This window comes from Jaculus jaculus, chromosome 2 (genome assembly GCF_020740685.1).
Source record: "Jaculus jaculus isolate mJacJac1 chromosome 2, mJacJac1.mat.Y.cur, whole genome shotgun sequence".
Lineage (NCBI taxonomy): Eukaryota > Metazoa > Chordata > Mammalia > Rodentia > Dipodidae > Jaculus > Jaculus jaculus.
Window position 1 is genome coordinate 61545998 of NC_059103.1, and position 72089 is coordinate 61618086.

The following is a 72089-nucleotide window of genomic DNA, read 5'->3' on the forward strand; positions in this document are numbered from 1 at the left end:
CACTCCAGATACATGCACCACCTTGTGCATTTGGCTTTACATGGATACTGAGGAATTGAACCCCAGTCTGTAGACTTTGCAAGCAAGCATCTTTAACTACCAAGCCATCATCCTAGGCTTTCACCTTATTTTTTTGAGATAGCATCTCTCACTGAGCCTGAAGCTAACAAAATCAGCTCCACTAGCCAGCAAGCCTCAAAGAGTTACATGACTATGCACCCCCAGTTATTGGATTACAGACACATGCTACAATATGAAGCATTTGTGTGGGTGCTGAAGATCTGACTCATGTCCTCATGCTTGCATGGCAAGCCCTCCACCCATTGAACCATCTCTTTAGTCCCCTGCTTTGATTTTAATCAGCAACTTTATTTTACTATATGATTTTATTTATGTTTTTACTGGTTTATTAACTCATATCTGCAAGAATTTTTGTGGCCTGCCTTGATTTTCCCAGCTCTAGGATGTAGAATAGGAACTGGCTGATATTAGCTGTTAAGTTTGTGGAATGAATTCATGAATACATTTTGTGCACTCTAAAGAGATACATAGAGGAGAATATTGGGATGAAGCTCGGGAGCCATGGCAAAGCCAAGACTAGTTTTGGTGGAGGGACCCAGCAGAAATGCAATGTTTGGTATGCCCTTGGGAAGGAAGAGTGACCAAGCACCACATTCCTGCCTGGAGAAGGTCTTTGAAGGGCCTCCTCACTTTGCTCCAGGAAAGCACAGCAAACCCCAGTGCTAAGCTGCTCAAGTAACTAACTGCCTTTATGGAGGTGACTGTAGGGTCCAAGAATGATAGCTATCCATCCAAGGGATGACTCATTTTTTTTAATTAAACTATTTTTTTTTAAATCAAGAACATACTTTGTATGGATACAGCATATATTGGTCCCATCTTTTCCCTTCTCCCTGCCCTCATTCTGCAAGGGGCCTTCCTCAGTGGGGTTGTTGGTATTACCCATGGAGTTATGGGTTATTTGTTGTGGGAACAGTAGCCAGTTATTGGGGAAGGTAATGCCTCTGGGCATGACATCTGGACCTGTGGCTCTTACAATCTTTGTGCCACCCTCTTATGCAAAATTCCCTGAGTCTTGGTGGGTGTGTTTTAAGTCTTCTTCACTTATGAGCTTTTAGGAGCCTCTGAATCTCTGCTTTGGTAGGTGTTGAGTGATCCCAGCATCTGTCTCCTTCACCCTGGTGCTGGTTGTCAGGCTCACCACTGGAAGTAGCACCTTGTTGGTCCCCCCATTTCCTCTGTGGTCTCAGCTATGGCTTGGCTGAAGTGTGAGGGGTGGTTTATCTCCTAGGGTCTTTCTACCTTCTGAAAAAGACAGATTCTCCAATGGAGAGAGAAGTCATCACAGACTAAGTTGGCAAAGCATTATTAATTTAGAGAGAGTTTGTTGAATGTAAGGTCCTCTTTTAGCCAGAGATTAGTAGGTGCTTGTCGTTGGGGAGCATAATCTTTGTCTCCATAGGATTCTGACCTGGCTCCCAGTTCTAGATATGGGTTCCTTTCCACTGAGTTGTTCCCTTAGCCAATCAGAAAGCCATTGGTTCCCCACCAAGGCTGTGTGACACCAATGCACTGGTGTGTACCTTTGTCAGGGTGTTTGCTTCTGAGTACTTAGCCCCCTGCTTGCTCACACCATTGTTGGCCACTTTCCCCCAGTAGCTAATATAGTGCTTTCCAGCACTAGTAGGACTGGTTCTCTTCTGGATGCAAGCTGGGATTTTCTGTGTTCTGTGTTGGCAACACATGATGTCTTCAGCAATAGGGATGGCCCATTTTAACTTTCTTAGAGCATAGCATCCATATACAATGATTAAGTCAGAATAGTCCCCTGTATTATTGATTGTCACAACTGCTAATGCCTCACCTCCTTAGGTGTTTGCCAAGTGGAAGCCTGGATTCCAATCAGTCACATCCCCCAGATTTTCTAGGCACAATGCTGCCTTCTCTGAGGCTTCAGGTCTCCATACGTCACTTTATGGAACCTCTGGTGTCAAGTGATGTTTGAAAGTACTCCACATAGACTGTGTTAACCTTAACTCACAATGCTGATTGCCAGTCTTTATCTAGACATTTGGCACATTTAAGCTCTAGAACTTGTTGTCGTGGAGAAGTTCCTCTAAAGAAATTTTTCACTCCTTGATATTTTTAAAAATTTTTTAAAAATTGCAGGAAATTTGTTTTTTTTTTTTTTAAGAGCTACCATTTTCACAAAATGAGGATATGGAAACTTAAAAATCAAGTGGAGAATTGATTCTCTTCAGTTCCACTCACAGCGGAGATGTGGGTGAGATTTATGCAGGAAGTACTTGTAACCTTTGAGCCCTCTCTTCTCTAATGATCTACACATGTTCTTCTACCTCAGGCTAACTTCATGTTTCAAAGACAGCCATCAGGGTGAGGCTGATGCCAGCCATATGGAGGGCAGGTATGCTCTCACTGCTCCATTGATGCTCTCTGTACAGTAGAAGAGGCAAAATTGAAGAGAAGTTAATACTCACAGGGTATCTCTTGATTCAAATCCTGGCTTTGCTTTTCACTTGCAGGTTAACTTTGCTTGAAACTTGTGGCATCTTTAGGCCTTACAGGTATAGAACAGGTATAATGCTACTGTATCCTCCATACAGTGATTGTGAGTCTCCCCTCAGGAAGTATGCTAATGCCCTTTCTAGATAAATACATGTATGGCTTATGCATGCCCTATATCTTCTGCTGCACTTCCCTCATGAATGGCTGCTTTACCTCACTTCTTTTAAATGACAGTAGCAGGGGCTCAGGGCCTGGTCTGGTGGGATAGATTTACTGAGTTTCACAGTCCTGCTGAGACTTTGAAATCTCTTATATGAAGGAGGGGCAGTTTTAAACTTCCATTTGCTTTTGTTTCCATTTGTGCTTTGAATTCCCAGATCCCTCTCTGTACAGTCTGCCCCATAGATGAGGTGCTACCAAGCGTGATTCCAGTACTGGCAAGGAGGTCACAGCAGGCCCCAGAGATCCCAACAGGTCCAGGATATGGCTCTTGGTTACAGTTAGGTGGGAGTGGCTTTTCCTGGGAATCAGACAAGGCTCCTAGAGGCCATGGCTTAAAGTTGGGTGAAGACTGGGAAACTCAGTGGGGAAGTGAAGAATTTTTGCCTCTATGAAGACAAATAAGCACATACAGGAAATATAAGAATGGGTCTGAAACATTAACTTCAATGACAACTTTTTATTGTGGTAAAATATGCACGACATAAAACACACCATGCTATCCAGTTGTAAGTGTACCATGTATCAGTGTTAACCATATCCACCATTCATCTCAAATCTTCCCTCATGGTATCCCCATAAACATTGGTTTCCTTTTCCCTTCTTCCTCCAGTGCCTTCTTCCCACCATGTTACTTTCTTTTCTTTTCTTTTTTTTTTTTTTTACAAACATGGCTGTTGTAGGTATCTTAAATAAAGAGAAGCACTCAATATTTGTTATTTTGTGATTGGCTTACTAAGCATGATACCTTCAAGGTCTTTTCAAGCCAGAATTTCTTGTTTCTTATAGCTGACCTGCACCTGACTGGGTGCACAGATCTTTGGTCCTGTGGAAGACATTGAGCTGCTTCTATTTATAATACTACTTTCAATAAGATTTTTGTGGAGACAACTATTTAGTTTGCTAGAACAACTGTCAGGAGGATTTTCCAGAGCTTTCTTCCAGCACTGAACTCAGAGAGAGCAGAATAGCATAGAGTAGAAGATAACTTGTCATTGAAAAAGCATTTGTTGACACGTGGATTTATCCCTTATAACAAGCTGGTGGCATATAGAGGTCTCATTATAACCCCTTTACACAGGAAAAATACACTGACAGTATGGAGGTCTGTTTGGGTCACATGATGACCCATGTCAGAGGAATGTGAATCCATCTTTGTGAGCATGGAAGAAACTCTGTGAGCAGCAGGTACTGCTGTGGCTGGCTTTAAGCCCAGCCTGCTCACTAGATGTTTTGCCAGCATGTTGCTGTAAGGAAAGAAAACAGGGTAAACAATGGACCTGGTTTATACCAGGCATTTAAAATAGAGGGAACTATCACCACTGGTATGTTTAGGAAACAGTTTCACTTAGGGCAGCGAACAAAGTTATTTTGATTTCGGTATAGTGTAATTACAAACAAGGGCCAGGGATCTAGTTCCATGGGCAAAAGACCTGCCATGCAAACATTAAAATTGGAATTTAGATCCTCTGCATCCATGTAAAGTCAGGTTAGCTGTGCACCTGTAATCCCAGCTCTTGAGAAGTAGAAAAAGAATTCTTGGAGTTTACTGACTAGGTAGTCTAACTGAACTGATGAGCTCTAGGTTTAGTGTGAGACTCTACTTCAAAGAATAAGAGGGAAGTGACAGAGGAAGATACTCACATCAACCTCTAACCTCCACATGCATGTACACACACATGCAGCATACACACATGTGGCAACCACATGCATATGAACATGCATACATACATGCCCTCACACAGCAGGCACATGCAAAACATAAAATTAGGGTCTGGAAAGATGGATCAGTGTTTAAAGGTTCTTGCTTTCAAAGCTTGCTGGCCCATGTTCAATTCTCAAGTACCCATGTAAAGCCGTATGTACAAAGTGGTGAGTGCATCTGGAGTTTATTTGTAGCAACAGGAGGCTCTGGTGTAACCCCCCACCCTGCCACACACACACTTTATCTCTCTTTCTCAAACACACATCCTCTCAAATAAATATTAAACAAAACCTAGGAACTATTAGATAATTTACTTTTCTTGCCAACAATTTGTTATCTCTTGTGTAACCTTGAACACATGACATAAATAAACTCTTAGAGCCATAATCTCAGTTTCTCTGAAGTTAGGACAGATTTCCCTTGGGACAGTGAAAGTCACTTTGGGAAGTGAGTGGGTGAGTTGTGTAAATTTTCATGTTCTATGGTAAAATGTGAACAACTTCTCTATGGAAGGAGAAATACGAGTAAGTTAGTGGTTTGGTTTTGTTTGCTTGTTTTGCTTTTTGGGTAGTCACCAACAGAAGTCCAAAGAGGGACCTATCCTTTTTTCATCCTAGCAAAACTCAAACTGACACCTAGTCTATTCTCGTAGAAGAGGGCTGCCAGTGACATGCCCATTAGAAACTTCCTGATTCTTCCTCAACTCAGTCCCGGGTCAACCCCCTGAGCCCAAGAACCAATCAGAGCCTGACATATTCGATGTGAACCAATCAGGTCTCTACTTACACACCTGTGTCTGATGAGGAAGCTCATCATGATTGGATGTCTGATCCTTAGAATGGAGGTTGGGGCTCTAACCGATTCTCTCCTTTTGCTTTGCGAGTTGGCCTAAACATCCGTGTAAGTCTCTCTCCAACCCAGGCTGGCTGGAACTAGCTTGGCTGGGAAGGGGAGAGCACTTTTTCTCAGCCTGGGTCGTTTTCTGCTTGCCTTCTATTTGTGTTATGCTTTGATTACATGCGTGATGTGTCTGTACTTTCTTGAATATTCGTTTCTCATCTGAATGTTCCAGTCTTGGACTTGGTGCTTTCCTTCGGTTACCCTGCTCAGTCTCTGTGCTCGCTCCTGTGTGGAGGTGAAGGGCTGATGCTCTCATGCTTTGCTCCCCCACTGGTGTGCGAATGTTTTCTCAGATTTTCTTGTATGAGCTTTTAGATCCTGTCTTCTTTGTGCATGTGTGTGTGTGTGTGTGTGTGTGTGTGTGTGTGTGTGTAGTGTTCCAGCTTTTTCCTAGATATCAATGTTCCCTAAATAAACCTCGAGGAGTATAGTTTCTCCCATGAAAACTCAATCATTCTTAATTTATCCTTCTGAACTCTGTTTTTATCATTTCTTTGTTAACAGGATAAGGACCCAAAAATTGGGGTTCACAAGTCTGAGTGACCCCTTACTAATCCCAAATCTTGCATCACTATTGGCAGGATGTAACTTACTGGACTCCTGAGGATGCACATAAATTAGGAGGTGGATGACTCAGTGTGGCCAAGAGACAGCTGCAGGTAAGAGAAGCATCCGAGATTGGGGGACTTTCAAGTGGGAGCAGTTCCTGGGCAGTCAGAATGTGCCCATGTGGGAAAGGAGCTCATGGACCCTTCAAGAAGCTGAATCCCATCAACCCACAAGATCCCATTCTCAGTATTAGGGCTATTGAAGTGTGAAAACCTCCTGGCTCTGAATATCAGTCATAGGGCAATATGTGGGTGTGGGGGAGGAGCAATGATGTCTAGCTGGGGGAAAGTAGAGGGGTGTGACTTTTGGGTTCCCTCGCTGTGTCCTGGAATGAGGCCTCAAGTGAGCACCAGAGCTTCCACACATGGCCCTCTTGGGCTCTCTAGGGGCCCAGGCTGGAGGCAAAGGTCAAAGCCAGGTCAAGCCATGTTGCTCATATTCCAGATGTCACCTGCATAAAAAGTGAATATTTGAAATCATGTTTTGTGAAAACAGATGGAAATTAAGTCTTTTGTGTCTGTGTATGTGTGGTTGTGTGTGCATACAGATATGGAGGTTGACATCTGCATTCTTCCTCAATCTCTCTTCACCTTATTGAGACAGTGTCTTTCACTCAGCCTGGAGCCTGCTGAGTTGGCTAGCCAGTAGGCCCTTTGCCTCCCCTATGCTGGGATTACAGGCACATGCTTCCACCCTACTTGTCATTTTATGTGAGTGCTGAGGATCCAGACTTCAATTTTGTGCAGCAAACATTTTACAGACAGCCATCTCTCCAACCCCTCTAAACCATTTTAATTGCACTGTTAATTCAGGCACAAATTAAGAGCAAAAGAGGTACAGAAACCTGGCTCTAACTCTGGCCCTGGCTAGATGGGAAAGTTATGGGACACCTACCCTGCAGACATGACCTAAAGGCACAACTCTTTGTTTCTCACTTATTTTGTTGAAACAACAATGCTCAGGCAAAATGGAAATTTCCTTTTATGTGGTGCCTGTAAGCTCAGAAGGCAATCTAGATGAAGGAAAGAAATTCTCTTGAAATAAATTTGAGCACTGCTAAAGAATAGGCATTTGCTAAATGTTTCAAAGAAGGTCCAGGAGTCCAGCACATCCAGAAGTGCTGTCAGGACATGGAAGGAGAAGAGACTCACTGCTGTGTACAGACCTAGTGTGTACAGAGAAGGTAAGCGGTCCAGTCTTCTAGGAACGTATTGTAGAGCATGACAGGAGTACAACCTCAGGTGCTTCTGCAAGGGGCCAGGCAAGTAATTAAGTACCTGTTTTCCATTTTGTTCTCATTGCTACAGAGTAATCCACACAAAGAACAGTGTAACTTTGCTTCCCACTTTGCACCTGATATTTTCACAATGATAGATAGGTCCTTGAGTCAAAACTGCCAATCATGTCTTATGCCTTTGGGGAGCCCTTCTTCACAGATAGAGGCAACAGGACCTGCGGGCTATGCACCAGGACAAGCATCAATGCTGATCTTGTAATGTGTCCAAACAGGACTCCTACATGATGCTTAAAATCGAAGGGCTCCTGTCCCTGCTTCTCTGAGTGGCACTTCCATAGGTGCTGAGCATAGTAGAGGACTCCAGCTGGGTATTATGTGCATACTCATCTTGGGCTGTTCTCCCTGTTGGAGAGCCCTCTTTTGTAATGGCTGACCTTTCTTCTGCATGTCACAGTCTGTGTGCCATGCACAGACAGAGATAATGGGTCCAGAACAGCTTGATAATAGTGGACCACAGTGTGTCATACACACACACATGCACACACATCTTGGCAGAGCACACTCCAATGACACCTTGGGATAACATGTGAATGAGGCTTCCTAAGAAAGTGTGTGAGGTTACCTGCTTCTAGTGATGCTTGGGCAGTAAATGCAGGACACCGTCTTCATTCTGCAAGGCTATAAAATGAGAACCCAAGCACAGACAGCCCTGTCTGCCTCAATCTGGCATCCTCTTATATTTACAGGCTCTATATCTCTCCCTTTCTTTCATCCCTGACTTAACTATGTTTTCCTTTGGGTCTAAAAGTAACTTTTAAACCTTAAAATTAGAAATGGAAAGAGCAGGAAGAAGATTGAAGAGACAACTAAAATCTTTTACAGTTAGCCATAAAAAGACCATAGGAGCCCATATACCATGACTTCTTAAAAATTTATTAACAGGTTTTAGTAGAAGAACCCAATTGAGATGTAACATCTTGTATCTTAGGGTGTCCTGGGATGAAAGAAGCCCAGACAGCAAATACACATCCTTTCATCCCAGCCAAGCCCACTATAAATTAAAATGCTGAAGAATCTATATTAAGTGCTCTTATCTTAGCTTGCAACAAAGACTTAACCTGCTACTTGCCAAGGATGGAGGCAGCTTGTGAGCAGCCAGCAAAGGTAAAAGCCAAAGTAATACTAAGGTCATTGTTATTTTAGTAACTTGCCACCCACATTCCCTAGGATCAAGAAATGTTTGTGAAAGATGTTTGGTCTGGTGGGGAGCTGTCCTATTGCAGGAAGCAGTTACACTAGAACTTCAGATTTGACAATGGAGGATTTATGGAGGAGATTACAACAACCAAAAACATGTCTTAGCAACGCTGTATGTGAGCTTCCCCAACCTCAAATTCTGGTGTTCCCTGTTCAGAGGAAGCGGTGTTTAAGATGGCGATAAACACAGCACTGGGGTGCGAGCGAAAGCCACTCTGTGTTTCAAATAGCACTGCCTTTCATCTCGTGTGGCCCCAGTGTTAGTCTGGCTGCTTTCTAGGGACTCTCGCTGACCCCCAGTTGTCTGACACCCACCAATTCTGATCTACTTTTGGCGGATCTGGTGTGGAAATGCACTCAGCATGCACATCTGGCCAGAGGACCCCCCCACACACTGATTAACTGTTCCACTCTGGAATGTCATCTAGATTGAATTCCTGGGACTGAGTGAACCCTAAGTTAAGGATTTAGAAGACTTGAGTTCAGGCCATGGCCTTGTCAAATACACAGTTGTGCAACTTGGCAGGAATCTATATGTTAATTCTTACAGCTTGGAGAGGCTGAGCCAAACTGGCTGACAAGGTTGTTCTGCTGGGGAGACAGTGTCCACGAAGGTAACCTGTGCGCTCTCAAATGCTGAGTGAAAGCTTCAGGTGTTTGTTACCTGTGGGGCTCCCTTCCATCATTGCATTACTGTGCTCCAAGGACAGGTCTCTGGGGAGTGCCAGCTTTAGGAAGCAGTCCTTCTCAGGGTGGCTTCATCCTAATGGGGCTTGCATCTTCAGAGGGGTTTGAAGAAAAGAAACAAATTCACAGAGGAGGGTTTTATCAGGGACATAGATACATGGAGGAGGGCTCAGTAAGGAGAAGAGCCTAGAATGTGCTGACGAGGAGCAGGTGTGAGTTCTCAAGGTGTTTGGTGAATGTCTTGTGGAGCTGAAGAGAGCAGCCTGAGCTACACAGGTTGTAGTGGTTTGAGTGTAAAATGTCCCCTGCTTCCCTGCTGATACATGATGATGTGAGTCAACTTCCTGCTTATGCTGTGCTTTCCCCACCAAACAGTAAGCTGAAATAAACCCTTTGTTCCACATGCTGTTTTTGGTCGGGTGTTTTCTTTCAGTAACAAGAAGGTAACTGCTATGTAGGGTTTACACTTCAGCTCAACAAGGTAGCCAGGTTTGGCTGTCTAGGCCCAAAAAGGTAGACCTGCCATCTGTGTTAGGGTTGACTTGAGCATAGCTCCACACCTTTGCAGGGCTTATGGGTCATTGTGATTCCCAGTCGAGGCAGAGAGAGAAAGGAGACAATGACTTCTCTTCAAAGCATCAGAACACCAGTTAGTATTTCTTAGGTCTCATGAGAGTGACCCACAAAGGTTAGGTGATGAGTAGAACTGATGGGTTCTAGTAGAACCAGGCTGAGGGTGAATCTTTGGAGCCTTAGCCAACTCATCAGCAATGTGACCCTGGCAGAGCCAGGATAGAAACCAGCAGCTACAGAAGTAGGCTAGGTTCGCATGTGGTCCAGGCTGGCCTAATATAGTGATGTAAGGATGGCTTTAGACTCTTGACCTTCCATCTTTCCAGTGCTGAGATGTGCCCCTCTGCGTATCCTGTAAGCACTGTGTTTGCTCTAGGACTGGTGGGGATTGGAAAAGCCATCAGGGTGTAGAGCAGGTGAAGACAGAAGGTGGCGCTCAGGAAAAGCCGGAAGGATGGGAGTCCACAAGCCTTGGAAACATCTAGGCAATTTGAGAAAGACCGTTGATTTCTAGTCTGTGAACTGAGGGAAATGAGGGCTGATCCTGTGATCCAGGGGTCTGGGTGGGAAAAACAGGGTTAGTGTGGAGGGTGAGTTCCGGTCGTTTTAAAATTATAATTTCATTTTAATTTGTATGGGAGTGTTCATGTTTGTGACTGCAGGCCCCTGTGTGCCATAGCTTGAATGTGGGGGTTAGAGGGCATCTTCACAGTCATTCTTACCTTCACCATTCCTTGAGACGGGCTTTTTCTTTTTGAATTCTCACTCTGATGTTCTGTGCTGAGCATACCACAAGATTCCAGGGAATTCTCCTATCTCCATCTCCCATCTCACCATCAGTGTGGTGGCATTCCTTAATCCCACCATAGCTTCCAACTTCTAACATGGGGTCTGGGAAATCAGCTTGGGTTGTAAACACTTTATGAGTTGTCTCCCCACTCCTAGACCAGGTTATTAAAAGAGTTTCCATGATTTAGTTCACAGGTATAGTCTGTTAATAAAAAGAGAGATTATTCCAAACCTCAGAATATTAAATGATGTAGAACTTTAAAAAAAAATCAGGGTATTTTTTTATGCCCTAGCTGACTCTTCTTGCTGAATCCTCATTGGTGATATTATGTAAAGACATCTCTGAGCTGAGACAGTACCCTATCCATGGAGATGCTTAGTAAAGCATGATATTACAGACATGAAACCCTGATCTTATTACTATTGGTAGTAACTGCTCATGGTGAATGAATAGAATGTTTCATTATGTTAAATCATAAATATTTCTCTGTAGCTTGATTTAGTCACTATATCCTGTATCATAGACCCAAACCTAGTGCTTTCATTTCCTATCTCAGTTGATGATACCAGCATCTGTCTAATCACTTAAGTAAATAAGAAATGAAGTGGAGCTGCTTAATATTGCCTCTTCATATGCACCAAATCTTTAAATTAATAGCTGTCATGAACTCCCTCCTGTAGAGCTGGCTTCAAGTCCAATCAGAAAGCAGTTGCTTACTCCATTAACAGTCATGCTAGTGTTGCACCAACGTGTAGATTGATCTAGCAGTATGCAGGGTCCTTACCCGAGAACCACTGTGGTGCTCTTGGCATCATCATGGAGACTGTACTCGTCATCTGGTTCGACCATACATATCTTGCTTGAAGTTTTCATTGTCTACTTATGCTCAAAACTGTCTGGTTTCCAAGTCCATGATCACATCATGAGCCTATTGCTCTCTGGAATCTTGGGTGTTTTGCTATCCTGTTCACATCATGCTCCTGGCCTGATTTTAAAAGATATTTATTTGAATGAGAGAGAGATAGACAGACAGTGTGGTCATGCCAGAGCCTCTTTCCACTGTAAATGAACTCCAGAGACATGTGCCACTTTGTGCATCTGGTTTTACATGGGTACTGGGGCATTGAACCCAGGCCATCAGGTTTTGCAAGCAAACACCTGAGCTTCCCTCCTGGTCTCTTAATTCTGTGGCCCAAATCTTCTATAAATCTTCTTTTTATAACATTTTAATTTGTTTATTTGAGAGAGAGAGAGAGAGAGAGAGAATGGGCACAGCAGAGCCTCTAGCCTCTGCAAACAAATTCCAGACATGTGTTACCTTGTGCATCTAGCTTTATGTGGGTCCTGGGGAATGGCACCTGGTTCCATAGGCTTTGCAGGCAAGCACCTTAACCAGTACGTCATCTCTTCAGCCCTCTTCTGAAAATTTTGTTCCCTTTGTCCTGTTTTTCATCTTGGAGAAGCAACAGGGCTTCTCTCCTTCATATTATTTGAGCCCTGCTGGGACAGCAACCTTTTTTACAACTCACTTGTCTCCCTACACTGCCTCTTCTGGGCAGAAGCCAGACGCAAATGTGCCTTCAGTTCTCTCCCTCTGAGGGCAGAGACCCCTGCAAGGTTAGCACAGTGCAAGGGATAGGCGTCCAGTGCATGCTGCCATCGCAGTACATCGTCCAGCAGCTGCTCTTCTCTGAGAAGCTGCAGCACTTTGTGGACACCGTCGTCATGTGCCTGTCCTTTACACCCCCTTGCTTTTGTGGCATTTCCCTGGCTTAATCATGGGCTTAACACTGGCTGTTTGCTATGACCTCATGGTCAGCAAACTAGAGACCCATAAAATGTTTGTTTGTTGAATATAATAAACATTTCTATCCTCCACAGGTTCTCTTTATGTATTTCTGTTCTCTACTTATAAGATGCCTTGATTTCTTGCCAGACAATTTAATAATGCAGTACTATTCTGTTTTACACTAAGACTATATTTTGATTTTATGAGCATAGATAAGTTAGAGAAGGCTAAAGTACATGTTATACATATTATGAATACTAATATATACACTAATATATATGCATTTATGTTTGCGCATCTATGTGTACAAAGTACAGTGTGTATATGTATGCACATACATATTGTGTATATCTGCATATACACACATTACAGTTCTAATATGCAATAGAAGCAGATTTATTGTTCATTGAAATAGAGAAACACTAACCTTAGGAGCCAGGAGTCTGATCCTCTTCCATCTTGTTGTCCTTTTCCTATGGCTTGTCTATGAATCCATCTGGACTCAGTTTGCTCTTCTGTAAAATGACAGGATTAAGTTACATGGTTAGTTTTCGGTCACTCTTCAGTGCTGTCTTTTCCCTGTGATTTTTAACTTGTGTTTCAAACTTACTGGAAGATTGTGGGGGATCAGCAACTCACATGGCATACTTTCAGTCGCACTATACTAGGAACATTGAGCGGAACTTCACTCGGTGCCAAAAACATCTTAATTACCTGCTGTCTGGTAAAATATTCTTCCCATTGGACGCATAGCCGCAGGGGGCTGCTGGAGGTAAGATGCCAGAGAGAGGCATGAGCAGACATTTCTCCTAAAACCCTGCATCTCACATGCAATTACTTTCTGTTGGTTCATGCAATTTTATTCCCCAAACCTGTTTCCCTAATTAAGCGAAGGAAGCCTTTTGGCAAATACAGATAATGCAGAAATGAAAAATCAGTAGCACAAAGCATCTGTGAATCGCTGCTGTGAATGTGGAGATTCCATTTGAGCTATGGGCTAGGGCTGCCCACTGGGACTCAGGAACCACATATGGGCTTATCCTTCTAGCAAAAGTGGGAGAAAGCCCCCACAGCTGCAGAGACTCCTCTGCACGCCAATTAGAGCAAAGCCATTCTGTGCCACCGATTGGCATTTACTGTTCAACAAACATGACTCTCACTGGCTTTATTGCTTTTCTTGGAAAGACTGGTAAACCACAGAAAGTCAGACAGGAGTAAAACTCCTAACAGGGAGTGGAACATATTTAATAGTGTTTTCGATTACTCAGACCACTCCCTGTATATTGTAGTAATATTCACCTCTTTTTATTGGCAAAATAGTAATCAGATTTCTTCTAGAAAATCTTGTGGATGGACACCTGGCTCCCCTCAGAGGGGCACCTTTCTTTACATCCTCCCACTGCTCTGATATTTCTTTAACCTTGGTCTTCGTTAGGGCTCTGCTTCTGCCTCCATCACCTGCTCTATAGTAAGCTCCAGGTTCAGTCAGCTGAGCAGCAACTTCAGAGCCTGGCCATGGCTCACCTGTAGCACTCTGCTACCCACAGGCTATTTGCCGGGCTCCACAGAGCCACGTGCATAGGTGTTGGAGCTAAGCACTGCCAGGTTCCCTTTCCCGTAGTATGCATCCTGGCTGTGAGGTTTGGGCAAGCAACATTGCCCCAGCAGTTTGATGGGTAAGAGCACATTCAGAGTTTCAGCCCATTCCCAGATGTGGAGAATGTTTGGTACAGTGCTGTGAATTGCAAAAAAAATATTTCTTTTACCTTTATCTGTATAGATGGCAGGAAGCTAGGACAAAGGACGGAAACCCAGGTAAGCTAGGGCTGAGGAAAGATGTCGTTGGCTATGAGAGCAGTGTTAAGCCCGGAGCAGAGTTGAGGACTCCTCCCTGTCTTGTGCATGTGTTTTTCACATGTCCACTGGCCAGGCTCTCAGTTCATCCTGCTCCCTCCTGTATTTAACAACATATCCAGGCTCAAATGCAGACACTGTCATAGGGACTGGACATAGGATGCAATAAACTTTGACTCTGTTATCTTGTGTGACATCCAATTTGTGCATAAAATTTAAAACAATGTAAATTCATTTTTACTTGGTAAAATGCCTATTTGATTTCTGACAAAATCTCTTACTGAATGTGGATACCTAAAGTTAATGCTCATTCTATTTAAATTATGGTTTGTTTCTAAGAAGGTATGAATCAAGAAGATAATTGTTACTGATGTTACATGGTAAATACTGAGAAAATCTTGTAAATAGGAGGCCAGGGTATTCAAGAATGACTTGTTTAGATGGTGAATAAATGCATATCTACAGTATGGCTAGCAGAAAGAAACCACAGTCCTTTTCCTTCCACTACTCTAGAGTTGTACTGCTGTAAAAAGGTACTTCTCAGAGCACCTCCTGGGAGGGTCCTCACTTCCCTGCCCTCTTCAAGTAGATGCTTTGCTTATTTCTTTATCTGTTTACAAGCTCTCCTTTCTCCTCCTCATTACATTCTGCCTGCCCCTCAAGACACAGAAAGGTGAAGGGGAAGTCAGTGAAGTAAAAAGAATGACTGGGGCTGAGGAGATAACTGTGCAGGAAAGTGCCACTACAGTAGCATGAGGACTTGGGCTCAGATCTCTAGCACCAATGTAAAAACAGGGAAGGATGGTGAGTCCCTGTAATGCCAGAGCTGGAAGGCAGTGACAATAGGATCTCTAGGGCCTGGTTGGCTAGCTAATGTAGCTAAATGAGTGAGCTGAAGATTTAGGGAGAGACACTGACTCAAGGACTAAAGGAGTGTAAGAGGCAGTGCCTCAGTGGTTAAAGGCACTTGCTTGCAAAGTCTGACAGCCTGGGCTTGATTCCCCAGTACCCACATAAAGCCAGAATTACAAAATTACGTATGCGTCTAGAATTTGTTTGCCATGGCAGGAGGGCCTGCACACCCATTTTTAAAATCTAAGTTGCAGAGTGACTGAGGAAGACCTAAGAAATCAGTCTCTGGCTTCCATAAGCATATGTACAGACATGCACACACATGAATCTGCACATATGTGTTCATATATGCAAATGTGTGAGTGCATGTAGTAACACAACACCATATATGTATACACATGCAAGAAACAAAAAGGTTTGTGCTTACATAGAACTGACTTTAATTTCTAGTTGATTACACCTGTGCTGAATTCTTTTTCTAAGCATGTTTTTCCATGTGAATGAAGCTAATCATACCCAAGTGTTACCGTTAGGATTTTGATACACGGATTAGGGATGTCACAGCGTAGCCCTCTGTGTGCTCCTGACCAGGTTTCAATGTCATGTTGTGTAGGCAGATCAAATGTGAATCTCTTTCACACATTCATATACAGTTATGAATATCTCTTACACACAGGCACACACAGTAAAACTTATTTAATGTACCTTATCAAGATATCATTATCATTTATTTATTGTCTACAGATTATGTAGTCTTGTAACTCCTCTCCTCCAGCCCCAATTTCCCTGAGGGTTCTCCTCAATAGAGTTCTTGGTGTTAACTGTGGGTATTTAGGACCTCAGTCAGCCTGGAGGTGGGGGTGTGCCTATAGCTCAGGACATTTCTACTTGCCCTACGGCTCTTAAAATCTTCCTGCTCCTCTTCTGCAACAATCCCTGAGCTTTACAAAATACGTTAGCAGATTTTTTTTTTCATGTTGAGTTCTTTGTAGCCTCTATACATACTTATATTTGTATCTAAGATACACATCCATGTTTACATATTAAATACTTGCATAAATCTTCATGAAGATATATGTATAACATACAAATGATATGCTTAGAGCTCAGTGGTAAAAGATGGCTCAGTGGTTAAAAAAATGGCTTTGCAAGTCCACTGATTGGAGTTTAAATCTGCAGCACCCAGGTTAAAAAAAAAAAAAAGCCACACATAAAAGTGGCACACAGGGCCTGGAGAGATGGCTTAGTGGTTAAGTGCTTGCCTGTGAAGCCTATGGATCCCGGTTCAAGGCTCAATTCCCCGGAACCCACATTAGCCAGATGCACAAGGGGTTGCACGTGTCTGGAGTTCGTTTGCAGTGGCTGGAGGCCTTAGCGCACCCATTCTTTCTCTCTCTCTCTCTCTCAAATAAATAAATAAATAAATAAATAAATAAAAATTTTATTTAAAAAAAGTGGCACACAGGTCTGTAATTCCAATGTGCCTCACAACAATCCTGAAGCTAACAGACCAGTTAATATGGTGTTCTCAGCAACAAACAACAGGAGAGACCCTGTTTCAAACAAAGCAGAAGGAGATGACCAACATTACATAGTTGTCCTCTGATTTCTATACACTTGTCAGAGCACGTATTGCCCAGGCACATGCATGCCCATAAGTGCATGCATATGTGCACATAATCATTCACACACCAACACACCATCATATACATATACATATACACACATGTTGCAGTCAGCTTTGCATTGCTGGTAAAAATCACCCAACCAAGAGCAGCTTCTGGGAGAAAGAGGTCTATTTTGGCTTTCAGGCTCAAGGGGAAGCTCCATGATGGCAGGGGAAAATGATGGCATGAGCAGAGGGTGGACATCACCCCCTGGCCAACATAAGGTGGACAATAGCAACAGGAGAGTGTGCCAAACACTAGTAAGGGGATACTGGCTATAACCCACATAAACCCACCCCCAAGCAATACACTCTAGGAGGCATTAATTCCAAAATCTCCATCAGCTGGGAACATAGCACTCAGAACACCTAAGTTTACAGGGGACATCTGAATCAAACCACCACAACACAAAAGTTAAAAAAAAAATAGTATGATGATGTATACATTGTCTGACTTACTCTTTATCATGTCCTGCAACCAGGACCAACTCTCTTTAAACTTTGCAAGATGGGGATTTGACTTAGAGATAAATCATTAGTCCTCAGACTCAGGGTGAAAACACATACTCCCCTTTGCTTTTGTTTTTCTTTCAACACATGCTTTTTATCAGGAGAGATTCCTGCTTGCCAAATACTCTTATTTTAAGCCTGGCTTTTTACAAGGCCAAATAATTTAAACATTTGGGTAATGGTATCAGTGCATATTTTCCACCATATAACAAAATAATAGTTCAGTTGAAAACTTTATTAACTCCAAATTTAGCACAAATTGTAGTTGGAGGTACGTTCAGCTGACTGTGGCCTTTGCTCCCTGTCTGGAGGGAAGGAGGTGTGAGAACAGCTGCTTTTGCTTTCCCATGTGAAAAGGAGGGTCTCACTCCTCAGAGATGTCTTGTCTGAGGGAAGGAGTTGGAGAACAGAACACCGATCATCCAAAAACGAAAGTGCTGTTTGTTTGGTTCTTTCAGCACTTGTGAAGAAGGTCATTCTTTTCCCAAACACAGCAGCAGAAACTAGTACAACAGTCAGCGCGCTCTCCGTGCAGAAGAACGATCGGTGCTTGGCTCCGGGTGCAGGTGTTGCAGTGACTTCTCCTATTTTCATCTGCATTTATTTTTGAATTTTCTAAATGTTCATCTATATGCAAGTTTTTCTTTGGTACCCAGAGGAACAATCAACATTCTTTTAAAGAGAAAGTTTGGATGTGGGCTGAATGTAATTAAAAATGCAGATTCCATCATCTTCCCCTGCTATTACTTCTGCCTAAACAGTCTCTAAATCTCCAAAATTTTGTTTTTCATCCATATGAAAAATGAAGGCAATGAAATAAGTGATTTCTCAGACCCCTTCCGTTCTACATTAAAAACACATAAAAAGTGAGTCTTATGCACACCCTGTGTGTGTCTGGCTGTGAGTGAAGCATTGCCAGTGTTTGTTTTGTGTGTTTCGGAACTAATAGACTGAACTGTGGTTTTCCAGAGAGATAGTAGTGATAGAAGACAGAGAAGGAGATAAAAAGTAAGGCAAGATAGTTGAGCCAAAGACAGATTTAATATTAGGGTTATTGGCTTTTGTGAGTGTGAAAGCTAAGAAGCCCTACCCTAGGTCAATTGAAAGTTAGAATGTCACGAAAGCCAGCAGTATGACCCAGCCCCAGTTTAAAGGCCTCATCAAATCAAAGAAGCCTGGAATGGGACCCAGTTTGAGAGCTTAGATCCTGAGGGGGGGGCAGTGGTGCAAATCCTGAGCTGAAGAGAGCCTGTAGTTCTGATATCCAAGGGTAAGAGAAGAAGAGAGTGGGGAGGGAAGGAAGATAAGGAAGAGAGGTAGAGAGAACACAAGAAGAGGGGAGGGAGAAAGAGAGAGGGAAGAGGAGAAAGAGAAGGGGAAAAGGCGGGGGATTCTTTTCCTTTGCCTTTTGGCTCCATCAGGGTCATAGGGTGACTGTATAGGGCTAAGGTGTGGCTTCCTTATTTATCCAGGGACCAAAATGCTACTTTCTACCAGAAACATCCTCATAGACATATCCAGAAATATTGCCTCACCAGGTCCCTGGAATCCAGTCAAGTTGCTAATTAAAATTACCAATCTCACCCATCACAAATCTGTCAATTCATCCTTATGATAGTCCAGTGACATGGTTAGTACCATCTCTGTGACACATGTCAGTAAGGAAGTCCCCACTATGTGTATGATGGACAGAAATTGAAGTGGAAGATCTCTGGAGATGGTCACTCTGGCTCTGTCATCTATACTGTTTTTCTGCTTGCCTTCCCTATAATTCACATTTGATGGGAAGTGTTTTACAGACAATATAAGACTTATTCTGCCAAAAGATCTACAAATATGCTGGTTTCTTGTGTTTGTTTTATTTTCTAGTTCTAGGGACAGAACACAGGACCTTGCCCATGCCAGGCAAATTCTACAACTGAACTAAATTCCTTGCCCAGCTTTTTTCTTTTAATTTAACATATGGTCTCAGGGGCCGGAGAGATGGCTTAGTGGTTAATCGCTTGCCCGTGAAGCCTAAGGACCCCAGTTCGAGGCTCGATTCCCCAGGACCCACATTAGCCAGATGCCTCAACAAGGAGAGGCCTATGGGGAGGGGTAGGCCACGGATGAGCCTAATAATGGTACCAAACTGCCTGTATTTGCTGAATACAAAACTAATAAAATAAATAAATAAATAAAAATAAAATATGGTCTTACTATGATGCCCAGGTTGGCCTTAACCATCTCATCTTCCTGCCTCAGCATCCTGAGTCCTGGGATTACAGTTGTGTAGCCCATGTCCACCTAGTTTAGATGTGTTGAGAACTGATCCTGGTTACTGAGTCTCCATTTGAGGCAAAGGATGTTTTTAATTTGCTGAGTAATCCACTCTTCTTTTCCTATCCAAACCACTAAATAAATTTGCCCCTCATTTGTCCTTTTAGCAAAAGCAATTGAGTGGAATCCAAGACAAATGAACTCACAATTGGCTCCCTTATAGCTCCACTTTCACTTTCTCCTCTTCCCTCACAGGAGCAGTCTACACAGTCTCCGAGGCTGAAGGGACATTGTGTTGTACTAGCTCCCTCTGTGCTGATCCACAGCCACCGAGGCCGTTAACTCTTTTAGTCAGGCTGTATCTACATGAATTTGTGTGTCTATAGGAATCCAACCTTTCTGCTCTTCTCCACAAGGCTTAGGATGGTGGTTTATTGTTAACCAGCCTCCTTTCTTTCCCTCTCCTCAAGGTAGATTTATTAGCACAAATATGTCATGCAAATTATGATTTATGAGGGCTCCACAGTCCCAGAGAAAACATATTGATTTCATGGAAGTCCCAGTCCCTCCTGCAGAGGCTGTACTTGGATGAGCTGACTGACATCGAGCTGAAATTAACCTGCCGGGGACCCTTTCCCTTGCAAGGAATCTGCTGCTGTGATCCTTTGTACACGATCCTCCTCCTGTGCAGTGTGGATTTCTTTTTGTTTATTTCATCATTGCTGTCACCACCCTTGTTTCTCCTATGCTTTAGTCAGCTAAAAGAATGATGACGTTACCTGGTAGCCTCTCACTTGAGCTGATCAATAGGGAAAGATTTGTTACTCAGGGTGACCAAGAAGCATGGAGGAGGAGATATACAAGGTTATCTTTTGCTCCTGAGTGTGCCCTGATTTCTAGGAGAAATGACTTCCGTCCAATCGATCCTGACTCCTGACCTATACTCCTGGACTCACACAGAATGGAAAGAAAAGGAAGCTGAGAGCGTACCCTACCCTGGAGCTTTTCTCTTGTGACTATAGGAGGTACTTCTCATTTGTAGAAGGCAGATGGAGGGAGCACAGCACACCTCCATCAGCGCCAGCCAGAAAGAGGAGCAGCAAGCAGGAAGCAAACAGAATCTTGCAATTATATTTAATTGCAGAAGACATCTAGGCCATGCACTTTAAATGTCAATAAAAGGAGCTTTGTTTTGCTTTCTGGGCTCAGCCAAGGTGATTAGGGATGGGAATATGGTCAGTGGCATTGATCATATCTCCCTATTTCCCTGATAATTTTACTTTCAAAGTGGGAAAAATGGAGTTATGTGACCCTTTGGGCAGGAGTCCTCCATCCTATTGACAACTGTCATTAATCTTTCAGAATCCCACCCCATTTTCTGAATCTCAGTGGCTCCCTGTATTCACACAGCAATCAGTGGCCAAGTTAATTGCAATCGATAGTGCCTATCATTTTCCTGCCCTGCACTGCCCCCTCCCCCGGGTTAAATCTTATCTACTTGTAAGGACAGGTGGCCCTGGTCTGAGTACACAGATTCCTAGTGAAGAGAAGGAGGGCAAGAATCAGGAGGAAGACATTCATGGGGCTCAAGATTTCAATCATAATGAAAAGTTTTAATTTTTAGTCTTGAAGCTTGAATAGCTCCTTCTTCCCCCTCCTTTTCCTCCTCCTTTTCTCTTCCTTTTCTTCTTCCCTCCCTCTTTTGTTTTTTCTTTCTTTTTCTCCTTCCTTTCGCCCTCCTTCCCTCCTCCCTTCCTTCTTTCTTCTTTGATGCTGGGAATAGGGTCCCAAGTCCTGACAGGTGCTAGGTAAGCGCTGTCCTGTTGAGCCACCCCACTCCCTGAGTCCCAGGTCCTGACAGGTGCTAGGTAAGCGCTGTCCTGTTGAGCCACACCCACTCCCTGAGTCCCAGGTCCTGACAGGTGCTAGGTAAGTGCTGTCCTGTTGAGCCACCCCACTCCCTGAGTCCCAGGTCCTGACAGGTGCTAGGTAAGTGCTGTCCTGTTGCGCCACCCCACTCCCTGAGTCCCAGGTCCTGACAGGTGCTAGGTAAGTGCTGTCTTGTTGCGCCACCCCACTCCCAGTTGAACATCCTCCTCTTTTGTCCTTTTTGCAGCTTTCTGCTGATTCATCAATTAATATTTTTTTCTAGGCTTTTACACTAATACAAAACTCTAATTAAAGATAAAATGTAAAGCTGGGTAGATGGATCAGTGGCTAAAGGCACTTGGTTGTAAAGTCTGCCAGCCCAGGATTCAATTTGCCAGTACCCACATGAAGCCATATGCACAAAGTGGTACAAGCATCTGGAGTTGTTTTTTTTTTTTTTTTTTTTTTTTAATAGGGACAAGAGGCACATGTTCTCTCCCTTTCTCTTTTTGTTTCTTCTTCCCTCCCTCCCTCCCTTTCTTTTCCAAAAGAAAGAAAGAGAGAGATGAAGTAAGAAAGCGAGGGAAAGAAAAATAAATATTGGAAAACAAGATAATCATGTATAGCTGCTCTGTAATAAAGAGGAAGGTCTTATTCCTCACAGAGTACTATTAGAGACAGGCATCCTGATCATAAACACTGACCACAGGAAAACAGAGTTAGTCTTCTTAAGTGGTGTACAGTCAGCACTGTGCCTGGACTACCTGGACTTCGGAGGAAGCACAGAGAAGAAAGCAGTGTGTGCAGCTATGGTGGACAGCGAGTGTGTGCTAGTGGCTCGTTGTTCAGAACATTTAATACTCATGTGGGTAGCCCATCCAGCAATGGCTGAAAAGTTGTTTCCTTGGTTCAAGTATTTAATTCCAAAACAACATTTTGTAGGATTAGTGATATGTTATTCTTATTTTTTGAAAGATTTACTTATTTATTTATTAGAGACAGAGAGAGAGAGAGAGAGAGAGAGAGAGAGAGAGAGAGAGAGAGAGAATATGGGCGTGACAGGGCCTCCAGCCACTGCAAATGAGCTCTAGATACATGCACCACCATGTGCATTTGGCTTACATGGCACCTGGAGAATCAAACCTGGGTCCTTAGGCTTCACAGGCAAACACCTTAACCACTAAGCCATCTCTCCAGCCCCTGTTATTATTTTTAAGATGGGTAGTGTGGATCTGCCTTGTGAGATAAGAGTAAGTAGGGAGGAAAGTCATCAAGATTGTAGATATCTCAGGCTGAAGAGATGGCTTAGTGGTTAAGGCACTTGCTTGCGAAGCCAAAGGACCCAGGTTCAGTTCCCCAGGACCCACATAAAGCCAGATGCACAAGGTGACACATGTACCTGGAGTTCATTTGAAGAGGCTGGAGGCTCAGGCTCACCATTCACTCATCTTTTTTGTTAATTTTTATTTATTTATTTGAGACCGACAGAGAGAAAGAGGGAGAGGGGCAGAGAGAGAGAAAGGGAAAGAGAGAATGGGCACTCCAGGGCCTCCAGCCACTGCATGTGAACTCTGGATGCATGCACCACCTTTGCATCTAGCTTAAGTGGGACCTGGGGAATCAAGCCTTGAACAGGGGTCCTTAGGTTTCACAGGCAAGGGCTTAACTGCTAAGCCATCTCTCCATCCCCTTTCTATCTATCTGACTCTTTCTCTCAAAAATAGACAGACGAATTATTATTATTATTTTTTTTATTTTTTTTGGTTTTTCGAGGTAGGGTCTTACTCTGGCTCAGACTGACCTGGAATTCACTTTGTAGTCTCAGGGTGGCCTCGAACTCTCAGCTATCCTCCTACCTCTGCCTCCCGAGTGCTGGGATTAAAGGCGTGCGCCACCACGCCCAGCTAGACAAGTAAATTTTAAAAAAAAATTGTAGACATTTAAATTTTTAAAAGATTGTAGACATTTTCAGAAAGTGTCATGAAGTTTCCTTGTGGTTGGTTACTCTGCCCTCTTTCCTTGTGTGCAAGCAAAACTAGACAAGAACTTTAGTAACAGCTACTAGCCAAAGCCTACCTAACCTGTTTGTTTGGGACTTCCTTACCTTCTTTCTGAGAAGTTCTCACATGCAGTGCTGAAAGGGATAATCTGGTCAGTAAAATGGATGATCTCCTTTCCTTTGGGAGCTGGCACCCTCAGGGCACATACAGGGAGGATGTGGGCAAGGGAGACTTCCTGCTAAGTGCTCAGCAGGGAAAGCTCCATCACTTTGCCCTTAGGGAGAAGTGGGAACCTGTCAGGCAGATGAGAGGACGTGAGCTCAAAGGGTTCAAGCAGAGGGAAGAGTTCATGCACCGGCTGGAGGGATTAAGTTGGAGGGGAGAGGCTGAGAAGATGAGATGAGCTGGGAAGTAGGGACAGGTCACAGGGGGAGACTGGCAAAAAAAAAAAAATCCTGAAATGCCCTTCATGAGGGAGTGTGTGAGAACTGAGCACAATAGGAAAATAACAGAGAATAAATGGAAATGCATAAGTATTAATAGGAAAATGACAGAAGAAGTGAATTCTCTATTAAAGACTACCAGCAAGGCCAAGAGAGGGAGTTCTGGGAGAAGAAATGACCAATCAACTATGTCAACTGTACCCAAGGTGATGAGAGGGGGAGTGCCCGGGAAGTGACCCAGAGCTTCATAGCTGGAGTAGAGAGAAGCCATGCAATGCCATGAAGAGGGTGGAGGGGTGACTTACATGAATATTTGGGTGACTGGCTCTGGGACATGAGGGCAGGGAGAGGGAATGAAGAGCTGTGATGATGGCTTTCCTTCTTCCCAACAAGGGCCTGCAGGTATCTCTGTTTATTTATGTCGAGAAAAAAGGTTTGCTAGATTTAGTAACTGCTGTGACTCAATTTAAAAGGGTTATAACCAGTGGTTAAGGCATTTGCCTGCAAGCCAAAGGATCCAGGTTTGACTTCCCAGGACTCAAGTGAGCCAGATGCACAGGGTGGCACGTGCATCTGGAGTTTGTTTCCAGTGGCTGGAGGGCCTGGCATGCCCATTCTATATCTGCTTTTCTCTCTCTCCCCCTCCCTCTTTCAAATAAATAAAAATAAAGTATAAAAAACACCACATAAAAGAATACATTTTTTAAAGGGTCATGTGCAGGGATGGAGGGATGATTTAGTGGTTAAGGTGCTAGCCTGCAAAGCAAAAGGATCCAGGTTTGATTCTCCAGGATCCATGTTAAGTCAGATGCACAGGTTTGCACATGCCTCTGGAGTCCATTTACAGTATCTGAAGGCCCTGATGTGTCCATTCTCTCTCTTTCTCCTTCCTTCCCTCCTTCGCTCCTTCTCTCCTTCCCTCCTTCCCTCCCTCCCCCCTCCCTCCCTTCCTCTCTCTCCCTCTCTCTCTCTCTCTCTCTCTACATACATACATACATACATACATATCCCTTTTCCTGTCTTTCTCTCTGCCTCTTTCTCAAATATAAATAAAAATAAAATATAAAAAAATTTAAAAAGTTGTACAGTTTAGTGTTCAGCACTAAATGAGACATCTCTATCATCCCCTCCAAAGCTTGGGTTCCACAGTGAAAGAGGTGGCAGAATGGATGTAAGCACCAAGGGAAAGGGAACAGTATGTGCAATGCTGTCATCCAGACATAAAGTGACCTTTACAATTATGACCTCACATGACCTCTGCCTAAGGGATAATGAACAAGTGACCTGAGAATTAAATTCTTAACATTAAAAATAGTGTTAGATCTATTAGGGGTACAATGAAAAGATTGTCAACTCTGTCAGACCTATAACATAAAGATGTTCACCGTATGTATTATGTAAAAAGAAAAAAGCCAATTTTGTTTGAGGTAGGATCTCACTTTAGCCCATGCTGATGGGGAACTCATTCTGTAGCTCCAAGCAGGCCTTGAACTTACAGCAGTCATCCTATCTCAGCCTTTATAGGTGCTGGCACTAAAGGCGTGTACCATCACACCTGGCTAAGAAACAGCTTTTTTTTTTTTTTTTTTTGAGAGCGACAGACACAGAGAGAAAGACAAAGGGAGAGAGAGAGAATGGGTGCGCCAGGGCTTCCAGCCTCTGCAAACGAACTCCAGACGCGTGCGCCCCCTTGTGCATCTGGCTAACGTGGGACCTGGGGAACCGAGCCTCGAACCGTGGTCCTTAGGCTTCACAGGCAAGCGCTTAACTGCTAAGCCATCTCTCCAGCCCGAAACAGCCATTTTTGACATTCTTACTGTTCTAGTCAATGGAAGCATTTTGTATCTGTAATAGATGCTCTATGGTGAATGTTAAAAGTTGATTAATTCAATAAAGGAAAATAGTTTTACACAAGTCAATGTAGAAAAGAGATTCAGGAGGAAGATGAGACCCAGGACTCTACTCATGGTGGGACCCTGCCAGTCAGGAGCCTCTGTATACTTCCACATGAGGTTGGTTGGACCATTGTCAGGCTTTTGTCTTAAAGGAGAGTTGGCAAGAATTGTCATTGCTACAAACACATTTCCCCATGGAGATTCTGATCTAGAGCCCAAGATGGACCATGTGACTGCCCTATACTAAAAGCATGTTTTTCCTAAAATCCAATGTCCCAGAAGAAGAGTTGAGTACTGTAGAAGTTGGCTGAGAATGTATAATGCCACCTCCTCCACCTGACAGCGAGCTATGGAGCCCAGTACACTAAGTGGTGTGAGTCACAAACCTGCCTGTTTGTGCCTTCCCTAAAAACCATTGGGTCCATGGGACAATGGTCTTACTGACCTAGTATGAAAGGGCATAGAAGCTGTGCATGGAGTCCAGGGCCTCAGCTTTCTTTCAGATCCCTGTCTGATGACACTCTCAGTCTGATTCACTCTCTTCTCAAGCTTTTTACCTCTGCTTTGTCTCTCCTGTCTGTACTCCTTTGTCTCTGTCTTTCTATTTATCTCACTTTTATCTAAGCATGTAGTCAATATTCCTGACAGAATATGGTGTAGATTTTATGGAGAAGCAAAATGTATTGTAATAGTATTACAAACTTTCATCCTACATAGAAAATTATTAAACAACATAAAAGACAATTTCGTTTTGGTTCCTGTACTTTATTGCAACTTATGGAAGAAATTATATTCTAAAGCAATGTGTGCATTTTAGAAGTTTGTGAGAGTATTTTTGTATGTCAAGAACCTATTAAAATACTCATGTTATCATTGCCATATTGAAATAATTTATAATTTACTCTATGTATTTTCAACCACATTTAAAAGAGAGACAACCCTCCAGATATTCAGGTTCTGCATCAATGGATTAAACCAAATGCACATGGCGAATGAAAAATTAGAATCACATGCATACTGACCATGTGTAGATGCTTTTATTGTCATTATTCCTTAAACAATGTAGAATAGAAACTATTTAGCCTGTATTTGCATTGCTTGGAGTATTAAAAGTACCTTAGAGATGGATGAAAATATATGGGGGATGTGCATAGGTTTATGCAAATTATATATCATTTTATATAGGGAACTTTAATTTTCAAGGTCCTAAAATTAGCTCAATATCAGAATCCAGGACATAACTGCCCATTAAACTTTCTAAATGGACACAAATTGAAAGATAATAAAGATTATAGAAACTTAGCCATCCTCAAAACAAGATCTGGTGGTTAGTGACTCATAGAAGAACTGGAAAGAAAGAAAGAAAGAAAGAAAGAAAGAAAGAAAGAAAGAAAGAAAGAAAGAAAGAAAGAAAGAAAGAAATAAAGATAGATAGATAGATAGATAGATAGATACCCACCCAGATAGACAGCCTGACCGACCGACTGACCAGGTCCTCCCCTGTGGAAGTTATGGTCATGTGAGAGGTGCTTTCTCTTGAGACTTTGCTCCTACTCAGGAGTCTTACCAGTGGCCAAGGAGTGTCCTTGTGTGCTTCTGTGGTCCATGTGACCTTTGGCATTGTAAATAATTGTCCACCCCAGTTTGTTTCTGGGGAGAAACTCCTTGGTTCTCAAAGAATGAGAGAAGCAGGACAGAACACAGAGCACCCCACATGTCGCTCTGTATGTGTTGTGATCTGCTAGCAAGCCTGCTGGGTAGGAGGAAAGTTTGAAGACAGGTTTGCGTTGTTCAGTTCCCTGAAACCCCCACGGCCTTCTTTCTTGAGTTCCTGACCAGCAGTGACTAAATGAATGCCTTGAAGTGATACACACAAGGGTGGATTCTGAAGAAACAGGCATGTTCCTCTAGTCCTGCTCCTTCCTCAGTTTCCTGGGTAAGAAATAGCTCTTCCTGTTAGCACTGTCATAGTGACCCTCAGGTTAGATGGGCTTGAACTAGCTTTGACCTTAGCAATAGGCCTCACACTAATAATCATATTATTTGCATGGTTGGTTTAATGATTGATGTTTTCTCCTCCTCATGGTGACCCCATTTGTTTCCTTTTCTACTATGGCAGTATGGACTGGATCTTCCTTCTTTCCTGTCTGTTTTGTATTTTTTAGAACTTTTAATAAAATAGCAATAGCTGGGATGTGTGTGCTATTTCACAATTGGCACATTCTTTTCATAGGTTTTTATTTGTGTATTTGTCAGTACATCTTTATTGAATTATCACTGACAAAAATCAAAGAAGCATAGTGGATTCTGCATTACTGTGAAAGTGGAAACAGGACTAGAGAGGAAATGTGATGAACACACAGTGGACAAGTGAAGCCAAGGATGTCCAGGCTGGGGTGATTCAACTCTTCTTAGTATATGCTTTTTTGTGTGGCACATTATACTCTTAATGTAAAAAGTTATAATATATATATTTTGTACAGTGATAAGTTTGGTAATAGCATTTCCTTTCACATGTCTAATTTTTGGTTTTCTCATATCACTGTCATTATCCTCTCCAGTTCTTCTTCCTATTCCCCTAGTCTTCTACTTCTTCCAAAATGCATGTCATATATAAGTATAAATGTGTGTGTGTGTCTATATATATATATATATATATATATATATATATATATGTATATATACATTTTTTACACATTCATCAAGGCTGATTCCTTACCTCTGCTGTTGTGAATAGCGCATTGATAAACATGGATATTCAGGTCTTGCTTTGGTGGGAAGGTTATGGCTCTATATTTCAAAGCATGGTGTAGCTGGGTCTTCTCCTCTTTTTTTTTTAGTATGACAGACCTACATTCATGAAAGGCTCAGTTACACACCATGTGAAGAATAAAAGTACAGGCACTTCCAGGTAATATGGAAGCTTAGGATCCACACCAAACCAGCCTAGGGAGGGTTTTAAGCCAAACCCCAGCAAAATACACCCTTCTTTTGAAAGGTGAAGTAGTATAGGTTATTCTTAGACACAGAGGAGAAGCTTGAGAGAACAAGACACACTAGAAAGGAGGAAAACAGCCAGAGTTCCACTGAGGCAATCTCTGCCCGTGATCCATGCGCACCTACCCAGGGCAGTCCCGTCAGGCACACCAGGCAGCAGCAGCAGCAGCAGAGACCAAGCAACAGATATTTTAAATCCATTAGCCTTCTTGCAAAGTTAAGAAATCTGAAGGAAAGACAGCTGAGACCAAATAAGGAGCTACCGAAAGTGCGAGCAACTCCAGAGGTTTGAACTCCCCAATCCCCCACCATCAAAACCTTGAACTTCCAGCATTCAGCCCACAGTGGTAGCACAGCCAGCAGAGCTGATCAGAGGTACAGTGGAACAGCACAACACGGAAGATCGAGGTGGGCACTCAGCACTGGTGAGATTGGAAGCCACCCCAAAAGGTAACGAGGCTGACTGCCAAAAACCAAAAAAATAAAACAAAAACAAAACAAATCCTACCAAAGGCAATATATAGATTTAATGCAATTCTAATCAAAATCAGTGTTCTTCACAGAGATAGAAAAAAAATGATCTCAAATTTCATGTGGAAAAGCAGAAGGCCTCTCATATCCAAAAATATCCTCAGCAAAAGAAGCACATCTGGTGGCATCACCATACCTGATCTAAAGCTATACTACAAAGCCATAGTAATAAAAACAGCATGGTACTGGCATAAAAACAGGAGTATAGACCAATGGAATAGACTTGAGGACCCAGATTTTGAGTCAAGCAACTATAGCTACTTGATATTCGACAAAGGCCTGAACAATATAGGCTGGAAAAAAGATAGCATATTCAACAAATGGTACTGGACCAACTGGATAACCACATGCAGGAAACTAAAACTTGATCCACACATTTCACCATGCACTACACTCAAATCCAAATGGATCAAAGACCTCAACATAAGACCAGAAACTCGAATACTACTGGAAGAAAATTTAGGAAGTACTTTCCATGATATAGGAATGGAAAAAGACTTCCTGAACAAAACCCCAGTGGCTCACGTTCTTAAACAGTCAGTCAACCAATGGGATCATATGAAGCTGAAGAGTTTCTTTACAGACAAGCATATAATAATCAAAGCCAATAGAATACCCACAGAATGGGAGAAAATATTTGCGGGTTATGCAACTGATAGAGGCCTAATCACTAGAATCTACAAAGAACTCAAAATTCTAAACAATAAGAAGACAAACAACCCACTCAGAAAATGGGACACAGAGTTGAACAGGCAGTTCACAGAGGAAGATATACAAATGGAAAACACACACTTAAGAAAATGTTCATCATCCCTAATTATCAGAGAAATGCAAATTAAAACAACTATGAGATTCCACCTTACCCCAATAAGGATAGCCAACATCAAAAGGTCAAATGAAAATAAATGCTGGCAAGGATGTGGAGAAGCAGGAACACTCATTCACTGTTGGTGGTAATGAAAGATGATATAACCACTTTGGAAAGCAATATGGAGTCTCCTGAAAAAGCTGGCTATAGAAATACCAACAGACCCAGTTATACCCTTAGTGGGCATCTACCCTAAAACCTTCAAACCACAGGCCAGAGAGATTTGCTCAACCATGTTTGTAGTGGCTCAATTCATAATAGCTAAAAGCTGGAATCAACCCAGATGTCCATCATTAGAAGAATGGATAACTAAGTTGTGGTATATCTGCTCAATGGAATTCTATAGCAGCAGTAAGAAAAAATGACATAAAGAAATTTGAGGAAAAATGGTTGAACCTGGAACAGATCATTCTCAGCAAACTTAACGAATCACAGAAAAGCAATTGACACATAGTCTCACTCATCTACAACACCTTACCTGAATCTACCCAAGATACCTTACATACCCAGCAAGCACCTCATGGACAAGACAATAGGATGGATGGGGAGGGATGGGAGGGCATTGCAGGGGTGGAAAACAGTAATCTGGACCCAAATGGCAATGGTACCATAAAATTCTACTTCCTAGAAGACACACCAAATGGCTGAACCTTCACTAGACACTTAACAGGAAACACTTAAAGCACAAGACACTGGAGAGGGTAGGATCAAGACTAACCTAAATCTTCTACATCTTCCTTCCCTCCCTCTCCCCTTCTCCCCCCCCCCTCTCTCCTCTCTAACTCTTGTATATTAGTTATGTTTTTCCTCAATTTCTTAGTGGTTACTGACTTGTAACCCCCACTACCGGCTTGGGGCTACCATCCACAATGAGCTTTTGATCAGAGAAACCTACAAGGTTTCCCAAAACAATGACAGACTTCTGTCAGAGTACTTGATGACCCACCAAAGGTCATTGGTAAGACCCTATTGCTGAAGACTCCATACGCAGCTGACACATAAAATGGAATGGCATGGCTGGAATCCAGGAGAGAGTCAGTCCCCAGACAGTCAGCGTGTCTAGTGCCAGAAGGTGCTACATGGGCGAATGGAGGAAATGACCAATATCTGTCCAAGCAACTCATGGTCTAACTTAGTTAGCAACAAATAACCTGATGTGATGCCCACACAAGTGCAATAGTGGCTCACAGCCATGGTGGGGAACCAACTGCTCTTGAATTGGCTAACTGATCCCCTCAGTGGTTGTGAGACTCATAGCTGGGGCTGGGAAACAAGTCAGAACCATACCCAAACATAAGCCCATTCTCCAATATCAAGCTACCATCAATCATGGGGTACAAGAGGGTCTACACCTATTAAACTCTCTATCAAATAAGTAAGTGTTATCTCAATTTTCCGGGTGCAAACTTACTCTCCATTGGAGAATCTGCTTCTCTTTTTCAGGTATATGCAGATCCTAAGGAGAGAGCTGCCCCAACATACCTCAAAAGGGGCCCGACTGAAACTAGGGATAATTGGCGAAACAAGCAAGGGTGATGTTTTCCTGATGAGCCGGATACCAGCACAAAGGGGAAGGAGACCAACACAGAGAAAAATCAACTCCTACCAAATCAGAGAGCCAGAGCCTCAGCGGCCCCCAACACCTCAGCAGTGAAGCAGACCAAAAATGAACCCAACATTGCTCAGGAAAATTTTGTGGAATCATCAGGACTTATTTCAAAAACCTCTACTCCACAAAACTGGAAAATGTGGAGGAGATGGATAAATTCCTGGATGCATATCATCTACCAAAGCTAAACTCAGAGCAGATCAATCACCTCAATGAACCCATCACACTCATGGAGGTTGAAAAAGTAATAAAAAACCTCCCAAAAAAGAAGAGTCCAGGACCAGATGGATTCCCAGCCGAATTTTATCAAACCTTCATGGAAGAACTCAAACCAATCTTCCTAAAACTGTGCCACACAATTGAAGAACAGGGAAAGCTACCCAACTCCTTCTATGAAGCTAGTATCACCCTAATCCCAAAACCAGGCAGAGATGCCACAAGAAAAGAAAACTATCAGCCTATTTCCCTAATGAACATAGACGCAAACAAAATACTCGCAAACCGAATCCAACAACACATCAAAAGCATTATCCACCTTGACCAAGTGGGATTTATCCCAGGAACACAAGGGTGGTTCAACATACGAAAATCTGTCAATGTAATACACCACATAAACAAGCTTAAACATAAAAATCACATGATTATTTCGATAGATGCAGAAAAGGCCTTTGACAAGATACAACATCACTTCATGATCAAAACATTGGAGAGAATTGGCATGACAGGTTCACATCTTACCATAATAAAGGCAATATACAAAGCTCTAAAGGCCCAAATAATACTTAATGGAGAGAGACTGGAGGAATTCCCATTGAGATCAGGAACAAGACAGGGATGTCCTCTCTCACCTCGGCTTTTCAATACAGTTCTGGAAGTCCTAGCCCAAGCAATAAGGAGAAGGAAATGAAAGGGATACAATTTGGAAAAGAAGAAGTTATTTTGCTCCATTCGCTGATGACATGATTGTATATGTAAGAGACCCGAGACTCCATCCCAAAACTCCTGAAGGTGATTAACTCCTATAGCAAAGTAGCAGGATACAACATCAATGCACAAAAATAGGTAGCATTTCTGTATGCAAATGACAAAGACACAGAAAAAGAAATAAAGGACATAGTCCAATTTTCAATAGCAACAACAACAAAAAAAATACCTTGGAATAACATTAACCAAGGAAGTAAAAGATCTATACAACAAAAATATAAAAACTCTCAAAAAAGAAATTGAGGAGGACTTGAAAAGATGGAAAGACCTCCCATGCTCCTGGATAGGCAGAATTAACATTGTGAAGATGACAATCCTACCAAAGGCAATATATAGATTTAATGCAATTCCAATCAAAATACCTACAGTGTTCTTCACAGAGATAGAAAAAATGATCTCAAATTTCATATGGAAAAGCAGAAGGCCTCGCATATCCAAACATATCCTCAGCAAACGAAATACCTCTGGTGGCATCACCATACCCGATATAAAGCTATATTACAAAGCCATAGTGATAAAAACAGCATTGTACTGGCATAAAAACAGGAGTATAGACCAATGGAATAGACTTGAGGACCCGGATTTTGGGCCAAGCAACTATAGCTACTTGATATTCGACAAAGGCCCAAACAATATAGACTGGAAAAAAGATAGCATCTTCAACAAATGGTGCTGGACAAACTGGATAACCACATGCAGGAAACTAAAACTTGATCCACACATTTCACCATGCACAACACACAAATCCAAATGGATCAAAGACCCCAACATAAGAGCAGAAACTCGAAAACTCCTGGAAGAAAATTTAGGAAGTTCTTTCCATGATACAGGATTGGAAAAAGACTTCCCGAACATAACCCCAGTGGCTCAAGTTCTTAAACAGTCACTCAACCATTGGGATCATATGCAGCTGAAGAGTTTCTTTGAGACAAGCATATAATAAGCAAAGCCAATAGAATACCCACAGAATGGGAGAAAATATTTGCAGGTTATCCAACTGATAGAGGCCTTACCTCTAGAATTTACAAAGAACTCAAAAGTCTAAACAGTAAGAAGACAAATACCCCACTCACAAAATGGTGCACAGAGTTAAACAGGCAATTCACAGAGGAAGAGATACAAATGGCAAACACACACCTAAGAAAATGTTCATCATCCCTAATCATCAGAGAAATGCAAATTAAAACAACTATGAGATTCCACCTTACCCCAATAAGGATAGCCAACATCAAAAGGTCAAATGAAAATAAATGATGGCGAGGATGTGGAGAAGCAGGGACACTCATTCACTGTTGGTGGGAATGCAGGATGGTGCAACCACTTTGGAAAGCAATATGGAGACTCCTGAAAAAGCTGGCTATAGAAATACTAGCAGACCCAGTTATACCATTACTGGGCATCTACCCTATAACCTTCAAACCAAAAGCCAGAGAGATTTGCTCAAACATGTTTGTAGCGGCTCAATTCGTAATAGCTAAAAGCTCGAACCAACCCAGATGTCCATCATTAGAAGAATGGGTAACAAAGATGTAGTATATCTACACAATGGAATTCTATACAGCAGTAAGAAAAAATGACATAAAGAAATTTGAGGAAAAATGGTTGAACCTGGAGCAGATCATTCTCAGCGAACTTACCCAATCACAGAAAAAAAAATCGACACATAGTCTCACTCATCTGCAACACCTAACCTGAATCTGCCCAAGATGCCTTACATACCCAGCAAGCACCTCATGGACTAGACAATAAGATGGATGGGAGGGCGGGGAGGGAATCAAAGGGTGGAAAACAGTAATCCGGACACAAACAGCAATTGTACCATAAAATTCTACTTCCTTAAAGACAGACCAAATGGCTGAACCTTCACTAGACCCTTACAGGAAACACCCGAACCACAAGACACTGGAGAGGGTAGGATCAAGACTGACCTAAATCTTCTATATCTTCCCTCCCTCCCTCTCCCCCTCTCCCCTCTATCTCTATCCTCTCTAACTCTTGTATATTAGTTATCTTTTTCCTCAATTTCTTAGTGGACACTGACCTGTAACCCCCACTTCCAGCTTGGGCCTACCATCCACAATGAGCTTTTGATCAGAGAAACCTACAAGGTTTCCCAAAACAATGACAGACTTCTGTCAGAGTACTTGATGACCCACCAAAGGCCAGTGGTAAGACCCTATTGCTGAAGACTCCATACACATCTGACGTGTAAAATGGAATGACATGGCCGGAAGCCAGGAGAGAGTCAGTCCCCAGACAGTCAGCGTGTCTAGTGCCAGAAGGCGCTACATAGGCGACTGGGGGTAATGTCCAAGATCTGTCCAAACAACACATTGTTTAACCTAATTAGCAACAAATAATTGGATGTGATGCCCACACAAGTGCAATAGTGGTACACAGCCATGGTGAGGAATCAATTGCTCTTGATTTGGCTAATTGATCCACTCAGTGGTACTAGACCCATAGCTGGAGCTGGGAAACAAGTCAGAACCATACTCAAACACAAGCCCACTCTTCAATATCAATCTACCATCAATCACAGGGTATAAGAGGGGCTAAATCTACCATACTGTCTATCAAAAAAGTAAGTCTTATCTCAATTTTCCGGGTGCTAACTTACTCTCCGTTGGAGAATCTGCTTCTTTTTTCCAGATAGATGCAGATCTTAAGAAGAGAGCTGCCCCAACATACCTCACAAGGGGCCCAACTGAAACTAAGGACAACTGGCGAAATAAGCAAGGGTGATGTTTTCCTGTGAACCGGATACCAGCACAAAGGGGAAGGATATCAACGCAGAGAAAAATCAACTCCTACCAAAGCAGAGAGCCAGAGCCTCAGAGGCCCCCAACACCTCAGCACTGAAGCAGACCAAAAATGAACCCAACATGGCTCAGGGAAATTTTGTGGAAGAGGGGGCGAAATGAATGTCAGAGTCACATGTTGGGTCATGATTTGCAGAGACATTTATCATACGAATAACTGGGGGCTAACTCCACAATGCATGACCCATTTTCATTAAGAAGAAGGGTCTATTGGGAAGGGGTAGATCACAGATGAGCCTAAATAATGGTACCAAACTGCCTGTATGTACTGAAAAGCCAACTAATAAATTAAACAAAAAAAAAATGAAAATTTTGCAGAAGAGGGGGCGGAAAGAATGTCAGAGTCACATGTTGGGTCATGATATGCAGAGACATTTATCATACCAATAACTGTGGCCCAACTCCACATTGTACAACCCATTTACATCAACAAGGAGGGTCCATTGGGATGGGGTAGATCATGGATGAGCCTAAGCAATGGTACCAAACTGCCTGTTATTGCTGAAATGAAAACTACTAAATTAAATTAAATTAAAAATAAAAAAACAAAAAACAATGACAGGTACACGGTCTGGCAAGAGCTAGTTTCTCTTTCCTTATCAGGGCAGGTTATGTGGTATATATTCTTTATTCTTGGTTGGCTTTACCATTTTCAAGTAACCTGTATTTGGGGGTTGAATTTTATATATACATACACATAGCCTTTGTTTTTTGCTTCTGTCATTATTGGGGCCTGATCCAGATCCGGTTTGACCTGGAACCCAATTCAGAACAGAAATCTCTACCTCCTCAGCTGACAAGATTAAAGGTGTCAACACACACCCTTAGGGAATTTAGCTTTATATGACTATCTGTTTGTTTTAATCCCCACAATTGCATACTTTGTGCAGGTTTTTTATTGATTGTGTATGTTACTCAGTTGAAGTTTAGAATTTGCCAGTAAATTATTCCACCCAGTACACTAGAATACTTACTTAGCAAGCAAACTCAACACCTAGGATTACTTCTATGGCTTGATTGGCAGACAAGACCTGCACCTTGAACTCATATCCTGAAGGTATATAGAGGTAGAATGACATGTCCGGAAACACTGCAGATAGGTAGAAAACCCAAGCATCAAATCAATTCAGGATGCAAAAGTCACTATAATATAATACAAGAAACTCAAAGAATCAAGACAATACAGTCCCACCAAAAACTATGAATCCATGAGAAATGACCACCAATGAGACTGTTTTAGATGAAATGTCTGACAAAGATTTCAAGAAAATGATGGTATCTATGCTCAAAGAAATCAGAAAAGAAATGAAGTAAATCAATCAAGAAAAAAATGTAATTAAGGAAGAAAACAAACTTCTGAAAGAGAACACAAGAAACCAGCTTAATGAAATAAAGAGGTTATTACAAGACATAAGTAAGGAAATAGAAATACTGAAGAAAAACCAGGCTGAAATCCTGGCTCTGAAGAATACAGTCAATGAGAAAAACAAACAAACAAACAAAAACCCTGGAAAGTCTCACTAGTAGAATGGATGAAGGAGAGAATAGGATATGTAAACTAGAAGACCAAGTGGCAGATCTAATATAATCCCACAAAGAGACAAGCTAATAGCAAGGTATGAATGGGAATTTCAAGGTATCTGGGGCCCTATGAAAATATCAAACATAATAATTCAGGGTATAACAGAAGGAGAAGAATTTCAATCCAGAGGCTTAACAGCTGTTTTCAACAAAATTATAGAAGAAAATTTTTCTCAAATTCGGAAAAAATGCCAATGAAGGTACAAGAAGCTTTTAGTACACCAAACTCACAAAATTTGGAAAGAACCTCTCCTCGCCATAATATAATTAAACTAATGAATACACAAACCAAAGAAAATATATTGAAAGCAGTTAGAAGAAGCAAGTCACCTACAAAGGCAAGCCCATCATAACTGCAGATTACGCAACACAAACTTTAAAAGCCAGAAGGGCTTAGAATGACATATTCCATGTTCTGAAAGGTAACAACTATCAGCCAAGATTACTTTATCCTGCAAAGGTATCTATCCAAATTGATGGAGAAATAACGTCATTCCACAACAAAAACAGGCTAAAGGAATTTATGACAACTAACCCAGGTCTACAGAAAAGACTTGAAGGAATTCTTAATGCCAAAGAGAAAGCTAAACACACACAAGAGGAAATAAGAAAAAATAACTACACTCTAATAGCAGTTAAAACAAGTGAGTAAAGGGAAAACACGAAACACTACAAAATAAGAAAAATGGTGAGAATAAATACATTCCTTTCACTAATAACTCTTAATATCAGTGGCATCAATGCACCATCCAAAAGACACAGGCTTGCAGAATGGATTAAACGGCAGGATACTGTTATTGGTTGGCTCTAGGAAACTCACCTGTCAATAAAAGATAGACACCGCCTTAGGGTGAAAGGAAGAAAAATTGTAATTCAAACAAATGGGCCTAGAACATAAGCAGGGGTTGCTATCCCAATACCTGACAGGATAGACTTCAAACCAACATTAGTGAATAAGAAGGTCATTTTATAATGATTAACAGAACACTCCAGCAGGAGGACATTACAATCCTAAACATATATGCACCTAACATGGGGGCTCCCAGTTTCATCAAACAAACACTAGTAGACTTAAGGTCACAGATAACATCAAATGAAATTCTGGTGGGAGACTTCAGTCCCCCCCTTATCAATTGATAGGTCATCCTGGCAAAATTAAACAGAGTACTCTGAATTAAATGATGTCATGGAACAAATGGACCTAGTACATATCTACAGAATATTCCATCCAATTGCTGCAGAACATACATTATTCTCAGCAGCACATGGAACATAGACCATATAGTAGGACACAAAGCAAATCTCCACAAATATAAGAAAACTGAAATATTCCCTTGTACTCTATCTGACCACAATGGGATTAAACTACAAATCAGCAACAAGAAAAGCTACAGAGCATACAAAAATTCATGGAGACTAAACAGTACAGTATTTAATGATCAATGGGTCATTGAAGAAATCAAAAAGGAAATCAATAAACTCATAGCATCAAGCAATGATGATAATACAGCATACCAAAATATTTCGGATACAGTGAAGGCAGTCCAAAGAGGGAAATTTATAGCTCTAAGTGCCTATATTAAGAAATTAAAGAGCTCACAAATAAACAATTTAATGCTCCACCTTAAGGCCTTGGAAAAAGAAGAACAAGGCAAACCAAAAAGCATTAGATGAGAAGAAATCATAAGGATTAGGGCAGAAATTAATGAAATAGAAACCAAGAATTCAATCCAGAGAATCAATGAAACAAAGACTTGGTTCTTTGAAAGGATAAACAAGATTGATAATCCCTTAGCAAATTTGACCAGAAGAAAGAGAGAAGAGACAAACTTAATAAAATTGGAGATGAAAAAGACACCATTACAACAGATACCAAAGAAATTCAGACAATAATGAGGACATATATTAAGAATATATATTCCTCTAAGTTTGAAAATCAGAAAGAAATGGATGATTTCCTTGATTCATATAACCTACTAAAATTAAATCTAGATGAGATAATCCATTTAACTAGACCTATAACAAGTACAGAGATCCAAGCAGTTATAAAAAGTCTCCCAACTAAAAAAAGCTCAGGCCCAGATGCATTCACTGATGAATTTTACTAGCACTCCATGGAAGAACTAACACCAATGCCTCTCATACTTTTCTATAAAATAGAAAAGGAAGGAATTCTACTCAACTCCTTATATGAAGCCAGCATCACCCTCATACCAAAACCAGGCAAAGACATAACAAAAAAAGAAAATTACAGACCAATCTCCCTCATGAACATAGATGCAAAAATTATCCCCCAATTATTGGCAAACAGAATACAAGAATATATCAAAAAGATTATTCACCCCAACCAAGTTGGCTTTATTCCAGGGATGCAAATCACATGCAAATCAATAAATGTAATACATTATATAAATGGTCTGAAGGACAAAAATCACACGAGCAACTCAATACATGCTGAAAAGGCATTTGACAGAATCCAACATCTTTTCATGGTAAAAATATTACAGAAACTGGGACTAGGAGGAACATATCTCTACATAATACAAGCTATTTATGAAAAACCTACAGCCAACATAATACAAAATGGTGAGAGCTCAAAGTTTCCACTAAATTCAGAAACAAAACAAGGATGTCCACTGTTCCTGCTTTTATTTAATATAGTAATAGAAGTCTTAGCTATAGCAATAAGGCAACAGGCGCTCATAAAAGGATATAATTTGGGAAGGAGGAGATCAAATTATCACTATTTGCAAATGATATGATTCTATACAGAAAAGATCCTTAAAACTCTACCAGCAAATTGTTAGATCTAATAAACACTTTTAGCAATGTAGCAGGATACAAAATAAATACATGGACAGCAGTACCTTTATTATATACTAACAACAAATGTGCAGAGGACGAAATCAGGGAATCTCTCCCATTCATAATTGCCTCGGAATAAACTTAACTAAGGAAGTGGAGGAGCTCTACATTGACTTTAAAACACTCAAGCAATAAATTGCAGAAGACACATGGAAATGGAACGTTATCCCATGTTCTTGGATTGGAATAATCAACATAGTAAAAATATCAATCTTACCAAAGGCAATCTACACATTTAATGCAATCCCCATTAAAGTTCAAATGGCATTCTTCAGGGGAATAGAAAAAAAAAATCCAAAATTTCATTTGGAAGCACAAAAAAACTCCGATAGCCAAAACAATTTTGAGCAACAAAAATAAGGATGGTGGTATCACCATACCTGATTTTAAGCCATGTTACAAAGCCATAGTAAGAAAAACAGCATGGTATTGGCACAAAGACAGACATGTAGATCAATGGAACAGAATAGAGGACCCAGATATTAATCCAGGCAGCTACAGCCACCTGATTTTTGACAAAAATGCCAAAATTATTCTCTGGAGAAAAGATAGCCTTTTCAACAAGTGGTGCTGGAAAAACTGGATATCTATATGTAGAAAGATGAAAATAGATCCTTGTCTTTCCCCATGCACAATAATGAAATCCAAGTGGATCAGGGATCTTAATATCAGACCTGAAACTCTGAAATTGCTAGCGCTAGAGGAAAAGGTAGGGTAAACCCTTCAACATATTGAATAGATAATGACTTTCTGAATATAAACCCTAGTGCTCAGAAAATAAAACCATTAATCAACTGCTAGGTTCTTATGAAATTATAGCAAAGGACACTGTGAGTAGAGCAAAGAGACAACCTACAGAATGGAAGAAAATCTTTGCCAGTGACACATCTGACAGAGGATTAATATCCAGAATATTAACTCTAAAAACAGAACAATAAGAAACCAAACAACCCAATCAAAAAAAATGGGCTATGGAACCAAATAGTTCTCATTGGAAGAAATACAGATGGTATATAAACATTTAAAAACTGTTTTACATCCTTAGCCATCAGGGAAATGGAAATTAAAACTACCTTGAGATTCCATCTCTCTCCCATCAGAATGGCTACCATCAATAAAACAAATGATAATAATGTTGGCGAGGTTGTGGTAAAAGGGGAACCCTTCTGCACTGTTGGTGGGAATGTACTGTGGTACAGCCATTGTGGAAATCTGTGTGGAGGTTCTTGAGATAGCTAAAGATAGATTACCCATATGATCCAGCTAGAGCACTCCTAGGCATATACCCAAATGACTCTTCTTCCTACCTTAGAGATACTTGTACAACCATGCTTATTGCAGCTCTATTCACAATAGCTAGGAAATGGAACCAGTCTAGATTTCCATCCACAGATGAATGGATACTAAAGATGTGGTACATCTACACAATGGAGTGCTATTCAGCAGTAAGGAAAAATGAAATTATGAAATTTTCAGGGAAATGGATGGATCTGGAAATGATTATACTAAGTGAGGTAACCCAGGCCCAGAAAGGCAAATGTTACATGTTCCCTCTTATATGAGGAATCTAGCTACAAATGTATAGATGTGTGTGATCTGGAACCAATAGTCAATAGCAGAGACCCATAAGCTAGAAAAAAAAACTATAAAAGAGAGAAGAGAGGGCAGGTCTTAAGAAGATGGTATTATAAATATGTAAGAAGAAGAACAGATTATAGTGAGGGGAAATGCCTAAGTGAGGTCAGGGGAAGAGATTGTATAAAAGGAAGATGGTGGGGGTCAACCAAAATTCCAAATATTCCAAATAAGACATATGAAAATCTACTTTTTTAAATAGTGGCATATCCAGAAGCCACAGACTGTTACTAGAAAATTTTCAGTGCCTGGGATGGGATACCTTTCAGCGAGTCATTTGCCAGGGAGGTCTATGTTGCCTACAAAACATTACAGGCTATTGCCAAGGTCTTTGGTTCCCCATGAGAGAGAGGTGGTAAGACCCTATTGCTGAAGACGTCACATGCCTGAGTGGCAAAGTCACTGAGAAATCAAGGTGGTTCTGAGCAGAAAGCCTTCTCCCTGTAGCCCAGCCAACTGAAAGCTGGAAAAAGTTGCACTGTATGCAGTCTTATGGAAGATAAAATTCATCAATGGTAGAAACAGTGGACACTGGAAACCTCACGTTTGGCCAGACAGGCCAAGTGTCTGAACGAGTGTAATAGTTACATGTCTGTGCTGGGGGGGGGGGGGAACCAACTGATGTCTAATTGGACTGAAGGCCCACTCTGTGGGAGGGAATACATGCCTGGTACTGAAAACCTAATCAAAAGCCTATGGCAGGAGAGGTCATGAGACTTTGGGGTATAAAGCCTGCTCTTGTCTGGATAAATGCATGTATTACTCTCACCAAATTTCCCTGAAGACACTACACTTAATGTTCATACTCATATATTAATGTTACTCTCACTTCTGGTTGGAGAAGCTTCTCTTTTCAGATGGTGATAACCACTGGGATGGCCCAAAAGGCAACATAGTGCTGAGAAGAATGGATGGAGGAGTGTCCAGCACTTAAACATCTCACACCTTCCAAGGCTTAGGATCCATTGTGGAAGAGGGGGTGGAAAGAATGTAAGAGCCAAAGGAAGGTTACCACTCCCTATATACAACTGTCCAGACAAAATTTGTCCTCGATATCCAAGACCTCACAGTGCCTTGCAATACCCACAAGACCCTCATAATAGGAGAAAAAGGTGATGATATCAAATGAAAAGAGAGACTAATGGACAGAGGGAGGGGATATGATGGAGAGCAAAGCTAAGAAGGAGAAAGTGTGGGAGGGGAGGGAAATACCATAGTTTGTTGTCTGTAAGTGTAGAAGTTGTCAATACAAATTATATATATATATATATATATATATATATATATATATATATATATGATAAAAAAAATCAAAGTACAGACATTGACCTGCATCATTTCCAAGAAGAGGACTGACATTGTTAATAACCAGAGGATCTCAGAGGTAAGGAACTGGGGTGCTAGCTTCTTGTGGGCAGGGCCTCAATTCAGAACCAGGGCTTGTTTTAGATGCCATAGATAGATCTTTCCTTTTGTCTAGGGCTCATTTTAGGGTCACAGTTTATTAGACAGTATTGAGAAGTGGGAAAGGGGGCTGTGAACTTGCTGTAGCCTCACCCCTGAATAGTTTGTGATTTTAAGAAGTTTTATAACTTTATCTGACACTTGGTTTTCTTAATATCTTTGCTTTTGGATTTCTTTAAAAGGCTTGACTTGTTCCCAGGATAGTGGAGCTGCTATTTCCTTAAGTAGAAGTAGAAGGAATATCCCCTGAACTCAGAACATGTTGGCTATACTTACCATCCACAGGCTTTTCCTCGCGCCCTCAGAAATTTTCCATACTATGGGATAGTTTCAGAAACTTGAATATGCAAAAGAACTTTCTGGATGCCCCACAGATTTATGAGTCTTACATCAAACTTGTAACTCAGTAACTTTCCAGAATCTAGACTTCCTACTATTGGTCTGCTGACCACATTGTGACCAAATGGAGAAAAATGTGGAGAATCATGATGTTACAGACACTGCCCACAGCCCTTGCTGTGTGCCATGTTTCCTTGTTGGGTTATAGTCTCCAGAGTTATGATGTGTTTGGTGTTCCTGATATACTTTTTTTTATCCTGACAATGAAGAAAATCCCTTCCAGTGTGACTGATGGGACTTGGGACAAGGAACACATCTCGATATATCTTGTTTAGAGAAATCTGGTTGTTTCTAATGGTGGTTTTAAACATACATGTCTCACTTATTTAATCTATTATGATACTGCTTTATTCTTGCAATTCCTTTTCATAGATTGTGCAGTATTTTTATCCCTGTTTGTAAGATGGAGACAGAGGCTCATACTCTTAACTGGGCACACCTAAGGTTTAAACAGGAATCACCAGTTCACTCTGCTCTGGAAAAATAGTGCCACTGAATTCCTAATCACAGTTTGTGTTACTACAATTCCTACTTCCTTTTAGTATGTTCAGGGTTAATATAAATTTGTTGAGGAAAGAAGAGGATGTTGGGCTATGGAATTTTCTGGATAAATGAGTGAGACCAGCAAACCTTCAGTAGTTTGACCCTGTAATGGAAATCTTTAAGAAAGTCAGGGTTCCTCCATGGATAGGCTGGACCTAGGATTGCTGCTGAGTCTTCAGACAGAGGTAGAGAATCCTGGGAAGCTCTATGATGCCTTCACAGAGCAGATTCAGGATAAGGTCCGTGCACATGCAAGGAAGACTGACCCTCTCTACATGCAGCAGGCAGTGAAGTCAGTGCTGTCTTTTCCTCGTGGCTTTCTTCCAGCTTCTCTGACAGAATCATAACCTTCATTCCCAGCTTACTTGGGGGGCTCCCATTCTGTTCATCTCTGCCCAGGCAGGCTCTTCCTGTTCTGTAACATACCTTGCAGGCCAAGCTGCAAACATGGGATTTCAGCTCAAGATGTAGATCTCATTTCAAACATTTCAAAAAAATTTCCTCTGAGTGATGGTCTGAGCTTTCCCTTTTATGTGACTTCATTTTCCCCCTTTAAACTTTGCAGCCACTAAAAATGCCTGAAATCTGAAGACTTAGGCATTCTGCCTGTAGTAGTTAGCCCCTAAGAGGCATATTATTTTCTGTGAAGTAACTATAAGGTATGTTAGTCAAAGTGAAAGCAAGAGTCCTGTAAATACTAAAGTGGAAAAGTAATAATCCTCTGAAACAGTGCCTGAAAGCCAGCAGGTGGATTTAATGACCTTGGAAGGTCCTTTCTATAGATGAGTGGAAAAATGATCAGGAGGGTGGCTTGCACCTTTTACAAGCTTATACCTTCAGTTCAAGAACTTTCGTACTGTAGAGAATTTGGTCACCTTTGCATTTGATGTGGTCCTGGAGGGTCACTGACCAACCCCAGCTGTGTTCCCTATGCATACAGTCAACATCAATGTGACAGCCATTGTTGCGTGTCTGCTGACAGGTGTAGATCCAGTGGTGATTTCAAGTTTTATTAATGTTCATGTAGGGAATGAAGAATTTTGTGCTAGAATTTGCAATCTGTTGTCTCTCCAGAAGTTGTTTTCTACCTATAAGACACTGGAAAATATACTTGGGTGCCACTTGCTGGAGCCTGCCGGCTAAAAGGGTTCAAGCCTGATGGGGAGTGAGGATTAAAGAAAGACAGGAAAAAAATAAAAGCAAGGACTCCAGTCTAGGACTGAAGCCTCCAGGACTGAAGTGCCATTTATTTCTCAGCAGTCCTTTTTATATCTTCTTGCAAACAGTTTGTCCATGGACAAAAATTTCATGCCCTACACACAAGTTTCTAGCAAAACAACACCTTTCTGTTACAGAGTTTTGTTCTTCAATCACTTCTCAGTACAAAAGATTCTCCCAAAGTTGGGAAACAAACAAATCCTTTGATCCCAGAAATACAAACATAAATCTTAAGGAACAGCTAGCTCTTATTAGTAACACTAAATGTACATAATTTTCTTACATGTAGGTGCTAAAGTCTTGCTGCCAAACAGCTCAGAGCTATGGATTCAAGGCCAGCCACTTGAGTGGAGGAAAGATTCTGGCTATCCAAAGGAAGGGGTATGATGACAAGAGACTGGAGACACCTCATCCAATATCATAAATTTATGTTTTTTTAAAAATTATTTTTATTTTATTTATTTGAGAGAGAGGAAAATAAGGCAGAAAGAAAGATAATGGGCCTTCAGGGCTTCTAGCCACTGCAGATGAGCTCCAGCCGTCTGCATGTGCCACCTCTTCATCAGGATTATGTGGGTTCTGGGGAATCAAACCTGGGTCCATAGGCTTCACAGACAAGTGTCTTAACTACTAAGGTATCATGGCAGTCCCAAAATTTACATTTTATCAACAGTTAAAACATTAAGTCAACAGAGCCTGTGGTTGGAGTACAAAGACTGAGGTCTATAGAGACTAGTAATCTTTGTATTTTTCCTTCTCTGGTTTTATGATCTGAAATACACTAAAATCTCACATTAAGAATTTTTGGGGGGCATTGGAGAGTGCTCAGTGATTATAACTACTTGCTTGCAAAGACTGTTGCCTGGGTTCAATTCTCTAGTACCCATGTAGGCACAAAGTAGCACATGCATCTGGAATTCATATGTAATGGTATATAATGGCAAAAGGCCCTGACAGCCCATATTCTCTCTCTTTCTCTCTCTCTCCCCTCTCAAATAAGTAAATAAAAGTATTTTTGAAGAGTTTTGAAACCTACAGAAAGAGTATCCATAAAGGTCATTTTCTAGCTCTTCTTGTTAATATACACATTTTCCTTTGTGTGAATTTTGGTATTCATTTATCCCATGACTTCCCACTGCACTTTGATATCAGGCATTATGCTAAACCTTAAGGTTGCAGTAATTAACTCAGCCTCACCCTAAGTCAATGATAAGACAACATCAAAGAAAAGCAAATAATAAACAATTATATGGTTGTTTTGTTTGTATTAACAAGTTAGTCTGCAATATTCCATTTATTCATCTTGCTGTAGTTTACACAGACTTTTGTAATACTTGGTCTTGTAGCTTTTTGAAAGTGTGAAATAGTCCTTGACATATAGCTTGGTGTTTTAAAAAAAACTAGAGCTTTCACGTCATTATGGCATTTTCAAACATAATTTGTTTCAACTGACTTCCCTTTACCTTCATCTCCCCATCCCGCTCAGCCCCTTTCTTCTTACATGCCATGTGTTTCCTCTTGTCCTTCTCCCACCCCTTTCCTTGTCATCTCTTCTTACCAGCTCTTGGTCAGTATTCTAACTTTTTATTTATTTATTTTTTTACCTGCTTTTGCCCTACCTTTACATATGCACATTAAATATTATGAAGTCCTTGTTTGTTCATGTTTATTGCTGCCCTACTCATAAGAACTAGGAAATGCAACAAGCTTAGATGCCCATCAACAAATGAATATATAATGAAGATGCGGTGCCCATACACAGTGGAATTTTATTCAGCAGTAAAGAAAAACAAAATTATAAAATTTGCAGGAAATTAGGTGTATTTGGAAAAAAATATCTTAAGCAAAGGGACCCAAACTCAATAAAAAGCTCCAAACCTCATTTTCTCTTTCATAGGAGGATCCTAGCTAGAGGTTTTTAAAATAAGTTAGAAGAGGGACTATTTGGGAAAAATAAAGAAGTTTTCCAAAAATCATTTTCCTGAAGGAGTAATTTGTAGTTGGGAATATTCGGTAAAACCAGACCCTTCTGCAATCCTGATGACCTACAACACAATCACTCACCCAGCCAAACTTTCCCCAGGCATGGGTCTGGTTCTCTTAGAAAGTCACATCAGGCTCCTAAATGTTTGCTCTAACCCCTTATTTTCTGACAGCGAGCCTAGAGTGTCTGGATCAGTAAGTCATCAGAGATCATTCCATTCTAACATTTCCTGAAATTCCTGACTCTGAAGAGTTCTAGCTCTGTGGATGTTCTAAGTACAGGCAGATGTTGGATGTGTGGCCTTGGTATTAGATGGAAACATGGTCCATTATGCAGCTCCTAGGCAGGCACAGATGAGTAAAGCCAGGGCACATGACTTCTCAACCTCCAGCTCTAGTTACAGTCTTTCTGTGCAGAATCATTTGTGCAACCTCTGGCTTATCATGCACTGATTAGTCTGTACAAATCCCAGCAAAACATTTGGATGATGAGATCCTTGCTGAAGTGTGTGCAGTATCTGCCTTTTTGTGTGAATTGACCTCCATCAAGCACAGCACATCTGCACTCTGCTCAGATGCTACCAGCTAATATGGAGTGAGATGGAGATGACAGTGGGAGTTTGCATGTTCTATGCTGAGGCCCTGGGGACGAGGATGGACTGCTCACTTGGGAGCCATACAAAACAGGTGCGGAGAAGTAAAACTCCACTTGGACCAGACATTTGGTTCTATGACCCAAATCCACATTCCTGGCTTCTTTCCCTGTCCTGTGCTAACTTTTTTACATGTTCTTCCCACTGCTTCTACTAACTAATTTTCCAAGCTCTGCCATAAATCCATGCACTGCTGTGTGCTTGAATGTGTTACTTACTCATTGCTGTGACAAAATGTCTGAAAAGAAGCAGCTTAAGGAAGGAAAGGTTGATTTGGGCATATGGTTCTAGCAGATATAGTCCATGATGGAAGGGAAGGCTTGGCTGCAGGAGAGGAAGGCCAGCTGGTAGACTCAGGAAACAGAGGGTCAAAAGGAAGAGAGATCAGGGTATACATCTTCAAGGTCCACTTTCAGTGACCCACTTCCTACAGCAGGGCTCCACCATAGCACCACCAGCTGGGGACCAGGTTTGCAAACACATGAGCCAGTTTGGAACATATACAAAACTGAACAATTCTCATGCCACAAGGGTTCTTTTCTGCCACCCTTCTGCTGGTGAGAATCAAAATAAATGACTAAAAATTCAAAGCATTCTGAAGAACATATTTGATCCCTGAAAAATATAACCAGAGAAAGGACTTATTTGATAATGAGGACTGGGCAAGTGTTACCAGGAAGATACAATTAAGATGATGGAAGACTAGGGCCTGAGATCCTATTTGCTGAGAGGATATCATTAAAAAAATACTTTATTTATTTGAGAGAGAGAGATTGAGAAATGAGGGGGGAAATGGACCCTCCAGGTCCTCTAGCCACTGAAAACAAACTTTCAGATGCATGTGCCTCCTTGTACATCTGGCTTTACATGGGTACTGAGAAATTGAACCTGGGTCCTCAGGCTTTGCTGGCAAGTGCCTTAACCACTAAGCAATCTCTGAAGCCAGGATATAATTTTGAAAGGTGAACAGGATACAAAGTAGCCCTAGAGGAAAAAGAGCTATATCTTGGTAGAATAGCTCAAAAGGGTAAGAGGTGAAGGTGGGGAGTGGTAGGTAGTGAGGGTCAAGACCCAGGCAAGATGGGGCATGGAAGCTGGGTAGCCAAGGCTTCATGGTGAGATTCCTCTCTCAGTATGAACATTTCCCATACAAATGGGTATGCTCACACACATATGAATATGCATACATGCATGCCATATTCACATGCAATTTTTTAAAAAAAAAGTATATCTGATAAACAATAAATAACAGTAACCTAATTTTAATAATATAGAATATTTTGAATATAAAAAATTAACAGGCAAGGGCTGAGAGATGGCTAAGTGGTTAAGGCACTTTCTTGCAAAACCTACTGATCCTGGTTTAATTTCCCAGTACCCACATAAGGCTGAATTCACAAAGTGGCACATGCATCTGGAGTTCATTTGAAATGGCTAGAGACCCTGGTGTGCCTATTCTGTCTTTCCTCTCTCTCTGTCTTTGTTTCTTCCTCTGTCTCTGTCTCTCTCTCCCCTTGCTGATAAATGAAATATTTTTTAAAAATTAGTAGTTCAATGGAAGGACAATACTTCATGAAAGTAAAAAGAGGATATGATCAAAATGAAGAATCAAACACAACGAAGGAGAAGTTTCAGCAACTAACAGAAATATTAAAGAGAATTTAAAATTAAAATCATCAAAGGTTGAAGTAAAAGGAGACCAAACACAGTTGAAGAAAGACTCAGTGATGTGAAGAAACTCAGTGAAGTAGGAGGTGCAAGCGAAGAGGTGACATGAAGGGCGAGGTGAGGGACATGCTGCGTGCAGTGGGGTCTTGGATGTGGGTAATATGGGGAAACCAGGGCTTTCAGAGGGATAGTGGTCAAGCAGATGAAGGTCTGGGACTTTCCCCAATAGAATGAAAGGGACCTTCATTCAGACTGGGAAGAGTATAAGTAGTCCCATGTATGATAAACAGAACATTTAAGGGATGCTTAATACATCATGGCAAAGCAAAAGGAAGCATAGTTAAGAGAAAGAATCAGGCAAGGGAGATGACCCTCACAGCAGTCAGGGAATTTTTGTTAGTAACAGCAAAGAAGAGAAAAAAATTATTTAATAGTTTTAAAGTAATGATAAGAAAATTGAAAAAAAAAAAGGTAAGCTAGAATTTTATCATTTGTCAAATTCTTTGCAGAGAATGAGATGAGACAACCCAGTTCAAAACATGGCTACTCACAAAAGTGAGAGAAAAGATGGGACACAAGCAATATAAAAATGGTGAAAGTATGTGGATATATGTAATTAATCCTTAGCTGAACAAGCTTATCTGTGGAATGCTAATATCATTAAATGAAACAATTGTGCAGTGGTGACCTGGCCCTCAGCATCTTCAGGGAGATGAATACAGGAGGAGAAGTGAATGTGTGGGAAAGCTGATCCTCCCAGACAACTTGTGTTTTCAAATCTGAGATATAGTAGCTGGACCTCACCACCCACTGAGGATTTACCAATTCAGTCTTTATTTTTTCCTCCACTCATCTGATGTCTTGGGTTTCAGGCCAAAACATCATGTGAGGCAAAACTAAGTCTCACAGTTTCATTTTCCCTGAGTAGCAGGTCTTTGTGGCATAATGAGGGACAGAGCCTCCTTCGCTGGAAAGAAGATTGGTCTTAGAAAACAGCATCTTTACCAGGAGATAAGCATAGTTAGCATCAGCGAAACAAAGTCGGACATCTGTAGGTGGTTATTTGGCTGACATACAGAAGGCCAGGCATTTTCTCAGCACCTCACAGATACTGAGGCTGGGATGCAATATTCCCAGCCACCTCATGCTCCTGTGGTCATGCATTTCCCCACCACAATGTACTGTACCTGCTGCTTATGAACCAGAATAAGTCTTCCCTCCCTTAAGTTGCTTTCTTTCAGGTATTTGGACACAGCAAGGAGAAGAGTAACTAATAAAGCCACACATAGGTGGTCATAGTTCTTGTTCAAAGCAAGTAGACCATTAACCTCCACAGTGCTATAACCCAGACTCAAGTGCTGTTTATGTTTAACAATAGTAAATATCCAGTCAGAAACAAAGATACTGTGACAGGTAAGAATTCCCTTGTTCCTGCGGGGACTTAGAGAGAGGACAGGTAACTCCTTCTGAGGACACTCAGGGCACAGAGCTGTTCAAGTGTTCAGCACTGAGAGAATATTCCTATTGCATAAACTTCACCCCACCTGATTGTTCCACATCCAGTATACATATGATATATCCAGTGATCCCTCCACGCTGAAGAAAGTGTTTTGGATGGTCTATGTGCCACATGGACCAATCCTTATTCATGGGCTTGTACTACCTGTTTAGCTGAAATAGCCTCTCAGACAGTTGACCTCTATCTAGTGACTAGTTTGGATATGTTCCAGGTTCACAGAAATAAGAAAACTGAAAGAAGTGGGCCTGGTGAATGCAACCAAGCCAATGAGAATTCTGAATGGACAACTAACTTATGTCATGAAATTTGTCAGGTTGGTGTCACCACGTCTTTCTGTGGGTGAAGGGAAGCCTGGCTTCAAATACTGCCAGAAAGTTAACAGTAACAATCACAGTAGAGGCAGTAGTCCAACAGAGCATGGTGGCAGCCGACTTGGTGACCTCATCATCAAACTGTGTTCCTGGAGACATTGTTGCCAGAGTAGCTGCAGACGAAGCTGGTTTTCCATGGCTGAGAAGACTGTCCTTTCTGATTGCTAAGGTCTTGTTTTGTTCACAGAATGTACTGCTATCTCATGGCCCTTAACAGGAATACTAAATTCCAAGGAATATGTTTTGTGCTAGTATATCAAGAAGAAAACTAGGAGTTTAGAGCCTCATACATTTTCTTAAAACTGAAGTTAATGACATTGGTGATCTTTGGTGTGTCCTCTCATGTGAGCCAGTAGAAGGAGACTTTTTTAAAAAATTAATGTATGAAAGGTTTCCACAAAGAAGAATGTCTACTTCCCCTAAGTAAAAACAAATTTCAACAAAAATAATGATTATGTAAAGAGGGACATAACAGGGTTGGAAAGATGGCTTAGTGGTTAAGTGCTTGCCTGTGAAGCCAAAGGACCCTGGTTCAAGGCTCGATTCCTCAGGATCCACATTAGCCAGTTGCACAAAGGGGTGCACGCATCTGGAGTTTGTTTGCAGTGTCTGGAGGCCCTGGTGCACCTCTCTCTCTCTCTCTCTATCTGCCTCTTTCTCTCTCTCTTTGTTGCTCTCAAGTAAATAAATAAATATGAACAAATTTTTTTTTAAAAAAGAGGGACATAACAGCCAATGATGCCACAATCATAAGGAGTCCCCTGCTCAAGTTGTATGGGTTCAGCTTCCAGCTTAAGGACTTTCTGGCAGAGCATCTGGGAAGCAGTGTGGGCATGTGTCTGTACATATGTGTATGTGTGCATGTTTGTATGTATATATGTGTAAGCATGTGTGTAATGTTCAATGGTTGACATAATGTGTCTTCCTCTGTTGCTTTTTGCCTTATTTATTGAGAAAGTCTCTTACATGAACCCAACCCAGATCTCACTGATTAGGCTAGACTAGTTGTCCAGTGAGCCCAAGGTATCCTCCTGTCTAGCCCTTCCCTGTGCTGGGATCACAGACTGCACCATCATTGGGGATCCAAACTCAGGTCCTCATATTTGTATGGCAATCACTGCATTGACTCTGCTGGAGCATTTTCAAAGGCATATTTTCATAATTATGTACTCAACAATTTAAAAAATTCATATAAAAGATAAAAATCCCACAGATTATAAGAGAGATCACTGTTTAACAATCTTTGTATTTAACTTTTTTTTTTTTTTTTAAGGCAAGCTCAACAGACTGGCCTTTTTATGTGAGAAAGCAAGAGTGAAAGAGAGAAAGAGATATTTAAAATTGGTGTGCCAGGCCCTCCAACTACTGTAGTTGAACTCCAGAAGTGTGTTCTACTTTGTGCACATGTGTGATCTTGTGCATGTATCATCTTGTGCACCTAGCTTATGTGGGATCAGGGAAGTCAAACATGGGTCCTGAGGCTTCTCAGGCAAGTTCCTTAAGTGCTTAAGCCATCTCTCCAGCCCACTTTTTAACAATTTTTAATGCCAACCTAATCGCAGAGTGCTGTTAGTAGTGGTTGGCATTGTGATCTTCCTTTGTGGATCAGTTATCTGAAGATGCAAGACTGGGAGTCATGCCATGCTGCCTTGTGATTATAGTTCTGCCACTAAATGTGTGGTTGTGTGTGTGTGTCACTGGAACTTAGTGACTCTCAGACTCAGTGTCCTCTTGAAAAACAGGCTTAGCACACTTTTCTAAAACTACTTGAAAGTGAAAGGTGTGGAACACTGTCCTCTGAGCATGACATGGCTATTGCCATCTAGAGCTCTCACAGCTGCACATGATTGGGCTCATGAAAGTTTTGTTTTGGGTGGGGAGGCTCCTGATGGCTCACCATTCTGGAAAATCTTTAGACTGTTAATGGTTGCTGGTAGGAAGGGGCTTACAAGGCTCCACCCCCTCACTGTAAGTTGTTTATGGCTGCCCAGAGGGAGACATTTTCTTCAATAGTGTAGCTACTTATAAGTTGTACCTGCCTCTGTAAAGAACCCCAGTTGGGGCTGGAAAGATGACTTAGCAGTTAAGTGCTTGCCTGTGAAGCCAAAGGACCTCTGTTCGAGGCTCGATTCCCCAGGACCCACGCTAGCCAGATGCACAAGGGGTGCATGCGTCTGAAATTCGTTTGCAGTGGCTGGAAGCCCTGGCATGTCCATTTTCTCTCTCTCTGTCTCTCTCTCTCTCTCTCTCTCTCTCTCTCTCTCTCTCTCTCTCTCTCCCTCCTTCTCTCTGTCTGTCTCTCTCAAATAAATAAATAAAAATAAACAACAACAAAAGAATTTTAAAAGAATCCCAGATAAACACACTAGTTAGCGAGCTAGACCTGAGTGGAATTTCTTCTTGTTTCTGTCATTGGTGCTCTATCTGGAGTAAGTAGACATCTGTTTGTGTCTACTCTAAAAATGTTCACAAACATAGGATGAAACCCAAGGTTTCTAGAGAGGCCTGGAGGCCTCAGTGCAGCAGGGTAGAGGCTGGAGGTATTGCAGAGCCAGGAGCGAAGAGCTCTCGTCACAATGCCTCTATCTGTAGCACTCCTGGAATACAAGGAATGGTCAGCCTTCTTCTGGCTTTTCACAAGTCTGGAACTTTTATTTTATTCATGTAGAAACAGAAGCCCATCCCTGGTGTGCTGCTTAGAAATCTCATATTTGGGGAAAGGTGCATGACCTCACAGAAGACTGAGAGCCAGACTCATTTTTGTTCTATCTTGCCAGGCTTAGAAGACCTCTGTTCCTCCCACCCAGGTATGAGTAGGAGTGCCCTCCTGTGAGCTTCGTCCTTTTCTTATTGTCTTTACTCCATCAACATGGGCAATGGCAATGGGTGACAACTACTTTGGTGTGAGAAATTGCCAGAACTTTCTGAAGCCTGCTTTCTACCATGTCTGATTCAAACTGTGGCAGTTACCATCCCTCTGTCCTAAGTACTGCCCATTCCTCTGCTCAGTACTGTTAGTTACTTTTCTCAACATTGTGATCAAACACTTGACAAAAAGCAGCTAAAGGGAAGAAAGGTTTATTTTGGCTTGCAGTTTGAAAGGGTGCAGTTTTTCATGGCAGGGAAGGCATGTCACCTGGAGCAAGAAGTGGCTGGTCACATTACACTGCAGTCAGGAACAGAAAGAGATTGATTCTAGTGCTTAACCCCCTTTTTCCTTTTCATTCAATCCAGGACCCCAACACAAGGAATAATTCCACCTATAATTAGGGTGGGTCTTGCCACCTCAATTGGAAACTTCTTTACAGATATGACCAGTGATTTTTCACTATTGAAGAGCCAATCAAGTTGACAATGAAGATTGATCATTAGAGCTCCCTTGATTGCTGCTGATTTGGTGTCGTACATCTTCTTCAGGGATCATGCCCTGGCAGCAGAGCTGATCATGGAGTCTGCACACCACCCTTCCCCAGGCCTGTTCCATGGTTTGCATCTGAGTTTGCTGAATTTACAGAGTGGGAAATCCAGAGGCTTAGGTTAGACAGGCGATTCTTCAGGATCAGAATCAGGTTCTCATCCTCTTGACAACCCTCTTAGTATCCTTCCCTTTTGGTTGTTCCACGGTTTATTTTCTGTATCCTGCAGCATCAGGCCAAGGCCCCAAATAGATCAGTAATGCTGGGGATGAATCAAGTTTTCCTTGGTGGGAAGTCTGGGGCTATGCTTTCCCAGGGTCATATGTATCTCATCTGTGTCTCTAGCAGTTCAGTCTAGGTTCAGAGGTGGGGCTGTATGGGGGTGTGATGTTGGTAGGGATAGTGTAGTGGTGGGGGAATGGAATCCCTAGGCTAGAGCCAGAAGAGTTTTCAGAGCCACCTTGCACTAATCCTTAAGATTATGCACTTCCAAGCGGACTTAGAGGACTCTGACATATCAGATGGGATCTGGTGGGGTTCAGGAGCCCCTGAGGCATCACTCACTCCATGGTTATTGTGTGAACATCTGGGGTTAGCTGAGGCCAGCTTGGCCTGATCTACTTATATGTGAATAAACTTTGGTGAGGGAGAGACAAGGAACCCTTGGGGATGTAAAGGCTCCTGCTTTTGGTGTATTGGGGGAAGCAATGTATATGTTCAAAACAGCCTTGAGAATTAAAAACTGCCTCAACTAGCCTAGGTGTAGAACAGACTAGCAAAGCAGCTTTTCTGGAGATATCATCAGTTCTTTGCACACATGTTGTAATTATCCATCGCCCAGGAGGACCATGGCCTTGAACACACACAGTGTCAACTGATAGGTCGTTAACTATGCACGCAGTGATCTCCAGTGTTCAGAGAACAAATGAGAATATAATTAATTGAAAATTTGAAGCTTGCAAATTTAGTAGCCTGATTAGTCACCATATTATGATTGTCTTCTCACAAAGCAATTTATTGTGAATGAAATATTTAGTTATTAGTCCTAATAATTAGATTTGGAATCCCAAGGCTAGAAAAGATACTTTTTCACAAGAAAGAATAAATGCACACAGTCACGTTAACCACCCATCCTTTCACTAAATATGTGTTGAAGGGCTGGAGAGATTGTTTAGATAAGAGCTTGCCTGTGAAGCCTAAGGACCCTGGTTCGAGGTTCGATTCCCCAGGACCCACATTTGCCAGATGCATAAATGGGCACACAAGTCTGGAATTCAATTGGCAGTGGCTGGAGGCATTCTCTCTGTGTCTCTATCTGCCTCTTTATCTCTCTGTCACTTTCAAATAAATAAAAAAAAATAACTTAAAAAATTCTTTAAGTATGTGTAGAATATTACTTGCATGTAAGGCCTGAGCACATCTTCATATCACTTACAAAGTAAGGTTGCACAAGTCTTGCTCGTATCCAGCTTTCTATTTAGTATAGAATAAAAAGACATTGGATCAATAACTAAATAAGAATCCATGACTGTAACTAGAAATAAAACTATGATGGTAAAATACATGTATTCAGAATGGTAGGCACCAATGATGGCTGTGAAAGCCCCTGCTAGTAGACTTCAGTCACATCAGAAATGACTATGTACAATGCAGTCTTCCTTTTTCACCCTTTTCTTTGACATCTGTCTCTATGCACACTCAGGACCCTTTCTGCATCACTTGTGAGTAGTGGTCATACACTATGGAGATTCTTGTCTGTCCATGGTATATGGTGAATTCCTATAGGAAAAATGATAGGCAGAATGCAGATTCATCTCTGATCCAGTTATTCCTGTGGACGCCCAGCATAAAAGCAGCCAATTCCATGGATCTCATGTTGAAACGACTGTGTCATATCATCAGTGGCAACCACATGCATTTAGTCATACTAGACATTAAAGTTATTTTCTAGATTAAGCCACAAATTTGGGCCATGGTAAGTTCTCCTGGAATACAGGGGAGGCTTGAAATCCACCATGCATCTTCACTTGATCTGGAGAGACTCTGGAATTGGTTGCAGCAGTTTGATGACACTTGACTAGACCTGAAAGGAAGGACTTAAGGCCCAGTGGGCATGAATCAGGGTTGGTGTCATTGATCACTGGTACTGATTTTATGTTGGGGTTTGTTTCCTTATCTGTTAAATGGTAAGGGTGAATGAGTTGTGTTTAGAGGTCATGTGAGTGGCTTTAAAAACTCCAAATTTATATCAGAAAGCAGAAAATTAAAGCCTCAGACCTGTTCTGGATGAGGTCTGAGAAATCAACAAAGCTGTTTAAACTTTGTGAGAGTTTATTCATTCTCTCCCCATCAGAGGTGGTAGAAATATGTACATCTATATAATATTCTTTTTTAGTGAGAGTCAAGCAAAATAATAAGTGTAAAATCATTTTGTTCATTGACCATACAATGCAAATTTCAAGATATTTCTCTGATTATAACACAAAGAAAATCATTATAAAACATGCTCTTGTCTCTGCAACCAAATCACTTCTCTTAAAATTCCCAGTACTTAAAAAAGGAGCCTGAAAGGGAGCAGGTGCCACATTACTGTGTTCCGCAGGAGGGATGAAGAAAGAACTTGCAGGCAGCTGTTTGGGATTACAGGGAATTTCCGAAGCCCCCATGGAGCTGAATGGCTCAATCTGTAGGTGGAAACTGACCATGTGTTCTTATGTCAATCATTCCCAAACCAACCCTGAATATACTGGGACTTTGTTCTACCTTCTGTTTCTAGTGAAGTCCATACTGTAACAAAATGGCAGGAGCCCACCTGTGCTGGGAGAATGAGGACCAATTCTAGATCCAAAAGCTTATTCAGCTGACAATGGACAAACGGAGCAAGTGACCAGAAGGTGTACTACTTAACATTTCTAGGTTGAATATTACATTCTTACATTACATCACATGTGACTTTGGATCATAGAACTGGGATATTTGATATTTTTAAAAGACCTTTTTAAATTAGGATATGCAAAATATTATTTCAAGCTCTTCATTTTACCTTGTTTCCATCACCAGCATCAAATATTTTCAGTCTGTGTTTTTTTTTTTGTTTGTTTGTTTGTTTTTGCTTTTCTGCATTAAAGAAAATGTTTGCATGGCTTCCATTTGTTGACTGATCAATCTGAGATATAATTTGTAATATGGCAGATGAGTGGTTAATTATTTGCACTCATGCCCACATTTTCTTTCCTCAGTCCTGAATAGCAATTTTGAACATGGATTAAATTCCTGGAGAGCACTTCACTGTATTAGGCATACCTTCTGCCGCAAGTTACCATGATCCACCTCTTTGATGCATTTTCTTTTTCTGGTCATTTCTTCAGATTTTTTGTTAACCTAGCTAATCTTCCAGTTTCTGCATTTTGTCATTTCTTCTGCAATGTGAATGCATTGGGTGGCATTTCATTCAGTGTACATATATTTTTGGAGGCCAAAGATCAAGGAGATCTCCCTTTCTTTCTCTCTCTCATATGAGTTGCTCTTTTTATTTACCACACAGTTCTGCTGAGTCTCCTCACAGTCTTCACAGTCATCAAAGGTGCACCATTCTCTTGAGTCAGATTCCTGCCTGATGAATCTTCTTCCTGTTTATATTTTTGGTTGTCTCTCTTATTTTGTTGGAGCATATAGCACACAGGTACCTGGGGTTGGGAGCCCTTCATACTGTGAATAGTCAAGACCTAGCATCAGTCATCAGTGAGTTCAGGCCTAGAGTTATTTATCACTTAATAGGTGGCCTGGAGCGGAGCAAGTCCCATGTTCCTGATTGGGGTTGGAGCTCCTGACTTGGGGCAGGACTCCTGGATGGGATATAAGTCACCATAGGCTTATTTGTGTTAGGTTGGGCCTTTCAGTAGGTATGGCCTCCTGCTCCTGCAGTGACACTAATGGATAGCAGGACCGTGTTGGGGTCTAGTGGTACTTCAGGCCCTAATTTTATCTTTTGAGTTAGGAGCTGAATAGTGAATAATATCCCCAAATCACTATTTGATTGACAGACCCATAGTCCCCATGTGTTTGCTGCTCCCTAGTTAGTGCCCTTTTTTACCTTTTGGGGTAAAATTAATAGTGATTGGATTATAGATATTAAAAGCACATGGTCCACTGAGACCGTTTGAGTAGAGTTTGGACTGCAGTCCATATCCCCATCCTGATGATTCCGATCCTGGGCTCTGTTTAACTATAATGAGGTCATCCTTAACTGGGGGGTCCCACGATATTGTTCCTGTTGATTCGCAGCCCCAGTTTGCACAAAAGAACAATTCTTCCCACCACATTGTGTTTTCTGAGACTTGGATCCCCTGGCCCTTGAGTAGACATAAAAGGGGGTGTGTGTTACCACGTTGTGCCTGCTTGGGTGGTAGCAATTTTGGAGTTCAGCATAGGTATCCCAGTCCCCTTCAGTCAATGTGCACAAGTCAAATGTTATGTCAGGGAACAAAGTTCCAGTAGGGGCTGAGTGGGACATGGAATTAACAGTCGTCCTTGTACCTGTGTTATTCGCCACTCATGTGAGGTTATATGGCTCATGATGGTTAGGTCCAGTGAGGGCCAAATCCACAGGAGAGACCAAGATCATGATTTGTAAAGTCTTAGCCTTAGTGGATCCAGTGGGTGGGGCTGAATCTTCCGTCCTTCTGGAGTCAAGTCATCAGGAGGCCTCTCCCTTTGGTGTTGCAACTGTTGAGTAGACTCTTGAACCACAGGTTTGACGTAGGAGTCATGTATCCAGGTCTGACTCTGTCAACTTTCAAGGCTGTGGACATGGTCAATCTTTCCATATGAGGGACTTTCCAGCATGGCTAGAGAATTTTGTGATTGTGTCTCTTAATGCAAACTTCATCACCTTGTTCAAAGCAATGGGGATTAGGAGGGGGAGCTGACAAATAGATTTGTCGTATATCCAGCCCAATATGTTTTTGGACCTTATGGAGAGCTTGTAGGGATTCTAGTAATTTCTAATGGTCAAATTCTGCAAGGATCTCAGGTTGAAGATTGGGCAGAAGGGGAGGTAGCCTCCCATATAGTATCTCAAAGTGAGTTAGGACAAGGGTATAAGGGGTGTTTCTAGCCTTATATAGGGCACAAGGAAGGAGGGCTACCCAGTCACTGCCAGTTCTTAGGGTTAATTTAGTTAAGGTCTCCTTTAAGGGGTCATTAGGCACAATGAAGCTTCCGATCTGTCTCCAAAGTCTTAACAAGTGACTGGCCATCCTTGTTACCTGAGATATGAAGGCAGGTCTGTTATCAGACCGCAACAATGAAGGCAGTCCATGGGGATAATTTATTTGAGCAGCTTCTTAGCCCCTATGGTGGCATCTCTTTCTTGGTGGGGAATGCCTCCACCCAGCATGAAAAGGTGTCTACAAGAACTAAAAGGTACTTGTATCCATATTAACCTGGTTTGACTTTGGTGTAATCTATTTCCCAGCTTGTGCCTGGTCTCTGTCCACATAGCCAGTTTCCCAGGGCCTTTTGTCCTATCATCAGGGGATTTGCTGCATTACAGGGAGGGCAGTGGGAAATGATCTCATTCACTAAGGGCCCTATGTGAACAATTTTGTAGTTAGCATTTCTCAGCAGCTCCTTAAGTTTTCTACAACCCAAATGGGTATTTTGATGAACCTGATGAATGAGCTGACTAGCAAATTCTGACAGAATTATTTGGCCCTCAGCTGTATGGAGCCATCCTTTTTGAAAGAGTCCTTGGCATTTGGTTAGGTTCCTCCTTATCTTTCAAGCTGTAATGGGGGGAGGGGTCATTGGGATCCCTGGTGGAACCATAGCCACCAAGGCTGTGGCTCTGGAGTCTATTGTAGCCTCTTTGGTGGCCTCATCAGCCATTCTGTTTCCTTTTGCTCTTTTATCTTCCCTTTTTTGATGGCCTGGGCAATGGATGATGGCTATCTTGTGGGACAGCCATATCGCCTCTAGTAAGGCTAGGATCTCATCTTTATTTTTGATGGTCTTTCCTTTTGCTGTGGCAGCCCCTTTTCCTTATAGATGAGCCTATGGACATGAGCTGTGGCAAAGGCATATCAACTATCTGTGAAGATGTTTGCAATTTTGTCTTTGGCCATTTTAAGGGCTTGAGTCAGGGCAATTAGTTCGGTTCTCTGGGCCAAAGTCCCGGGTGGTAGGGCAGAGGCCCATACTACAGAGTCAAGATTTACTACCACAGTGCCCACATACCTCAGTCTGTCTTGCATGTAACTGCTCCTGTCTGTGAACTAGTCCACCTCTGCATTTGGCCAGGGCATGTCTGTCAGGTCCCGCCTCACGTTTTGGACTTGGTTTAACACTATTGAGCAGTCATATGCAATGTCCTGGTTTGGGTCTGGCAGTAAAGTAGCCAGATTGATGGCTAAGGTAGGGTGGTTTCAGATGCGTGGTGGGTTCAGAAGCAGAGACTGGTAATGTACCAGTCCGTTATTAGAGATCCATTGAGCTGGGGGATTTTTCAGAATCCCTTTGATGGCATGTTGGGTAATTATGATCAATTCCTGTCCTAAAGTAATCTGATCTGTGTCCTTAACCAGCAATGAGGTGGCTGCCATGATATGCAGGCAGGCTGGCCATCCTTGTACTACTGGGTCCAGCTTTTTGGACAGATAGGCTAATGGTCACTTTGAGTTAGCACCCTCTTAGCTATGCCTTTATTTTCATCCAATACAGGTGGAAAGGCTTGTAGATGTGTTGTAGGGCTAGTGCTGGGTCCTTAGGGATTGCCTCCTTGAGCTGGTGGAAGGCTCTGTCCATTTCTGGAGTCCAGTCCAAGGCATTCTCCTGCCCTTTTGTGGCCTCATAGAAAGGCTTAGCAATTTCTGTGAATCCTGGCACCCAGAGTCTACACAATCCCACCAAGCCCAAGAACTCATAAACTTGTCTAGTTTTGTGAGTAGGCATACTGAGGATCATCTCTTTCTGGGCCTGAGACACCAGACATTGGCCCCTTTGAATATATATTCTGGGTATGTCACCTCCCTTTGGCAGAGCTGTGCATTTTTTGTAGACACTTGATATTCCATCTGGTCCAATTCTCTGAGCAAGGCGCCAGTCACCAAAAGACAGATTTCTTCATCTGGGACAGCTATAAGTAGGTCATCCACATACTGTTAGAGGTTTATTTGGGGGTGGGTGTGCCTGCTGGTACTCACCCAGGTCTTCATGGAGTGCCTCATCAAAGATGGTGGGCGAGTTCTTTCCTCCTTGTGGTAGCCTAGTCCAAGTCAGCTGTCCATCGAATCCATGCTCCGGGTTGCTCCATTCAAAGGCAAACAGGGGTTGGCTAGCTGGAGCCAGTGCAGGCTGAAGAATGTGTCTTTAAGATTCAAGACTGTATAGACATCCCACTCAGGTGGTAAGCTGCTCAGCAGGTTGTATGCATTGGGCACTGTCTGGTGGATGTCTTTTACCCTTTTATTAACTTCCCTTAAGTCCTGCACAAATTGGTAGTGACTGGGGTGGTGTTTTCATAGCAGCATAAGGGGGGTGTTCCAGGCAGACTGGCAAGGAACTAATATCCCTTGTTACCAGAGTTGGTTTATGTTAGGTGTTATCCCCACTTTTGCTTCTCGAGACATGGAGTACTGGCAGACTCAGGCCAGACGAGCATCAGCTTTCAGTTGTACCAAAATTGGGACCCGATGTTTAGCTAGCCCCATCTGATTTCTTTCTGCCCAAACTCCTGGAATTTCATCCCATAATTTTTCCAAGTATGGTTCCTTGTTGGCAGTTGGAGGAGGCAAGGCATAGAGTTTGTATTCTTCTTCTAGAGATGCAGTCAGAACATGCATGGGGCCATTTCAATTGAAGACCTGTACTCCCTTGGGACTAAAATGAATTTGTGCCCCCATATTGGTCAAGACATCTCATCCCAGGAGTGGGTATGGGCACCCAGGATGACCATAAGTGGTTACCTGTTTCATTCCCAAGTCCATCTTTCTTTGGGTAATCCATGGATGTTGGTTAGTTTTGGTGGCCCCCTGGACCCATGTTGTCATGTAACACAGTGGCCCCAAAGGTTATTTTAGGATGGAGCGTTGCACCCCTATGTCGACTGGGAATTCTACCATTTTCCTCTCCACCTTTAGGGTTACCCAGTGTTCATGGAGGGGACGGGAGCCCTGACACCCTCAAACACTAGGTTCTTCTATCTCTAAAACTTTTGGTCCTTCCTCCCTCTGCTTTTTGGGGCATTCTTCCAGTGTCCTATTTCTTTGCAGTAAGGGCACTGGTCTTTTTGGAGACAGGGTCATTCATCCTTTTCTTGATGGGTTTGTTTGTCATTCCCCCTTCCATAGGCTATGTCTCTTAATTATTGGGAATCAGATCTTCTCTTCCTGTAGCTTCCAGTAGTACTCTGGTGAGTCCTTTGGTTTATCTGTCTTCTGGAGTCTCCTGGTTGTTGTAGACATCTTCTGCTATGGCTATGAGCTCTGCCATTTGCTTACACATGAATCCATCTAGTCATTGGTGCTTTCCGGGTCATAGTTCTCTGGACTATGGTATTACAGGACCTGACTCAGGCCCCTGGGCAGCCCATCCTGGCCACATGTCAGGGTCACTGTTGATTAACAGCCCTTTGTTCATGTTTTGTTTTTTTTTTTTAATTTCTCCCAGAAGTCTTGCCTGCCTGTCTGGCAGATCTGCCCAGTGATCCCACCTCCAGCCAGGTGGCTGCAGATGCAAACTACAAACTAATAAAAAACTGAATATATTGGGGCTATCTATTCAAACTACCACAAAGAGCAACTGAGGAAAATAAGCAATGTTGACTTTTCAGTTGCATACTCACAGACACACATGCACATGAACACAAATGTGTACCTCACACACAGACATACATGTTGTCCATGCAAAAAAAAAAAAAAATAAAGAAATTTGAAGGCAATATTCATTGTTTTTAGGTTAGTTTCCAGGTTCCTTTGGGAAAATCTGAAGATATTCTCATTTTTTTAACTCTTTGTGAAAGAAATTCTTTTATTTGTAGTACTGGGAGCTAAACCTAGGACCTTGAGTATGTTGGACTAACACTCTACCACTGACCTATATACTCAGCCTCTTGTTTTAAAATTTTTATACATGTAATTTTACCATTTATTTTAGATGAAATGAAATTAACCTATTACTGAGAAAGATGCATTTTCTTCCATCAAAATTAAATGTTGGCTAAATATTTGATATTGTAGGACATAAAGCATGTTAAATGATTTTCAGAGCTTATAAGTATTTTGATTTAGAAATATTTTGATATATCTTATTCTGTTTTATTTATGTTTTTTTATTATTATTAACAACACATTTTGTATGGCTACATTATGTATTGGTGCCGTCTTTTGCCTCCTCCCTGCCACCATTCCTTGGGGATGCTCCTCAGTGGAGTTGTAGGTGTTCCCCATGGGGTTGTAGTTTATGTGTTTTGGGAGCAGCAGGCAGTCTTTTTTGAGCAGGGTAAGAGAATGCCTCTGTGCATTATGTATCAACCTGTGGCTCTTACAATCTTTCTGTCCACAAAATTCCCTGAGACGTGGTGGGTGAGATTTTTTTCTTTTTTCAATTTCTTTTTGGTAACAACTTCCATTATTATAAAGAATATCATATGGTAATGCCCTCCCTCCCCCCCACTTTCCCCTTTGAAACTGCATTCTCCATCATATCCCCTCCCCCTCTTATTCAGTCTCTCTTTTATTTTTGTGTCATGATCTTTTCCTCCTATTATGATGGTCTTGTGTAGGTAGTATCATTCACTGTGAGATCATGGATAGCCAGGCTATTTTGTGTCTGGGGGAAGAACGTTGTAAGGAGTCCAACCCTTCCTTTAGCGCTTACATTCTTTTCGCCACCTCTTCCGCAATAGACCCTGAGCCTTGGAAGGTGTGATAGAGATATTGCAATACTGAACACTCCTGTCACTTCTTTCCAGCACCATGATGCCTTCTGAGTCATCTAAATTTCACTGCCATTTGAAAAGAGAAGATTATTTACCGAAATTGAGATTAGCATTAATATAAAGGTATGAGCATTAAGAGAAGTGCTTACTTGGCAGTTTGATAAGCATAGTATATACATTTAGCCAGACAGTAGTAGACGTTACACCCCCAGAACTCATGACTACCCCTGTTTTAAGTTTTCAGTATCAAGAGTGTATTCCCTCCCATGGAGCAGGCCTCTAGTACAATTAGTTTGTTTCCACCATAACAGACATCCCACTATTGCACCCATTAGCTCATTTGGCCTGGCTGGCCAAATATAAGGCTTGCAGTGTCCACTATTAAGTATCTTCACTGATGATTTCTCTTTCTGTCATTGAATTGCATGCAGCATGGCTTCTTCCAGCTTTCTGTCAGCTGGTCTACATGGAGGAGGTTATCAGCTCCGATCCAGCAGGATTTCTCAGTGGCCTTGCAGCCCAAGTATGTGGAGACTTCAACAGTAGGGTCTTACCATCTATTCCTGGTGGGAAACCAAGGGCCTTGGCATTGGCCTATAGTGTTTTGGGGGCATGAGGGACCTCCCTGGCCAATAACTCACTGGAAGGTATCCCATTCCCGGCAATGAAATTTTTCTAGCAATAATCTATGGCTACTGATTGTTCCATTGTCCAAAAAAGTAGGTTTCCATTTAAATATACTTCAGTGATAAGATTGTAGGAGCCTCTGGCTCTCTGTAAGTGTTGAGTATACTCAGGGTCTGTGTCTTACACCCTGGTGCTGATTATCAGGTTCAGCATGGAAGCAGCACTCATGCTCGTCTCCCCAATTCCTTTAAATTTTGAGTCATGACGTTGCTGAGCTGCAGATTGGCCGAATACTAACAAGTCTTCTGCCCTAGCTTTCTAAAGAGCTGAGACTAGAGGCTCATCTTCCCATGCCAGGATGAACTGGGTGTTTTTCTTGTGAAATCTTTAGGAGTTGTCTTTTCTCTAGAAGTAAAAAACTTCATGTAAGTTCTGCTCACTGGGCATATTAGACAAAAACTTGTGATAATGCTGCATAGGAAGTGACTCCACACTGTCCATGACTTCTGATGGGCCTCTATGTCACTTCCCCATGTCCCTGTGCATAGGTACGGCTAAGTGCAAGCATTTCCCTTGTTGTTTGGAGCCTGCCTACTCTGGCAGCATGATCTTCTCAGGACACAAGGTGTGTGTGTTGGGGGAGGGGAGCTACACAAGCTCTTTTTGCCCAATGTGAGGTGCATTTAATATAGTTCCATAACAGTCGTTAGTCCCAGTCATGTGGCTAAGCCCCAAGTCAAAGGAGCGAGTTGTCACCCCCAGTGCACTGATGTATGATTGAGAAGGAAAGAGTCTGACTGTTTTCTACTCTGGGGAGCTAGACTCAGTCCTTGAGTGGAGTACTGATGGGGCCCTTCCTCATGGAAACTCATGACTCTGTGAAGTCATTTTGAAAAATTCTGTCCATCTTCAGTCAACCATATTCTGTTGTGGATTCTGGGAGTCTTATTGTCTCAGTGTTGCAGCCCTTGGATTTGTGTTTTAATTTTGTTTCTTTTATGTTGTTCCCCTTATTGAGCAACTTTATCTTTTCCATTCTATGATTCTGTGTAAGCTTATCTTTTAATGATTCTGTATCAGCACTTCTAACTTTGTATTTACTAATTACTTATTCTTTATTTTTGTCATCATGGTCTAGATTGCTTATTCTAAGTGTCTTATATTTCTTTTATGTTGGAATGTTTCTTCAATAACCTCTGATCACTCACACATACTATAATGAACCAGAGACTATAACCTGGAAGCCTAGCTGGGTTAATTAGTTAAACCTCTTCATAGTATGATCTAGCTGGGCACTTTTTGGCATCACCTGATGTCAGTATGTCTGGGTTTGTCTCATAGGCTATGTGACTAAGTGTTTGGGAGAAATCCTGAGATCTCTCTGGCTGTCATGATTCCACAGGGAGCCAAGAGTCTCTGCAGTGCTCAGAAGGCTTGACTCTATATAGTGTTTCCTGTGATTGTGTATCCCCATTGAAAGATCCTTTCTTTAAGGCTTCTCAGGGGAAAACACCCCATCTTTGATAACAGGGTGGGGAGAGGAAGGGCATTCAGCGAAAGGCGGGGGCGGGACAGAACAGCACCTTGTTCTGTGATACTCCAAGTCTCCTCAGGACTCTTGTTCTAGGCTTAGTCCTTGCACTCTCATCCCCCGCCCCGATTCTTCAATCCAGGATTTGACTTTTGTGGATCTGTTACCATTTTCATACATTTACTTTTAAGCCACGTCAATGTGGAGTTGTCTCCTTTCCTGTTCACCCCAATTATATGCACTTACAGCTTTTATAAAAATATCAAACATCCCTTAAAAGGACATATGGGAAGGAACTGACATAAATATACATATGTTCACCATCTTTACATATTAGCAACAATCAGTGTTAATGTTTGATTTTAATCCAAATTATTACTACAAGAGCAATGAGACCATCTTCTTCAAACAACTTCAGCTGTGAAGGCTTCAGGACAGAACAATAATATATTCCTCCATAGCCATTCCCAAAAAACCTAGGCCTCAGCAGCATACTAAAAAGAGTTATTTGCTAGTGAATATTATCTGTAGGTCACAGGATGTTTTAACTGATTTGAGTACATCCAGTCAAAACTAGTGGACAGGTAAATATGAAAGAGAGAAGGCTGGGGAGATTGTTCAGTGGTTAAAGGTACTTGATTGTAGCCGACCATGGTGCCACAAACTTTTAGTTCCAGCATTTGCACTTGGGAGCTAGGGGTAAGGAGGATTGCTGTGAGGTCAGGGGCAGCCTGGGGTTATAGAGTTCCAGGTCAACCTGAGTTACAGTGAGACCCTTCCTTGAAAAGACTAAAATAAAAAGTGCTCACTTGCAAAGCTTACTGGTCCAGGTTCAATTCCTCAGAGCCCACAGAAAGTCAGACACAACATAGCACAAACATTTGGAATTTGTAGTGATAGGAGGCCTTCATGTGCCCATTGTCTCTTTCTCTCAAATAAATTAATAAAAAATAATTTCAAAAATGATAAAGTGGGGCTTGAGAAATGGTTTAGCAGTTAAGACCCAGGTTTGATTCCCCAGTACCTACGTAAGCCAGATGCACAAGATGGCACATGTGTCTAGAGTTCATTTGCAGTGGTAGGAGGCCCTGGCATATCCATTCTCTCTATCTTTTTCTTTCTCTCTCAAATAAATAAAAAAAAAATATTTTTAAAAATAAATAAATAGGGCTGGAGAGATGGCTTAGCGGTTAAGCGCTTGCCTGTGAAGCCTAAGGACCCCGGTTCGAGGCTCGGTTCCCCAGGTCCCACGTTAGCCAGATGCACAAGGAGGCGCACGCATCTGGAGTTCGTTTGCAGTGGCTGGAAGCCCTGGTGTGCCCATTCTCTCTCTCTCCCTCTATCTGTCTTTCTCTCTGTGTCTGTCGCTCTCAAATAAATAAATAAAAATAAAAAAATATTAATAAATAAATAAATAAATAAATAATAGAGAAAGAATTGAATCGATTCCAATCAACATTAAGGAAAGCCATGACCTGGCAGGGCAATGGGGTAATGCTGTCTTCAATTAGACCTGTTCTGTGTTTATTTTAAATTAAGCCTATTACAAAGCCAGTCCTGGACTAAAGTTCTTCTGTGGCAGGTAATTTTAAAGGAAAAGTATACAAACCTTATTTTTAAGCATGTAGAAAAGTAACGAGTTTTTCCTTAGGCCTCAAGGATGAAATCAACACTTGCATACTTCATCATGGACAACAGATGGACTGCATATTCAAAAGACTATGACCCATATGTCTATGCCCTTGGCTCGATGCACATGAGCAGAGTTTAATTTCTGCATTCTCTGAGTGAGGATGAAGACATTTCTTTTCTTTTCTTTGTGTGTGTGTGTGTGTGTGTGTGTATGATGTATGAACATGTATGTGCCCTTGCAGGGCCCCATGTACTCACCCCGCCATGGCATGGACTCTAACCCCTGGAACTCTAAACGGAATGAAATCAACTTCCTTCCATACATTGCTTCTGGTTGGGTTTTTAGTTCCAGCAATAAGAAAGTAACTGATTCAGAAAGCTGGTACTGAGAAGTGGGGTTGTTCTATAATAAACCTTACCATATGGTCTTGGTCTTTCAGAATTGTTTTTTAAGAGAAATGTGGAAGGATTTGGAACACTGAATTACTGAAGTATTCCGATACTGTAAGCAGAACTTAATGGACCATTCTGGTTGAAGTTTGTAATGCCAAAGGCTGAGAGAAATGTGGACTGTGGAAGTTTGTGTCATGAAGAACACTTATGAAATGCAGAAATGACTTTATTGACAACTGGGCTACAGGAAGCTCATGTGATATTCTGGCAAAGAATCTGGCTGCCTTCTGTCAGTGACCTGAGAATGTGAGTGAGGTTGATTCTAAAAGTAATGGACTAATGGGTTTACTGGAGGAAATTTTATGGCAGAAATACATTGAGTCTGTGGTTAGGCTTCTTTTGGTTTACCTGAGTCATATCTACATTGAAAGACAGAAAAATGTAGAATAAACGTATATGAAAAGGTGAAATTTGACAGGGAAAGAAATGTGAACAAATTGAAAGTCACAGACCAAGATTCTGAAACCTCTTAGGAAATTATTGTTAAAGGGATTACTACCTTTAAAGGTAAATCTACTGCTCTGCACTAGGGCAATAAGAAAACTGTCTTGAGGGTAAGGCCCAATGCACTGAAATTTCAAGGTAAGAAAGGAATGCATTATTTTGAAAGGAAAAGGACTGAAGGAAAATTGCTGAAAGAGGTCTTTGCTCCCCTATGTTCCATGGTCACTGGGCTTTATCCCTAGCTGGAAGCAGAACTTGCCATCAAGGGCTATGTAGTAATAGTTTCAGAAGCACTAAAAATGCAAACTATATGATTTCATGGAGTATTTCACCGTGGTTCCAGAAAACTGCTGGGGCTAATCAGTGTGAGGTAGGATCAGAGTTCCAGTGTGTAGGCCATGACAGGCAACTCTGTGAAGCTGTAAAGGTGAACACTATTACAGTGGAGACCCTGGAATGTGTAAGATGTCAGGACCATGAGATGTCTGCTAAAGAAAGCTGTGGGCTTGGAGTAGATCTTGCCTAGTACAGGCAGCATACCTTTAGGGACAGAATTATCCAAGCTTTTTGGAAGCCAGAGAATTTCATCACAAATCCAATATATAGGATATTTAGCTGCATAATTTGGCACTTGTCTGCTGTGTTTCTGTCTTGCCTTAGTTTAGTCTTTCCTTGCTATGTCCACATTCACTCTTTTTGGAATGGAAATGTTTACTTTGTTCTATTCTATGTCTAGACTGTCTATCATGTGTTTTGATTTTTCAGGGCTCACACCTAAGACTGTCTTGTCTCAGACATGACTTTAAACTTTGGACTTTTGACCAACAGTCATTGGATTTGTAAAGACCATGGAGATCTTTTTGTAAAGGCATAGCCCAGGCTGGCCTCAAACTTCTGATTCTCCTACTTTGGCATCTTCAGCAATTTCCTACTCTTGTGTGCCACCCAACTGACAAAATTTTAAAGTGGGCCCAAATGCATTTTGCATCATGAGATGAATGTGTTTCCTATGTGTGGGGGGGGTAGGGGTTAAGTGTGATGGTTTGAATGTAAAATATTACTCATAGGCTTATGTGCGGGAAGTTTGTAGAACACTTAGGAAGTAGAATCTTGTTGGAGGAAGTGTTTAACAAGGGTAGTACACCCCTTCTCTGAGGAAGACTTAATATTTGTACAGTTGTTGACATTTCTGGCCATTGGTGATTTCCATAACCTTCAGCCTCTTGACCATACAAAACATTCAGAGGCTGACATTGAATGACCCAACCCTTTCTTTCATGGTCATTAGTACAACCCTGTGTATCAGGGACTGTCTTGCTGTTGGTACAAAATACCTGACTAGAAGCAACTAATAGAAGGAAAGTAGTTTAATTCAGCTTAACAGTTCCAGAGGGCAGACTCTGTTACAGCCTGGCAGGACCAGCAAACCAGCATTACATCATCACAATGACAGACAAGAAGCAGAAAGGGAGAATATCAAAGGAGACTTAGCTATAGCACTACAAGGACTCTTGTTCACCTGAAAACTTCCTGGAGGGTAGCATGAGTAAGGAGGCTGTAGATGCTCTGTGTCCTCCCCTATAAAATGCCCTTAAACCTTTTCATCTGATGTTTTTGATGAAAATGCCTTCATGATAATAATATGTAATATGCAATTTCTTTCATAAGAGATAGTAAATCTGAGCAGTCCCTAGAGTTTGAGAGCTGCTTTCACATCTTTATTGACCCCCCAAAATAGGTTAGGACATCCTGGTATATATCCCACTAAACACACAGGTCAGGTAATGTGGGTGACATCTGGGTGGAGAGTGGGTAATTAATTGGAAACAGATGTCTCTTGTTCCTTCTGAGTACAGACATAGCCTTTTTATGATGAGACCTGACATTGTCTCCAGGTTGCATGTCAGACCAGAACTCAAATAAAGGGCAGCAATTGGTCATCTTCTGTTGTAGCATTGCTTACTTAGTGAATAAATGACCCGAAGCCTCAAGCACAACTGGTATCAGAACTAGTTGTGAAATTGTAGCAGGAGAAACAGACAGTGCATTTTTTTAAACATTCTTATTCTCAGAGTTTATAGTTGGATCTCATATAGTTTTATTCTTCATCAGAACATTCATGTACATGTGAGGAAATCACATTCTCTTATTATGGTATCTATTCTACTGGTCAATAAAAAACAAAATGTTCCATTTAGTGCTGCATGCTATAGGCAAGAGCAGTGTATAACACATAAGAAGTGCTCAACAGACATTTATGAATGAATGAATCAACCATGCAATGATAAGTGATAGGACTGACATTGCAATATGTATAGACTAGCACAGTTCAACTCCAAAGAAATATGCGTTATCCTGGGACAATGGCTTAGTTGGTAAAGTGCTTCTCATAAAAGTATGAATACCTGAGTTCAGATCCTCAGAACACTTGTAAAATCAAGGCATGGTGAGATATGCTTACAATCACAGCAGTGAGAGGCTGAGACAGGAGGGAACTGGGGGTTCACTGACTAGTTTGTCTAACTTACTTGCTGAACTCTCAGTTCAATGAAAGACCTTTGTCTCAAAAGCTAAAGGTAGAGGACTTCCAGGTAAGATGGCAACATAGGAGCCACGCTAAAGCAGCCAAGGGAGGGGTTTAAGCAAAACCACAGAAAATTTCACTCTTCTACTGAAAA